This window comes from Homarus americanus, unplaced genomic scaffold (genome assembly GCF_018991925.1).
Source record: "Homarus americanus isolate GMGI-L3 unplaced genomic scaffold, GMGI_Hamer_2.0 scaffold19969, whole genome shotgun sequence".
NCBI lineage: Eukaryota > Metazoa > Arthropoda > Malacostraca > Decapoda > Nephropidae > Homarus > Homarus americanus.
Window position 1 is genome coordinate 316795 of NW_024746036.1, and position 72089 is coordinate 388883.

Below are 72089 nucleotides of genomic sequence, written 5' to 3' on the forward strand. Positions count from 1 at the left end.
ATCCAGCATGAGGCCTAAGAGATCAAGAAAAGCGATTTCAATCCAAACCAAGCAGGAAATTATAAATAAAAACATGAAGAAGGCATTAGAATGGGCTGTTGATGTGTTTTGCCCTTCTGTCAAGAGCTACCTAACCACCAATAAACTCCCTTTAAAGGCTCTTCTCCTCATGGATAATGCTCCTGGTCATGACCCTGACCTTGCCAGAAATTTGGAGTATCAATTTGACTTTGTGAAAGTGTTGTTTTTGCCTCCAAACACTACATCAATCATACAGCCAATGGACCAGAATGTGATCAGCAACTTCAAGAAGTTGTACATGAAGAAAATGTTTAGGAGGTGTCATCAGACAACTTCCAATGATCCTGAAACATTTCTGGAAGACACAATTCAACATCCTGGAGGCTGTAAAATTGATTGTGTCATCATGGCAAGAAGTCTCCACTAGATCCCTCAATTCTTCATGGAAAGCACTGTGGCCATCAGTAGTCCATGATTTTGAGAGATTTGAGGAAGAAACAGAGTTGGACCAGGAGATTGTGTCCATTGGTCAGTCATTGGGTCTTGAAGTGGAGGAGGAGGATGTGGAAGAGCTTGTGATGTCTCATGAGGAGGAACTTACTCCTGATGACTTGAAGCAACTGGATGAGATGTTACAGGTAGAGGCTAACAGTGAAGAGGAGGAAATTGAAAGTGATGACCATATGTCAGCTAAACAGTTGAAAGATGTGATTTACCACTGGGAGAAGTTCAGGGAACTGGCTTCAAAGCACCCAGAAGTGGAAAAAACTGAACTAACTTTGTGTCATGTTGAGGACTCAGTGGTTTCCTTCTTTAAGCATAAGTTAATGGTGAGGAGGACAGATGCCCCAGAGACCACAATTGACACTTTCTTCAGTAAAAGGCAGAGGGAACAAGATGCTATCCCTCAGCCTTCCACTTCAAGAAGGAGAGAGGATGTTCATGGTGGAGAATCTGTCAGTCCAGAGGTTCCTGACATTTTCATGGAAGGTGACTCACCTTCCAAGAAGCAGTAAAATGCTTCTCCTCCACCTCCACTTCCTTCTCTTCTCACTTCTCCTCCTCCACCTCCCACTTCAAATTCACATCATCATCATCATCCAGGAGCCTTCTATATACACACCTCAAAGTAAGTGAACTTTTCTACCTTTTTCGTTGAATTTAGGCAATTTTCGGTGAGCTGGAACCAATTACCCAAAAACCCATTGAAACAATGGTTTCGGTTAACGAGATTTTCGGTTAACGAGCAACCTGCTGGAACGGATTGTGCTCGTTAACCGAGGGATCACTGTACATATTGTCTATTCTTTGGTTTATCAGAGGCATTCAATGTGCGTTGTTATATGATCAGATCAGAATTTCGTTTGATATCTGATGAAAGGAAAATTGCACTTGTTTCCTTCTTACCATCAACAACTATGATGGTATAAGGTGTACAGTCACCATGTAAAACTGATCACTTTTCAGAATCTTTATGCCTGTTTGTGGTAGTTTTCAATGCTGCCAAATATGAATTTATCATCCTTTAACACATTGAAAAATCCTACTTAAAGAAGCATTCACAGGAAGTTAAATCAGTCATTATATTCACAGTACTGTGAAGACTTTTATACAGCATGAATTTTGATCCAATTTAGAACCATCAAAATTTCAACGACATGAACTTTTAGGAGACCTTGCAAACACTGTACCTTTCTCATAGCAACACATAGCAATACTGAATGTGCTCAGTGACAACAAAATACATTTATGCTTTTGTATGGTAATTTATTTTATACAGGTAGCTGTGCCAGCAGCTCTATACACCTGTTTGTCACTGACTCATTCAATCACTCACTAATTCAGTGACAGACCTTATGATTTTATAATTAAGTGAACTAAATAAGAGTAATCTGAATAAATTTAGCTGTGCCAGCAGCTCTAAACATGATGCATTGATTCAGCAGAGTTCAAGTTTACTCCCACTTGTTTTTATTAAAACTGTTCTAAATATTTTTAAGGGAATTCATTTAGTTCCTTAACTAATGGATATGTACAGTACAGTATATGATATCCTCAAATTATGGCCTCTTTTTCTGTAGCTGTAAGTTTTACCTTTCAGGAGATAATTTATTTCAGTAATAAATCATGTCAAAGTTTTCTAAAGCATACTTCTAACACACTTCAGACTTTCTCTTTTACTCAATAAAGAATCTTAATTCCATTCAATCGTACCTTATAAATCTGGAAAACTGTCTCCTAATGAAAGTACTAGAGTGTGTAATGAATTAACGATACTACGATTGTTTAATATTTTCATGGATGAGTAGTTTGAGAGGTGAAATCAAGAGAAGAGGAGGGAGGGACATGTTTTCAAAAAATCATTTTACGGAGGGCTTTGATGTATTTCAAAATGAACAATGTGACTCCTGGTGTCTCAGTAGGGTGTTCAAAATTCTTTGTTCGTTGTGTAATACCATATTGTCTCACACAAAATTGTAAAGATACTTTTTGGAGCAAGTGTACAGAACATGTTTTGTGAATACTGATATGGGTTGTAAGAAATTATACTAGAATTAAGAGCCTGACAAGAGAGACTGCAAGACACTATGCAACATGAAGAGCTGCCATCAGACAATCATGGCTAACCCACACAAGCAAGGAAAATTACCATAAAATGCTGAAGATGACAATGATGATGATATAGATGGGAGGCGAGACAACTGCTTGTTGTAGAAACTGTACTACTGCTCTAGTGGGTGATGAGCCCAAAGAAAAAATAAAAAAAATTAGTGAGTAAAGCTGGAAGAGTGTGGACTGCACCAGGGGCAACTTTACAGTAAATATGAACAACAGCAAAGTGAAGAAAAGAAAAAAAGTAGGGAGACGGGGAGATACACATGATAAGCTTGAATGGGCAAACAGTAAAATGGAAGAAGTGGATTGTTCCAGATATGAGAGTGATCTGAACCAGAGAGGAGTGGATTTAAAGGTCAAGTAAGCTTTAACAAAACTGCAGTTCAAATTGAACATGGTACACATACCATATTGCAATTTCCTGTGTTCCTGGCAGAGTGATCTGTGACTGCTCTCTTTGAAACACAACTGTACTGCTAATCTAAGCATATAATGAGCAATTACCATTAATATCCACTGAATCTATAGTGTATTTTGCATCTTATAATTATAAATGATGATCAAGACTCATATAAATACTGTTTGTTAAATCCTGAGCACTGTTTCTTTGGTTCTGTATCCTACAATTTTATAACAGCAAAGAATAATGTCTTATAAGAGAAGTCAGTTGTATCAAAATTAACAAGCTTCTTTACTTACTAATGCTAGTTATGTATATTCTGGATAGCAGTCAGTTCTGAAATGGGTGGAATAGAGATGTTACTATGTATACTCAGAGCTAAATAAATATATATGCCCAAATATATTTGATTGTGTGGGTGTCCTTCATTTATTGGGGCTGCCAAACTGCATTTGCATACCCTAAATGAGGTTGGACTAGGGCCTTATATAACCATCAGAAAGTTATTACTGTAAATGTGAGTGAGTGAATGATCACAGGATCAGACCCATCATTTGGTTTAACTTCTTGACTTTGTCACTGTGCGATCTTCAAACAACAATAAGTTATTAATCATCACTCCCATATCCTTTTTCTTCTCATTTCTTTTTAGCTATGTAAGCTAATAATAACTTTTCATTTAACATGATGATGGCTTACTTCTACTGGTCTACTAAGAATAATCACCTTACAAATGTTTGGGGGAAGGTGGAGTAGCCTTGAGTCTGACCACATATGGAGGTTGTCAACATCTATTTGAAGTTGACTATGGTCCTCAACAGCCTGAATATGACAGACCGTCTTTATATCATCAACAAAGAGGTATAACTTGGACAACACACAACCAGGCCTTACATATCCCTTTGTGGGACACCACTGAGCACTGCAGCTCAGATAGATCAGGAATCACAGATATTAATTATATGTTTTATCAAGAATGAAAGACAAAACAAGAGAAGTGAGTTAATCTTGTCATAACAAAGTTGTTCAGTATATGGCATACTTAAAATACAAGCACTTTCAAGGTGTCTACTGGCCAGACAAGACAAAATTCCCTGGCTTTTCCAGGTGTAAATTTGAAAAATTCCAAGTACAGTACATTAACTCGGTACTGTATTTATTATGACAGAATAACAACATTAGAGGTTTTCAATAATTTGTAAACAGTATACTACTGTGAAATTTAAAGATGATGTAAATGATATTAATCAAGAAATTGAAGACCCTTTTGCGACCCACCTCAAGGCTAGTGATGAACATCGGCAAAGACCTTGACACTCCCTCTCCATATTTTTCTCCCCGGATTTGTGCGATTCACGTGGGTCGACTTGGATATTCCAAAAAAAGCAGGAAATCTGGCAAAAACCCAAAAATCACACTCCTGATCCACCTACAGTATATGACTCATGATTAATATGTGGAATAATCCACTTAAATAAAGTAACTTAATTATAAGAACAATTCAGCTCTGACAATACTCATTGCAGAATTAGTAGGTATAACCTGTAATATTTGGTTATTTGATCACTAACATGAAATATGAAAGGTACATAACCAATTCAGCATTAGTTTATGGTAAGATTACTGTCAAAATAACAATATTTTGTAGTTGAACTGAATTCACACAAAATTCCAGGTATATTAGTAAAATTCCCTGGCTTTTCCAGGTTTTCCAGCTCAGTAGACACCCTGACTTTAACCTCAGGAATTAACATATCAACTGTAAAATACGCTTGACATAACCAAAACAGTATTAATTACTGCCACTACTATGTTACTGTGGGAAAATATCCACCAATGGCAGGAAAGAAAGAATAATGTACAGAACAGTTATTATGAAGAGGTTGAAAACCACTGTCAGGAGCCTTGGACCAAACAAATGAGTTATGACACTATTATGGCAGCACATTACAGAAAAATAAAGGGAAAGCAGTTATGCACATACTACTGGGCAGATTTGAGAAAAAATTCTTGGAAATCCTATGATATGATTGAATTTGGACTCACTATCACATACATGTTAGCCCACCACATCTATTGGACCTCTAGAACATAGGCAGATGGGATTAAAACCTTCAATGGTTATATCATCCTATTAAAACCAATGTATTGAAAAGGAGTTTAGGCAGAAGTTTGATCTCTTAAGGTTTGATAGCAAAATGCTCTCAAATTAAATTGTACTAAACTCATCTTTTCAGGGCATGGCACTGATCCTCTGAAATCATCATACACTGCAAAGACTCATTACTTTCAACAATACACTTCAACAGAGATGATTCAAGGCTTCAAAGTGGAGTGCTCTTGTTCAGAAAACTGGCATATTCACAAATCAAGCAAGATCTCAATCTGAACAGTTCCAGAATTCCAAGGTTATACACTATGTGGGTCACTTACGACAGACATAAAGTTATTTCACCCATAACTGTTCTTCTCTTAGCAACAAAATGTCAACTCATACTACAGTACTTATATACTTCAAGAGGTTCAACTTGTTAACCAGTGATATTATAATGCCTCCATAATTCTCTTTTCTTTCTTACCCCTGAGAATATATTGGAGTGTTCCGATGTTCGACAATGTTATACCTGTACTGATACCTGTACTCATAATTTCTTGTCAATATGTTCTTGAAGTTCAGGGAACAGTTCTTTGAGGAGAGCTTCCAGGACAGTCTGAAATAAAAATAAAAGATTGTAATTGAGCCTTTTACATGTAACAGTTCCAATACAGATTGACCCTATCTTATCCGGAATTCCATTGACTGGGAACCCCCAGATAATGCCACTGTTATAGAAAAAGCATTTTTCTGTGAATCTCCCGACTGCCACCTTATTGTTTGGTTGGTCGGGCACGCTTGTTATTCCCAGCCTGGAATTTGTTAACACAGCCATTGTTGTTGTGATTGTGGTTTTACTTGCTGGTGTTGTGTGATTGTCTAGTACTGTATTGTGAGGCTTGTTTGAAAAATTTAAGAATTCCCAAGGACAATTGGTGTCATCTTAAACTTTACTTATTTAAAATCATCTAACTTTGTTAACAAAAACAATTTTAAAACTTACATAAAAGAGGTTTTTGTTAAGAGCATGATGCTGCAGCGTAGTGAAGAGTTTTGTTGCTCCTCTGCGAGCATTTTGTTGACCCACTAAAGTACACAGAAGAACAGGTAAGTTATTCACAAACTGCTCACGAGCTTCATACCTGAAAGATAAAGTTTTTGATGCAACAAATCTACATCAGTAGCTACCACAATACACCAAATAATTAATATAGTACAGTACGTACCTTCTATTTCAGTAGTGTCGAGTGGAAAATATTTTAATGTTGAGGAACATTACTGAATAACATGACACAAAAAGATGAGGAACTCCAAAGTGACACAAAAGAGTCAACTATAATGTATGCATAAATTTTAACATGAACTAAGTTAAAAAGAATATATGACATAAGTGAAGAAATATGAAAAAGAAATAACGATGGGATGCCATTGCCCATTTGGTGACATTCTTGACTCTGAAACTAAGATGTGTATTCAATCTCATGACTAGGAAGAGGTGAAGGGCTATTTTTTGTTGTTGTTTGCCCATAGTCAATAACAGTGAAATGCCCAGAAGTGTTGCAAAGCCAGTCAGTCATGTTGACATCCTGGATTAAGTTACCCGGTAACCTTCCTCAACCCTGGGGGTTGACACTGACTCTGTTACACTGTGAAAGTGGGTACCATAGGCCTCATGGCCCATATAGGTCAGCGTGGCTACAGTACACTGAAGACTAAGCTTCTGGTACAGAAGATGAAACCATAGCTGGTAATACATTGCTGCCTTTTACTTCCCCAACTATTCTGCAACAACCAAAGCAACAACCATTGGGTCAGGGGGCAAGTGATACATACTACACCCATTCAGTTGTATGAGGTGGGTGTAAACTACAAAAATGTGGGAGACAAGGTTTTTAGTTATTTTCATACAATACTGAAAGCTTACCTTGTTCTAAGTTTGTCATCTTCTGTCTGAGGCTGATGTGTTGCTTGTATTTCATCATGTGAAGGCCAAAGGTTGTCTTTCACTGTGTGCATATAGTATAGTACCATAGACTCACTCAGCATACTAGATACTGTTTCCCGTACATGTCTGAAATCCAAACAATTACACACATTACACTTTATACCCTATTGTTTCAAGGATATACAACATTCTAGTCTAGTGTCCAACCTGCCTTCCTTCTATCCTATTCTACCATAAAATTAGAAACCTTCCATATCAGGATAGGTTAAAGAAACTTAACTTGCATTCCCTAGAAAGACGAAGAGTGCGGGGAGATATGATAGAAGTATTTAAGTGGGTGAAAGGAATCAATAAAGGGGATATAGATAAAGTTCTTATAATATCCGAGCAGGATAGGACTCGGAGCAACGGATTCAAGTTGGATAAGTTTAGGTTTAGGAGGGAGATAGGAAGAAACTGGTTCACAAATAGGGTGGTGGACGAGTGGAACAAGCTTAGCAACTTTGTAGTTAGTGCGGGAACTCTGGAAAGTTTCAAAAGGAGGCTAGATAGATTCATGGATGATAGAGAGTGGTAGTAACTCTCGACAGGAGCTGCCATGCACAGGCCAACCAGCCTATTGCAGACTCCTTATTTTCTTATGTTCATATATAATCTTCCCTTTATTACACTATACACTCTAAAGTATCAAAATTGACTCTGTTTCATTAGCCACAGCATTGCCTCATACCCAAGTGATGCCATAAACAAAGAATTGATAAATATACAAAAGAATGCCTAATACAAAAAAGTAGATTCACAGGCTTTCATAGCAACAATCTAACCTAACCAAAACACCTAAATACACTAGCCACAAACCTTATGACTTACTTAGTTATAGTCTTTCCATAGGTAACTTGAACAAAGGAAATCAGTGTTTTTCTGAGCCACTTGCCCACACCTCTCAGTTCACAAAGTTCTTCCAGGAATGAGAACAGCGGCTCTGCTACCGAGTCTTTCCCTCCATCACCACTCCCTCCATCAGCAGATGTATCCCCACCATCCATCATCAGCCCTAGGTCTTCTTCATCACTGTCACTCTTACCGTCACTTCTGGATATAAAGTTGAAGGGCAATAATTACGTAGGTACTGTACAGTGATACAATAATACAACAAAGAAAACAATATGCAGTACTGTACAATATGATAAAGATCAAAGAAATACAAAAAAAGATGAAAAACAATAATACTCCAATAGGTATAAATATTTCTTTTGGACTACTGTACTGTATACATAAATGACCGATTGATCCAAAAATCCCAATTTAAGGACCAGAGGCCGTGATGTAAATGACTAAGATATAAAATCTAAGGGGCCATTAAAAAATTACGTAACACAGATGGGGGTGGGGGTATCAAGCCAGGCGTCACAGTGTGTTACAGGGGGTGGGGAGGGGGGGGGGTGTCAGAAGAAGTGTTATGTGACAGTAAAAAATAAAATAAAGCCTAAATAATACAGATGTAATCTTTGAAAGTCTTTAATACTAAAAGTGTACCAAGAATTACAAAGAAAATAATATATGTAGTTCTGAGGTCTTTCTATACCTTGTCAAATGCATGCATATTCTATTTTTTTCAAATGAAGGTGAAAGCAAGTAATACAACTTTAACAATGAAAATAAATATATTTTATGTAATATATTCCTGATATATTGCTTGCATGTTAAAAACAATATACCATACAGTATCTCTGAAAACTCAGTTCTCAGTCTAAATATTTAAGTGTCCAGGGGTGGTTCATGTATGTTGTCCCAGATCTAACAGTCTTCCTGCCACACTGGTTCTCTACTTTGCACAGTCATGATTGATGTTCTTTTGTTAGCCCTGGTCTCAGTATCCAATTCTTCCTCCATGTGCCGCTCATACTCTTCTGTTTCCAGGTACTTGACAACACACATGAATTCCCTTTGTCGCTTGGCAGCTAGTCTTTGAGGTCCCTAGCCTTTCTGTTGGAGCACTCACAACAGAATGGCTACTGCGACTCGAGCAGTGTTTCTTAAAATGTGAAGTCATGGACTTGACTGAGGCAAAGTATTTGTCACATGTTTCACAGATGAGCTTCTGTGGCTCATTCTTCAGATTAGGACATGCCAAATCATATGGTAGATTGACAAAGAGCAGTGGATATTTGGCACTCAAATCATCAAGACAACATAATAAGTCATCTGCTGTCTGTACAAGGGGAAGTGGTGAGGGCAAGAATCTGTTGGTAATAACTGAAAAGTAAGAACTTCTTGGTGCATTACAACAAGCTGTATCTTGGCATTTTATGACCTGAAGAAAATATTGACTCTCTTTCACATGTTTTGCATACCAGGAAGGACTCTTTTCAAGGATTTCCGATTCATTTCCTTCCTGTGGATCAATATATTCAGCAACTGTTGGGTAGCCATCAATAACAGTAGCTGACCAAATGTCTGCGAGAACTTTCCCTGCATGGGCAAAATTTTGCCCCACCATTTCTTCATCCACAGTTTCTCCATTAGAATTTAGATAGCTTCCAAAATGATCCTGAAGTAAGATGACTCCAGCTAGATCATGGCTAAGTGGGGCCATATGTCATTCAACTCTGTAAAATGCACTTCGACCTGGTATATTTGTTGCAATGAAGAGAGCATCTAGATCATATGTGCAAAAGTAATCAACAGCACACTTCATGGTTTTTTCATACCTAGGGTTTTCATCAGGACCACCAACTACTGTCAAAATCATGACTGGCTCTGGCATACCATCAGGAGTAGACATCTGTTCATTAAACTGAGGTAAGGAACACACTTTCTTCATATCTCTCAGATATCCCATTGCAATTGAAGATGTGTGCTTAGCACTTCGTATGGCTATAGTATGTTGGACCAGAATAGGTGACCCCTTGTTCTGCAATACAGTTTTCCTTTATTGAAATACCAGCTATTACTGATGGTATTAGCTTGTGTTTAGGGGCAAAAACAAAATCATGGTCACCGAGTGATTTTAGATTCCAAATGAATTATCAGAGGAGCCTGTTTGTTTGCAGCGGTAATGCCTATTGGAACTCTTGCCTTGTCATCTTGTGAATGGAATGTGACTTCATGTGGTCCAAGTAGAGAAGCAATCTCGTCCAGATAAGAGATAGATGTTCTAGCAAATAGGGTATCTGGATGTCTAGAATGTGCACTATTTTCAGACCTCATTAGTTCAACAAGAACTGTTGTCACATGTCGTTTTCCCTCTCGAGGTGAGGAATTTCTAGGCAGTAGTCGCAAATAAACTGAGCTGTGTGATAATTGTAAACCCTTTGTATGTAAAGCAGCTGTTAAGTCACCCAGAGTCTTGACAGTTCTGATTACTTAAGAGCATCTTTTCTCATCTGCTGCAGAACCTCCAATTGCTATTTCTACAATGGCATTATGTCACAAATTATCATCTGCAATCTTTGGTGGCCTTCCTTTGGTTGAGGATGGATTGCCTTTCAGCTTTTTTCTTGTTGCTTCATCCAATTCTTCAAGTTTTCTTTTGTAATTTTCTCGAAACTTTCTTTGTCTTTTCTGATTCTGTTTAGTCTTCTTTAGCTCTTTCTTCAACTCATCAATTTCTGTTTTTCTTTTTCAAAGATTTGCGTTCTTCATCTGAAAGCATGCCACAACCCTTTTATTGTACAGCTCATTGACATGATCCTGAAGTTCACATAATTTGAGATTCAGCTGGTCTTGTTTTGGAGAGGTAATGGCTTGCTTCACTGGGACATGTGTTTTCACTTCCTTTACACTGACAGTTTCAACATTCCCTGTATTATGATCATCAGCTTTGTCTTCAGGGTCAGCTTGTTCTTTCTGTACTCCATCTTTGGGAAGCTGTTGGAAGAAGAAAAATGATGTCAGATTAAGTATACCCAATGTGTATTTGTTTTATACATGTAGAAGAAACATTCAACTAAAACTACAGCTAAAAATTTGCAGACTGTGTTCACTATGTACCCTGTTAGTGACATTTTTTCAATTTTTCATTGCAATATTAATTTACTAAAAGTCCTACAGGATATAAACTAAAAATGTATAAGATACTGTGTTAAGTTAGGACTACCTTTACAGAAAACCAAGGTAATTTTTGAGTTAATGTACAATTAAACTGATTTTGCTTGAGATACTGTTGGAAAAATACACAAATTTGGAGGGGCCAAGCTTGCTCTGGCCTCTAATTTGTTCATGTAAATTTGACATCAAATAAGAATGGCACTGCCAGAAAACTTGGGTTTTAGCAACTTTTTATGCTGTCAGGCAAATAACACTATATCACCTTATATAGAGCATTCAATGCTGAACACATAAGTATGGTACAAACTACCAAAAGTGGCTTAAAACCTAAAGAAATAACAAGAAAATACAGAACTGTTTACCTCTCAGCGCACCATGTATGAGGAAGAATCAGCTGATGCATCTGAGTGGCCTGAGTGTAGTTGCCCTGGCTCTCACTAGATGGTAGCAAATGATATCTGGCACAGTTTTCAAGGACGAACAACTATTCCCGCATGTTGTGGAAGGGAAATTTGTTTTTACTTGCTGTGGAATCTAGTACCCACTTTATGTTTATGGTCACAGCACAAAACCTCCAAAGTACATTATACATAATATGCACTTACAATATTCTATTTTGATGGATATAATGGCAGTGATGATAACTACTCCCTCACACAGAACAAGACAAGCCTATTATTAACGGTACCCGGCTACCCGAGCCTAGTACATTTTCACACTAATTCGCACCATGGAAATTTGCACAAAATTTATGAAAATTCAGACTTCTGTGCGAATTTTAGGGATCTTGTCTTCCCCTGCCTATTATTTAGCTGTTGGTGTGATCTGGAGCAGTGTTGTGAGTCCAGGAGGAGGGGGGGCGGGGGGGGGGTGTACAGGGTTGTGTTACATAATATTTTAGGGAGGTTTGGCTTGGTATTACAGAGTCTTACAGGGGGTTGGGGGGTGTATAAATTTTGGTAGAAAAAAGCGTTACGTAATTTTGAATGGCCCCTAGTACTTCAAGATAACCTCAACATTCATACTGAGCTTCAAAAAGATTATAGCTGGTAAGAAGGTAACCTATATTGGTGGTTAGGGTAGGTTACTAACAGGTAATCATTTCTCTAAAAAACCCACATTATTCTCCTCACCAAAGATATTAAAAAAACCATCGGTGTTTGTTGCCTCATCAACTCCTGAGAATATCTGTTATAGAATCAGAACTCTCTCTTAAATGAATCCCTTAGAATTAGATATACAGCTGAAGAACAAATTATTGTATAGAACTATCATACTTTTCAGAGAAAATGTTTGTGAGAAAATTCACAAGAGAATACTAAAGAATTACAGAAAACAACAACAAAATACAGTAGCTTCCTCCCCTCTTTGTAGTTTGAATCTGGAAGAAGATTAAAAAGAAAGAAGTTATTGAACCCATGAGAATGCAAAAACAAGAGCATATTACCCTTTAAAAAATGTAGAAAAGGAAAACTTATATTTTTTTTTCTGTATTTCTGCTTGTTTTAGATGCTCCGGTGAAGGTGACAGGTATGCATATATGAGCTCTGAGCCAGAGAGTTTTTCGTCATTCAGAGCGGCATCAAAATAGTTCTGTGCCACAACACGTACTTTCTCCAGATGAGCCTTGTCAGCAACTTTCCCAAATAGCATCTTGCCAGGTACATTAGGTAATTCTACTGCTTTCATCCAAGGGGCAATTTGGCTGCAAAGCAAAAATAAGCCATGAAATCTAACAATCCTTTGGGCATCACAAAACTTTAAAGAACATTTGCTCATGATTTAATGGGCTGCAGTATATTTAGCCAGAAAAATGCAGATACAGAGTGGATAATAATAACAATATTGACATGGCCGAGCCAATTGAGAGCCTGTGCTCTCTTAGCGGCACAATGTGTATCTTTAATCATTCCAAAAGTCATTAATTAACACTAATTACTCAAATTTTCAAATTGTAAACCCAGATCCTTAATCAGCATGTAAATTAGTGCTTCTATATGAAATCTAAACAAAATCCATGGCATGAACTCAAATGGTGAAAAAACAAGGTCAGGCATATTTTTTACATCAAATGACATACCTCTGTGTCACCTACTATACTATAATGCTTCATTCTTTGCCTGCAGTGCTGGTAAGTGTTACTTTCTACATTTAGTAATTACATGTACAGTACACATATATGGGTTGATAATTTTTTATTGTATTTTTGTAGGATGGGGAAAGTGCCTCAATAAGTCGGAATTTGGGATAACTCGGCAGGGCCAGAGCCCCATATGTGCCGAGTTATCAAGGGTTTACTGTCATCTACATTTGTAAGAAAATGTATATAAAGGTGATTTAAAATTTATGGGCACCGTGTAATCAACATTTTAAATACAGCCCTATATTTCCGTCAAACATTACCCCGGTAAGTACACTGTACTAATAATTAGCTAAGTTACTGATTATGAATTACATAATTTACAATCAAACTTGTTTAGAATTGAGCAGAAATAGCAAGTTAATTTTCAGAATATTTCTTAAAAGTTGGAAGAAACAGCTTATTAACTACTGTATTTCAATTCTAAATTTCAGAACATCACAATGTTCCAAATTCAGGAATAAGAATCTGTGAAGAGATTACTATAATAACTCCCAAGGAAGGTTCACCTTTGTTTGGGAAGAATCAAGGAGATATTAAGACAGGCACAGAAGGAAGGAAAAGTTCTTAAAAGTCTGAATCTAAACTAAATGCTGCAACAGATAACACTCAACCTTATCTTCCATACAGAGATAAAAAATAATGAACAAAGGTGTGAATCTATTACAGCCTTCTAATTCGCTACATATTTTCCTTCTACCAAACTACAGTACCTGCTTCTACGGAGGGTGGCTAATCTTAGTGTAAGGAAAAGGATGAACAAAAAATCAGGTGGTTTACTCTTATTAGTATCTTACCATAACTTTCTATGAAGGTCAGTAAGCAGTGGCAATTTCCTCACAATTACCCAACCATGTGCAGGTCCTGAACTCCCAATAGAGACCTCAAAGGTATCCATGGCAGTGGAGGATGAGGTAGATGATGATGATGAGGACGATGAGTTAGATGACGTAAGGACAGATGCTGAGGATAGATCTTGGCATGATGAAGTCTTCACCTCCTCTGAATTTAAGTGAACTAACAATACCAGGTGGGGGATGTCCTTCTCCTCAACAAGCTGGAACATAAATACGTACAAGTAAGTGTTTTGAAGTACAGTATACAATTTTTCTTTCACTTATGCACTGCTCTCACATGGAAGTGAATTTCATATTACCTGTATAATAATCATTCTCAGTACAGTATACAGTACGGTAATGTGATTTTCAACAAAATCTAATTTTGGGCCAAAACTGTCGAAAATGCAAGTCTTACACCTTAGAAATTTTTCGACCAAACTATATCTTCCTCTCAGAATTAAAATTTAAGGGGTTTTACTAATTAAGTACTTACAGAATAACACATTAACACCAAAATCGCACTTACGAAACCCATAATTGGATAAATTAGCAATGAAAAATGTCATTAAATTTCCCAAGCGTATTTACAACCACTAATTACCCCGCAGTTGATTCGTGGACCTCATATTAGAAATCACCATGTTCAGGAGTACCTATAATGTGATTTTCAACAAAATCTAATTTTGGGCCAAAACTGTCGAAAATGCAAGTCTTACACCTTAGTAATTTTTTGACCAAAATATACTTTTCTCAAAGAATTAAAAATTAAGGGGTTTAACTAATTAAGTACTTACAGAATTACACATTAACACAAAAATTGCACATAAGAAAACCATAATTGGAGATAAATTAGCATTGAAAAATGTCATTAAATTTTCCAAGCGTCTACAACCACTAATTACCCCACAGTCGAATCGTGAACCTAATATTCGAAATCACCATGCTTAGGAGTATATATATATATATATATATATATATATATATATATATATATATATATATATATATATATATATCTATATATATATATATATATACAGTATATATATAATTATAGTCTGCTCAGTATGGAAATGTCAAATAGCCCCACCCTCCTTCTCTCATCTTACCTTGTGATTGGCCAGTTAGAAAACAAATGATTAATGAGGTGCTGTAGCTTGATTAAAATTTGTTTCCACAGAGAATACTGCCACATTATTCAATAACAAAACCATACGTCATATTGCTGGGTGGGGCCCAAGAGTGACATTTTCCTAATGAACAAACTAAAAGAGACACTCACCTGTACACTCTGGACATGAACACGCCAACGACCAATATTGTCACTCCAAAGTGCTGTTCTCTCAACGTGGGTCTCCAGCAGTTTGTGATCACTACGCAGCTGACTGATATCCCCCTCCAGGTGTGTGATGACTTTTGCATCAGCTTTCCCACTTTGTCGTAAAGCTTGCAGTGCCTGAAGTGTTAGATCCAGTTATTCATCATATATCAATCAGTGTCTCTATCTAACATGCTAAAGTGTTCTCTTATACTGTTCCTTTTCTATCTGGGTTGTCCCTCTCACTTCAAACAGCCAAGTACAGAAATACTCACTAAGAGTTTATTGGTGAGTCTCTCCTGAAGGTGTGCCAATTTATTCCTGGCATATGTGGAATGATCAGAGAGCTGCATCTGTACCTGCTCTATTGACTCTGTGGTGCTTCCTTCAGTATTTCCTGGGCCTCCATCCTCTGAAAACATCATATGATACATACTTCAAAAATACATTAATATTAAAAAAATTAAAAGGGGGCATAAGATACACATGATGTCCAATGATCCTGATGAAAATGTTAGAAATAAAAATGAGAATAAAATGGATAGTATACATAATCTATAAAGTTTTTTATTTTTTATTTAGGTTTATCAAAGTACCATAATACAAACTCCAAGAGTACCACTGCAGTGGAAGTAGTTTAGCCAAGGTAACTGAAATTCTTAAAACTTCTATACACTCACAGCAAGGCCTACCTTCATCATCTTTATCTTATACAGTACTTGTATGAATGGAATTTATGATGTACAATTATGGATGAAGTGTAAAATAACTACACGCAATACTTAATAACATAGCAGAACAAAGAACTAACCAGCACACTCAGTCATGAAGTCCACACCCTGGAGTGCAGCTTGATGAAGCATTGCATGGTATGTGGATGATACCAAGAAACCAGTGTAGTGACGTTCCTCTAAGGTCCGCTCCACCTCCTCTCCAATTTCGTATAAAACTTCAGGTCCTCTGTTGCCCAAAAGAAAGGCTTCCACACCACGAAGAGTTGGCTGCACAAAATAAAGTACTCCCTGTACTCTTATTAAACACTTAACACAAATTTCTGGTACAGGAGCTAGGGAGAATGAGTGCCACAAAGAGATGGGAGAGTCTACTGTATGTTGCTCATAATTCTGGCCACCCAACACCATAGATGGAAAAGGTTGGAAGGCTGATGCTGAAATTCTTCTTTTTGACCAAACTTAGATCAGATAATTTGGAAGAATCATATAATGCACAGAAAAGCTATAGGGTGAAAACATAGGTTTATCCAGACAATGCTAGCTGGTATTGCTGTAGGAGGCTGTTGAGTTATGAAACCACACTTACAGTGCATATCCTGCCATATAGACCAGGATTTCAGGATCAATTGTATTTCTAATCAACTTCAAGGTGACTCCCCGGGAAAAAGAAGGCTATGAATCATTTGATCCAGACTTCATTATGAAAAGGGACTTCAGGGCCAAACCTCCACTTATGACCAATAAACCCTGGTTCAGATACTTGTGTATCTGAAGTCAGCAAGAAAAAAGGGAAGAAGAAAAGTACTCCAAGTGTTAATATGGGTATGCACCCCACAGTGGGAGGTATCTCTACCTAAAGCAGGAAAAAACATGTACAGTAGTTACCCAGCCTTATAAACTCCTTCAGTACCACATATGATTCATAAGTCTTGGTCTGGTAAACAGGAGTGACCATAGTCAAACCCACCCTGCACTTCTTGAACCATTAAGCTCACGGCAAATCTGTACAGATCAGGTAAAGGCAAAGCACAATGTAAAAGGAGGAAAACAATCACAAGATACACAAGGAGCTCCACACTTGGACTAAAACTTAAAACAAAATCTTCTAAACATAAGAACTCAACAAGTCAATCATCCATGTAGACTTTCTTTTGAAGCATCTTTTAGATAATCCCAGAGATCTTTATTAAAATTCTCATAACAACTTTCAAACTAAAAAGAATCATCTTGAAATGCAAAAATCTTATGCCTGAGACTGAGACTGACAATGAGCACCTTTGACATTATCTAGGTAAGTACTGTTTTCACCCACAGACTTAGCTGATTATTACAAGAGTCATCTGAGTTAGGTCAGAAAAAATATGAACTTCAAATTAGTTTTAAAATATTCAAACATCAAAATACAGTAAAGGGATCTACTTAAAATCTGTAATATAAATCATTGTTGCCATCATTTCAAGAGTACAGTACATGAATATTTGTATTTCTCTATGAAAAATAATTAAAAAATAGATAAATAAACAAAAAATTAATTAATAAATAAATACATAAAACTAAGTAATTTACAGAGATGTAGTTAAGACTTATGTTGTCAGTCCTAAGTTCTTCATCAAAGAAAGTAAAGATAATCTTTGATTCGACTCCATCAATCTTGACTGAAGAAGGTTGGAATTGTTGACTCTACCTTATCAACCTTGACTGGTGGAGGATGGGGGCTGAGGTAAGTATAGTAGATCTCTGTTCCTAACTGGTGGTGCAACTTCTTGTCTGCATGACGAATTTCTTGGACTGCAGACCAGAAACTGATAAGTGCACCTTGTCCAATCTCGTCCAGATAAATTGAGAAGTAGCGACGTGCAAAAGCAGACTCAAGTAGTGCTTGGAACATAAGAATCTAGAACAAACAGTTTTGGATGAGATAAAATTTTTGAAATATATACAGTACAGTACAGTAGTACAGTACATGTTGTGTATTTTAGATGAGTCTGAAGAACGATAAACATTTTGCCAAATACAAATGATTGAGATTATAAATCTTATACGTATCTAAATTGCGTGCCTAGATTTAAGGTAGAGTGAGTTCTGCTATAACGCATGTTTTGACAACACGAATTTGCTCTAACGCGATTTATGAATAGAGGAACGATATTTGTATAACGCGAACGCTTGTTTGCTGTAACGCGATTTTCGCTTACTATTTCTCCAATTTTGTGGTATTAACTGTGAATATGGTAAAGAAAAATATCTCCAAGAAGCGTTCTGGTGACCGAATTCCCGGTGATGATCGTAAAAGAAAGGATATAACACTTGAAGAGAAGCTCGATGTTATCAACCTCAAAATCACCCTTCTCCCCCATCAAGTTACATTCATATTTTTTCAAGGTAAAGTGTTACATTTACTGTATGATTTCATTATTAGATATGAATGTAACATTTATTTAGACTGTGCTATCCTTTGTGTTAGGCTAACTACTAAATTTTTTCGATTTCGTGTAATCTGCACCTAACCCTATTTTCTCCATAAGCCCTGTTATTTCTATTACGCGATTTTCTATAACACGATATTTTACAAGAACACAACTATCGCGTTATAGCAGAACTGACTGTACCACTATTTTTGTTCTGTACAGTACGAAATCAAAGGCAAATACAGCATACTATTCTGATCTTACCAAATTGTAGGAATCACTAAAACAGTACAGTATTGATATTTCCAAATAAAGACATGCATATGAATAAATATGAATATCTCTCCATTCAGAAGTTGTGGGGGGGAAAAAATCTGTCACAATACAGTACTGTATTGGGTAAATTACCTTTGCAATACAGTACAGGTATAGAATAGTTTATACTAACAACCAACCTTCCTTCCAGGGAGATTCTGAAGAGAGTGGGAGAAAGTTTCAGACAAACTGTGTGTAACTTGCGAACTGCTAACACAACCTCCTGACGTGCCTGATTCTACTGCCACTTTCCCAGTGTTCAGAATACTTATTCGCCGTTCACACTGGGCTTTTGCGTAAGTCAGCTGGTTGATGTACCGCTTAAGATTTCTAGCCTATAATGAGAGCAATGGAAGAAAAGGGAGTCAGTAGTATATAGTGTATATCATAATGCTTAATTTTTAAGTGACCGCCATACCTATCACTGCATAATGTGGAGATCAAGTACTGTACAGTGGTCCAAATCAATACAGGTACCAGAAGGAGATGAATTCAAAGGAAATTATGTTTATTTATGAAACACATGTGCCCCCATTAGTACAAAAAACTATTAAATGGCTTGAAAATCTACCCATGCATTTCAAATGTTGGAAGTTATACACCGACACATTGAGCTACATGAGACAGACCCGTGTTAGTGAATGTGAAAAGCTTAAGGCTCTTGGTATGATTCACATAACTTGTCTTATGCCTGCCAGGATGATTTTACAGCTGTTGCATTATAAATTTTCCCACTTGAATTTGAATATTTAAACAGGATTATACAGGTACAATAGCTAGCCAGCCAATCAAATGCATGAATTTCCCTGAGGTATTAAAGTAAATTCAAAAGAAGGTGAAAATGAGTATATGAAGTGATACTTCCTATTTTGATCATATCTGCTGTGATCACCATTGTAATAATTGAACCTTGGCCTGCTCTTATCGTGTACCAATTAACAGTTAAATCTGAAGGACATCACATGATGGCTGGTGCCAACAGGGGGGCTAAATGCCCCATCTTGGCTATCATACCCTCCTTGTTAGTTATGATGAGGTCCAGCAGTTTGAGTGTTGGTTCACCTCTATAGTGAGTTGGATCTTTAACATGTTGGAATAGGAAATTGTCTCTCAGAATTTTTACAAAGAAAACTGCATGATTATGAAGGCCATTAATTGGTGTAATTTAATTCCCCCCTTCCAACTTTTCTGTCCAGTGGATTAAGAAACACCAAAACTTCAAGAGGGAGGGGAAATAGTTAGGGAGAGTTGATATCATGAAGATAGACAAAGAAAGGTAATTGAAAAGTAACATGTATATTAGTATGGTTTGGTGGATAAAAAGATATTAAAAAAAAATTCACACACCTGAAGCAAGTCCCCTTTTCCAGATCCTTGTGGTGTACTTTCACGACTCAGATCGACCCCCTTGGCTTTCTTCAGGTTGTTGATGGCAGTTGCTTGCATTATCTCATTTATTATGTTTCGTCTGCACAAATTCAATCATATAAAAATCTTCACATCTGTATGTTGTTCTGTACCAAAATTTTTTAACATAATACTATCAGGAGTAAGACATATACTATTACAGTGACAGCACTTAAAAAGTCTATGCTCTGATATGCACAGAGGTAAGTTCACAAAGAACTACTTCAAAAATTGCTCTTTGAAAAATTAAGAACTAAAAATTTGACTACTTTTAGAAAAAAAAAACATGAGGAAAACCATGATCTATTATACAAAAAAACAAACACAAACATACAGATAATAGTACAGCATACTGTAATTTCAAGAGATCACATTGTATACCTAAATACAGTAGTACAGTATATGAAAAAGTATCAGTCCATGCACACTATGTACTGAAAACATATCTACTAAACATTCTTATGCAAACATAACACATGCATGCACTGAAGAAGGAGAATGAATAACTTTATACGGTACAGTACAGGTATTGTAATCTACGTACACAAACCGAAATTTAGAGAAATATATAAAAACAAATCTTTACTAGTACTGTATAGGTACTCCTGAACATTGTGATTTTGAATATGAGGTCCACGATTTGACTGCGGGGTAATTAGTAGTTGTACTGTAATTACGCTTGGAAAATTTAATGACATTTTTCAATACTAATTTATCTCCAATTATGGGTTTCTTAAGTGGGATTTTGGTGTTAATGTGTTATTCTGTAAGTACTTAATTAGTTAAACCCCTTAAATTTTAATTCTGAGAGAAAAGTATATTTTGGTCAAAAAATTACTAAGGTGTAAGACTTACATTTTCGACAGTTTTGGCCCAAAATTAGATGTTGTTGAAAATCACATTACAGTACATGCATATGAATTATACAGCCAGTAATGAAACTAAAAAAATTATATGCACAGATAAAAATAGGGTGTAAATCACATCAAATAAAAAAAATTCTGTACTAGTTAAATTTACAGACAATTACAATAGAAATAATTATATGCAAGGTAAAGTGTTATGTACTGTACACTAAGTTATATCTAACACATCACCTGTGAAGGTAATTGATCCTGTTCAGTATTTCTAATTATAATTGTTATCTGATACACCTGTAGTAGCCTTTATTGTAACACTTACTGTGACTTGGTGCAAACAAGGATATGAAATGTATTAAAGCTATGAATATTTTGAAAATTATTAAGAGCATGAACTTACTCAGCCTGGCAGTCAAGGTTCAACTCTGATCTTTCAACTATTACTGTCTTCCAGTTTTCTGATAACCCCTGTTTCCAAGGACACAGTGTCTCCCATTGTCCACCATCCTCCACTATCCCAGGCAGTCTTTATTTTACAGGTACGTCCTCTTCTCATATATAACTTCAACTCATCACATCATCATTACCCAATTAATTACTGTACAATGTTTGTCTCTTGCTGCCCCTTCTCTCTCATCATATACTGTACTGTACACTACAGGTGGCCTATCAAAAATCCGGCAACCGATAAACCGGAACCTTCAGTTTTCAGGCATGGATTTCGGAGCGCATTTTCAAATATTTCTTTGTTTATTTAATGAAGATATATGTTTTAGCTCATAAAATTCATACAAATTACCCGGCCAGAATATAATTTACATTGCTGGAATTCTTACAATTTGATGATCATTTTGAATATAAACATCATAGATTTTGCATTAGACATACAAATTTTAGATAAAATGTTTACTCTGAGTAAATATGTTATCTTTTGTGCAAAATATATGAAATTTATATTCAAAATATTCCTGGTCATACAAGGAATCCAGCAATGTCAATTATATTATCCTAACTTAAGTGTTTAATTTTCTTTGTTTAAAGGACTGTACAGGTAGTCATTTTCTGTTAAACTTGTACAGCAAATATAACCATCAGTTTTCCGGCATTTTCGAAAATCCGGCACTCCCCAGGTCCCGAGGTTGCCGGATTTTTGATCGGCCACCTGTACTGTATATCCCACACAGTGCTTCTTTGTAAAACTTAAGACACAGCCCAGTGATCATCAGCAAAATTTCACAGAACTCATTTACACAATTAATCCCCCCCAGTACTGTACTGTATGGTACTGCAGTGTGTTATACTTAGACAACTGGTTTAGGGGTCATTCATATTCCTGAGGCACTAAGAGAAGCTTATAATCTCAAACTGTTGCCAACTCTAAAAGTGGAATAAGTTCACAGGTTCAGAAGGATTGCAAACGTCAAAGGTACACAAAAACACCATGCATGTACAACATACCCTCGTTAATTCAACAAAAAGAAGGCTACCGTATATGTCACTCGAATTACCAAAAAATTTGAGTTCAGAATAATTTTTACATTATTCCAATTTTTTGTGTTCGATAATTATTTGTTCGTTTTCTGCTCATTTTGTTCAGATTGTTCCTCATTATTCCAACCATCAAACATACTCAGTAGCCATACCTCAGCTGTCACAAAAAATATTATATTTGTAATTACGTGCTGTACTCTGCAAGCAAATATTTTTTTTTTTTTAATATTTTATCAATGTTATTACTCGCCAACTATGGGTTTCCGAGGTGACTTTTAGTATTTGTTGTATTACTCTGGAAGTACGTACTGTACTTAATAGTTAAACCTGTGAAATTGCACTTCCGACAGAACAGTACCTGTACAGTATATATATTGTCAAAATGTTCTTAAAAACCATTAGGCTAACAGTTTTGGCCGTAACAGCCCAAAATTAGGTTTTGTTAAAAATCTCAGTACAGTATATGTACTCCTGACCATGGTGATTTTGAATCTATGATAGACAATTCAATTGTGAGGGAATTAGTGGCTTTAATGACACTTTGGAAAATTTTAATGACATTTTTCACAATGCTTATAACTGTGCTTGCCAACTATGGGTTTCCAAGGTGATGTTTTTTTGTTCTTCTGGATGTACTTAATTATTAATCTCATTAATTCCAAGTCTGAGATAAAAGTCATATTTACCAGCATGACCATTACACTTTTGGAATACAGTATCATCTACACTGTACATATTATCAGCTCACCCCACAATGTACCGTAAGTGATACATTTATTATTACTGCACAGTATTTACTTTATTATTACTGTACAATACAGTATGTACATTTGAAAAATATTTATATTTGCATAGTTAGGTAATTATAAATACAGTACAATATTTTATGTGGCAGCCAAGGTGAATTTTTGAAACCACTCTGTTATTTTGGATTCTTTCTGAATTCAGATTGTTTAATTAATATTTTTTTAATACAGTACATAAATTAAGACAAAATCCAAATTATAATTATCTGAATTAACAAGGGTACAGTATATGTTAATGTTGGATCATCATAACTATGAACAGTACACTACATGTATATGTAATTATAAAATTACAATTAACACATACCAAGTGTCATTAGTTATCACTCATACTCTTATTATTAACTATAACAGATTGCATAAATAATTAATTACAGTACCTGTCACTGGTTTACAGACTGAAGAAATGCATTTTCAAATTTATTTTATTAAAATTAGCAAAATATACAAAAAGTATTCAAACACAGAGAAGGCAAGCTACTGATACTGCCATAGTAATGTATGACACTACTGGAAGCTATTCCAGTTATATTCTACTGTTTTCTTTCATCTAAAAACCCTTTGAACCCAATAATTTCATGCAAACCTTTTCAACTTAACAGCAGTTTAGGAAAAAAGAGTTAGAGGCATAACAAAAAACTCATGCAACTTCTGTTAAAAAAGTCAAAATAGTTTTCTGTTTATTCACAAGGGACAGTACGTAATTTTGATAAAATTCAGTAACCTATCCAGCTGCACAACTTTTGGAAAATGCCTTTAAACTTATTCAATGAACTTGAGTAATAATTTTTTTCCATTCAACTTTCAGGACTTGTTATGGTCCTGTGATATAAAACAATGCAAATAACACCATATTATCATGAAAAGTTAACCATCAATGCTGTATATTTTTCATCTTGTCCAATCTTATTCTGTAAACATTCAAAATTCGTGAAAGTACACTAGCTTTCACCTATGGATAGTCTGACCTCAATTCCAAGAGATATACTAATCAATACCTGTTTCACACAGGTTTCCCACAAAGAGGGAAAACAAAGATATACTCTACTGAATAATACCCATCTGGCACAGGTACAATATTATAAAATGGGAAAACATTCCCCAGGTAAGAAGCAGTTACTAGTTCATGCCCTTGAAAGCATTAATGACTAAAAGGTCATTGAAGTTTCATACTGCCATCTGTACCTATTCTGCCAAGCACCAATGATTGACCTTAGGTGTGAGCGATAAATAAAGTATCTATGTATCACTTCCTCATTTTTCAGTATAATTTTTTATATGCCTTTCAAATTTCAACAAAGAAATAGAAATGTGTTCATGCTACAGTAAACCCTCTCAATAAGGAAATTCTCACTAAGGGATGTTCTCAATAAAGGACATTTCTTTGGCTGACACAGCCATACTGCCCTTAAAATGTCTCAAAACAAACACAAAAGTGATGATACTGACTACAGTAGTGCATAAAGAAAGCATAAAAAGGTTCTATCAAAATAAAAAGAAGGAAATTCTCCCAAAATTTGACACAAGAACTCCGTGACCCAGTGCAGTATATCAGCTTTCTTATACTCAAGTGTACCTTATAAAATGTTCATTTTGATGGTTGAGATTGATGTGTGACAATATTATTGTATTATTATATGTATACCTGGGGAAAATTTTAAACCTTCCCATAAAGTGAATCCTCCCAATAAGTGAGAGGGCTTGCACTTACGTATTAGTCTTGCATTGGGAGGGTTTACTGATATGACAAACCCTCACCAATTAACCCCAGAATAAGGAGTGCATCTTCATACACAGATGATAAAGTCCATCAAATATTTGATGAATCCCCTGAAAACTGAATAACTTGTTGCACACACAAAATTTTGTGAAAGATGTACAGAAGGACAAGGGTAATGCTATATGCCACAACCACATTGATGGCCAGGGCATAACAAAAGATATCTGTTTTAAAAAGCATGTTATGGGGGCAAATTATGAGAAATATACCAGGCAACCAGAACCATTCTGAGAGACCTACAGCCATACCGGCCCTTTGCAAAGGAAGAAGCATTTTGAACAGCAATTAGGCAAAGCTGCACATGGACGCCAAGAAAGTGTGCCCTCACCTTATCCTGAGCATTTCCTCCGTGCTTTCAGAGGCTAAAACCAACTCTAAGAAGTTGTCAAAGCTGACAAATAAAAACAAAATTTTCACTTGGTCACAGACTACCATGAAAAGAAAGTTTGATAGTGTACTATAAAAGGCCAAAGGCAATAGTAGAACATCATATCCATCACACAAACAAAAATAAACAAAGTGTATTGAAATAATGGACATGAATGCCCTCTCCAAATGCATTGAAAACTTTTAATATAATACTGCAATTCATATGGAAAATTTTAAGTTCAAAACAGCACAATCTATTAATGTCCAAATAACTAGAGGTATAAGTTAAATTAAATATCTTGAAAAATAATTGTAAATAAATTAAAATAAATACTAATAAAAAAGTGGTTAAGAATGGATCACATAAGTGAGGACAAAACATATTGCATTAAAAACATATAAAATATAAGCCATAAAAGCATTTATAGTGCATGTTTATAGGAAGCACATTAAATATATACAGTAAACATACCTGTTTACATAGGTGTATATTTATAAAATTGTGCATGTCAGCAAACTGTGCCAGCACTATTTAGCTTAAGTAGGTACAGAAAATATATATTGAATCAGGGAAGATTTGAACTATACTATAACAAAGGTTCTATTCAATCCTGGTTAGATTAACCATATTTAACCAATATCTAATCTAACAATAATAAAGCTTGTTTTACTGAGTAACACCTGATTTAGTTTAAGTAGGTTTTTGTACACACACTCCAAAAAATATCTTTGTGGAGGGGTCCAATGAATTTCATTATGAACACTGTGACTCCTGTTGTCTTGGTAGGGTTGTCAAAATCCTATGGTGTAAATATGCAACCTGTGGTGTAATGGTCAGCATGCTTGCCTCGCAACCGAGTGGACCTGGGTTCTATCCCCGGGCAGGGTGAATCTATGGGCAAGTTTCTTTACGCCATTTGCCTTTGCCTCTGTATACCCAGCAGTAATTGGGAACCTGGATGTTAATCGATTTGTGGATCGTATTCCGGGGTAATGGTTAGCCAGTGCAGTTGGCGAGTTGATCGGTCTTCTCGAACTATTCCTTGACACTGGGTCATGTAACTCGTTAACTCAGGGTGTGGTTGTTGTGTTGGCGACAGCTTCTACACCTTAAACAAATTCACGCCTCGGTGGCTCTTGGGCCGGCCATACTCGTTACACGAGGGGCATCCATTATTTTATTTATATTTTACTACTTAACACAAAGTCACAGATACACTTTGGAGCTTGTGTACATTATTAGTCTCAGAGAAATCTTGTACAGTATATATAAAGCTTTACTATTTAGTCGTTCATATATGAGCTACAGTTTAATTTCTAAGAAACCATTTATTTTTAAATCTACAATAATCAACAATTTAATGGACTTAACACAACAATGTGTAATGAGAAACTAAAACACAGCTTTCATCTAGAACTCACCTAATTAAAAAGGTAAGAGACATGTCTATACTCTTATCTGTCATGTGTAGTTGCTGTAATTGTACTTCTAAATTCCTTTTAACTTCAGTAACATGATACAGTAGTTTTTTCTATCAATCTCTTCACAGTCTTTCACAACTACAATCTTTCTCTCTATCAATAGATCAGCCCATTATGTTTCAAATTAGTGGGATGGAACAAATGCCTCAAACGAATAAGCTTTCAGCACTATTACAACTATTGCACTTTGGCTTCTTATGATAAGCAGAGGCGATGCAGAAGGTTAAACACCCAAAGCCAGTTCTTGTGATTGGATACAATCTATCTTGGTCCATCAATCTTGATCTGTGTGGACCTTGGCCATACCAAAGCCCTCTGGCAAAAGCAGGCTCCTAAGGATGGTTTACTGGCACGGACCTCACTGGCTTTCCCATTTCTAAACACCTTTTTGTCATTACTTCAACCATCAACTTATTAGTCTAATACTATGAACAGAAAACTATACAGTAATCTTAATACAAAACTTCCAAGAATGAACCGGTACTCATTATGTTATCAATATTTTTGTTTTTACTATCCAGCACATCTTAAAAATAAGGATACAAGATTTGCATACTGTACTGTATTATAATGCTTGCACCACTATCCAAATAATAGGCTTTCCTTCCACAACAAAATTGTAAACTCAAGGACAGTACTGTAACTATACAAAGTTGTGCAAATGTTTGACTAAAATTATGATTAATTTCTGCCACTCAATTGCAATTGAGGCAATATGTACTGGATTTGTTTTGCTTGCCTCTGATTCAAGTATAGTCTGGAGAAGCACCACAGAATAGTGATAAGCCATATGCTAAAGCATACATATACATTTAGAGTAATGTACTGTACATTTAAGATAAATGTAGATTTTTTAGCTTTGTAAAATAACTTCAATTAAGGAGTAAATTAATCTTACAGCAAGAGTCTGTAGTGGACTGAAGGGATGTTCCATTCTCAATCAGTTTAACATAATACAAAATAAAGTAAGAAAGAAATTAAACTTATAAAAACAATATTATGCTAAATACTATAGCAAAAAGCAAAACAATGGTGGAAACTCAACATTATGTAGAAGTAAATAAGTACAAGTAGTACTTCTGATATGCAGTTTAAATTATAGCTTATACTGTATCTAACAAGATTCAATGGTAGCATATGTCTCAAAAAGACAATACAGTACATTACCTGAGGTGCTCAAGGTCATGAATATCAGTAGAATCATGGATGAGTGTAATGAAATCTTCGTAACTCGCAGCATACATGTAAGTGCGACGATGAAGCTCTTCTGCTGCATGTTGTTGTCTCAGGTATGAAACTAGCCTCTGATTGATCCAGTCTGGGTCACACACTCGATCAATCAATGGTTCAAAAACTGAAAATATTAATAAATCTTTCCAGCATAAGGACACTTCAATTTTTGCCACATCCTTAATGGATCCATCTTAAGTATAAGTAGCAGTGATCACGTAAGTGGTATAAATTATTCTAAACTCTACCTATTTCTCCTAAACTGAACCTATTGCACCAACATTAATTGTCAATTAAATGTTACACAAATCACTGACAATAACTTCCTACTACAGTATGACTTAGCCATATAGTTGGGGAAGTGCTGGCAAATTATCTTCTCATGTACCAAAGAATGGTTTAGTCTACAAAATGCTGTTTCTGCATTGCCCCTAATGGGCCATCAGGGTTACAGGGCCATCTTTCACTGTATAATCAAGTGGACATACAAGATAAATTTTAGAATTTATCATGTTTAAAATACAGTAGTGAACAATTACTCTTAATCTCTCACTAATAAATTCTATTGTATAAAACACACTGCACTCATCTACTATACTCAACATGAAATTGGAAAACATAGAAGTGTACAATGTACAAACCTTTACAGGCCAGGAGTTCCTTGAGAAGTGTACGCAATGGTGTACACCGCAAGTATTCTGATGGAAGGCATCGAGAAATAAGTAGCTCTGCCACCAGACGAAGAAAATTTCTTTCTCTTTCTGGGGAACTCAATTGAGGAACTAAATGGAACACACCTCTTTCTCCTCGAGCTTCCCTACAAAGTAAAAATTTTTAAGATATTTCTTTATAATTCACATTACTGGTAAGTCCATTTGCCTGATAGCCCTTAATGATAAACAGCATCATGAACATGGAATTAAATCTACATTTGTAAAAGACTTCAATGATTTTTACAATATCAACTTGCTTAATATCAAATCACATAAGCTTAATATTTTTTCATAAACAAATATTATCAGGTTCTTACCCTGCAGTCTGAGCAATCCTAATGTTCTCAAGGTGACGTGTAAGACAGTTAATTGCACCACCTGTGACAAAGCGTACTTGATCCATATGAGCCAGCCTTTCATTGATGTTCACGACACTATACCACAAAACACTCCTGCAATCGTGGACAGAAACTGAAATATGCTTTGATATTCAAGTGTAGGTTCAACAGATTTGGAGAAATGGAAGAGAGATTCTAAAATCCCTTTTTCTGCCAAAACCATTAGTCTATCTGCTTTCCAAACATCAAACAATTTGCTGGGGCCTCATGTCCTTGTGATCAGCCCTCTATAATATCAGCCAGGGTTAATTTGTTAATCCAACTGGGTATACTGTACTATTCACGAATCCCTGCCCCTAAAGGCTTGTGGTATCATTAGAGCTATGACTCCAACATCAGCACTAACACTGCCAAGGTTACTGTCTCCTATATTTTATTCCAGATTGCTAGACTGCTAGAGAGGACAGCCACAGCTGATTAACTCTCCCCTGTTTTCCTTACTGTATTCTAAAAAAGCTATGCATCAGGCCCTTTAGTTGCTTCAAAGGATCTGTCAGTCGGTTATACTGTAGTACAGCAGTTAAGGTGTTATCTTAATGACTAAGATGAGTATTCATAAATTCAGTGTATACAATAATTTCATATGGATTGTTTATGTATGTTCCTGCCTTTACCAAGTCTATACAAAATGAAAATAATTAAAATACAGTATATTCTATCTGGCCAGATCTTCTGAATTAGTAAGTCTATTATGTTCTACGGTTATTCAAAAAGTAAGAGACCACAGTTTAGCTTACCTCAGAGCTTCAATGCTTGGGGTGCTATCATTAACCAGGCTAGCATACCATGGAGTCACATCATTTTCAATGAATCCATCAATTAACTCATTAATGGCCCCGTCAATTTTACGACTAATGACAGCTCCATGTCTTGTGGGCAAGGAGCTTTCTGCATCACAGCGGACACTCTGTATGACAGAATAAAATATTTTTAAACATCTAAAAGACATATAGTACTGTACTATAGAAGTGCATTTTTTCACTCTTTTCAAGCTCCACTTCTGCATGCACACACACACACACACACACATGCACATGCACACACACACACACACACACACACACACACACAAATTCCCTTAATTTGCTGTCATATTTTCATTCTTATAACTACCTGTATAATATATGTGCTCCTATGATACATCCTTCTACAAGACCTTAAATATCTACATCATACATCTAAATGCCACCAGTACAGTACCGGTATAGGAAATATTTAGCATTTTCCAAACAAGGTTAAAATACTGTAGTGTCATAGTATACAGTACAGTACTGTATACTGGATACAGTATTTTCTAAACAAGCATAGAATACTAGTCACAGAGAAATCAATTTCATATTCTAGTACAGCATATAAATAAAATACAGTGGTCCCTCGGTTAACGAACGGTTCGATTAACGAAATTTCGGTTAACGAATTACCTCCCATAAGGATCTTCAATTCGGTTAACGAACAAAACTTTGATTAATGAAATCCTTACGACAAACACGTTTTGTTGTGAGCATTAGCTGATTAGCTGATGGGCTAGTCTGCCAATTCAGTAATCTGTTCTGTGTTTACATTCATTTCCAGTGGAGTAAATACAGTATATTGCAATTTTAACCTAGTCACCTGTACTCTTGGATATCTGTACTGCTTCTTGCTACACCTGCAATTTTCCTGAGTATGCATTATTTCTATTCTTCAAAGGATATACCTTTCCTCAGACCTGCATACAGCATTGGCAAGTCCCTGCTTCCTGATAATCAATACAGGTATTAGACAGTCAACTTATAATTACTGTAACCTGACTGTCCTTGTTAATCAAACTGTTTTAATGAATTGTACAATAATGTGACTACCAAAAAAGAATTTTGGCATTTCACTTTTCAATTTGGAATCTTGCTGCACAGTTAAGAGCACACAGAGTGAGAAAGGAAAAGTACGTTAAACTTGGGGTACAAATGAACAATGGGAGAGAATAACTAGAATCATACTATGACTGTCTTTATTCAATTATATTAGAGGAAGCTAACCATGATACAGTAGCACCATAATAATATAATAATAGTTAGCACTTCCAAAACACCTGTAATTCATCCATTATAAATCTGTACTGTATGCTGGATGTTTGACTCACTCTGTTACAAAAACATAATTCTTGTACTTTACCAGGCAAAATTTTAAGTAATAATGAGTAAATTACAGCACAGCACTGCATACAGAATACACTGTACTGTATTACTTTAAAACCAATTTTTGTCTGCATAAATGATATCAAATATTCCTCAGTATCTCTCTTGTGTGAACTATGTTAAGCGATACAGGTACGGTATTACTTAATATTAATTGTGTTATGCAATAATATATACAATCTTAAAAAGAGAATAAAAAGTAACATACCGGTAATATATTTCAAAACCAACATCATACATACGGCAATAAGTGTATGAAGAGCCGATATTTCTGGAGGGACTCTGACTGTCACTTGGTGTTTGGCCGACAGCATCACGTACGCTGCAATAGTGAGGGTAGCCCCCAGAACCATGGCTGAGATGCCCCCCACAACTAGTGAGAGGGGAAGCACCACCCCAAGGCTTCCTCCATCGCTGCCCCATCCCCACACTGCACTCACACACCATACAGCCAGCAACCCCCCAATAGCTGCAGCCCACATCCAAACCTGGAAAGATTACACTAGTTAATACTGTACTGTACTCTTATCTTAATCTTGTCAATCTTCACTGTACATATTTCAAGTAAATGATTCAAATATTTAGTAGGTTAAAGAGAGGGTTACCACTTTATTTTATCTCCAAGGGATCTTTACTAATATATGTACTGGTATGATAACTTTAATGTAATGCACAGAATACAATGTCTATTGGTAAAGCAGCCTAATGTGCATGCGTGGTGGGCAGACTATACAATGATAGTTAGTAAAATGGCCTTCTTTCTAACTTATCTAACCTAACTTAACAAACTAACCTAACCTAACCTAACCATTAACAACACAGTCCATCTCTCATCAATGTGTATTCTATGCATTAAAATACGAAGTTCTTGTGAAATTCCAATTGAAAAATATCCATAAAGAGCAGATTCTTTACCTTTTTTAATTCAAACAAAAACAATCAAACCCTGATAAGATAATGAGGTTTAATAAGACAGGTAAGTTGTATATTTCCATCATTACCTCAGATGGCCAACTAGTTTATTAAAGCATTATTACCGTAGAGAGATTCTATAATTTTGAACAGTCTAACATTAATTTACAGTCTTCATGAGATTTTTTTATCGGTCGGTAATGTCTTGGTTTGTAGTACTGTCATAAATACCAACTACCTCACCTGTCCTTTATATGCCTCGTGTGCAATCTTGACAGCTGGTTGACACTCGAGAACAACAGCTGGTTACCTAAGAGCAGCTGATCGATCCCCAACGTTTTCTTTGACAAATTAATTCACCATTTTCTATGATTTCCCTTAGCTTGGTCGTATCCCTCAGAGTTTTTAATTATTATTGGATTGATGAAATTACCAATCTTATTACCCGTTTAAATACCATAGAGTTTGAAGCACAATAATAACATTAACGTATGCCTTGAGTTACTGATGCTTGTAAGATGGACCTCTGCTGTTTCAAGGCTACAGCTCTTCTCCAGTTACTATGCAAAGTAGACGAGCTGTAATTTTCTTATCCAGGTATAGGAGGTCAGTCAGGTACGCTGGTCAACTTAATATCTAAGCGTTTCTTTAAGACGTCTGACTCTGTTTTAACACATTTCAGGTCCCTAAGCTTCAGTGATGTGCAATTGAAGAGATGTAAAACTAAGCTACTTGCCGTCCTGTTTAGCCTGTTGGAAAGTACTGGGCATGTACTGGTTCCAGAATGATTTGATTTTTTTTTTTTTTACGGGGATTAGCCCACCCGGGTACAGGTCACTGGTTCACATCGGGGCCTGGGGGGCGTAATAATAATAATAATAATAATAATAATAATAATAATAATAATAATAATAATAATAATAATAATAATAATAATAATAATAATAATAATAATAATAATAATGATAATAATAATAATAATAATAATAATAATAATAATAATAATAATAATAATAATAATAATAATAATAATAATAAAGAGTGAGAAACGCTATATGTATGTTGTGTTGTCAATGGTAAGAGAAACAATTGAGACCCTGCAATTGCGTGTAAATGAGGAAGAAAGTCAGATCAGCAACCTGGGACTTGGTCACATATGGCAGCAGGGTCTACCATTAGACAACACATTATGCTTCCAATATCTTCCCAGGCGATAGTACCTCCCTGTTTGATAGCTGCCTACTAACTACTAACTACAATGTATATGAACCTCCGCCAGTGATGGTCAAGTCTGGTCTTGAATGTGCTCCTACACTCGGTGCTGTCACAACACTCTCTAGCAGATTGTTCCAAGATCTTACATTCTCACTCTGAAAAAGTTTGCCCTGACAACTTTCTGAAATTATGGCGTCTTCAACTTTAGCTGTGACCCTTAGTGGGGTGGGCATCCGCCAGCTCCACGTATGAACACTCGACTGAGTAATGACCCCTGAGGTGTTTATTGATTGAAATTAAATCACTCCCTACCCTTCTATAGTATAAGCTAGACAACTTCAGTCGCTTTAATATCTCTGTCCCCCTGAGTACCTGAAGTGTCGGAGTACAGGCACCAGTCTGGGGGGCTTCTTTTAGATAATCTCAATCAACTGACAGTCTCTGAGTCTAGGATATCTCGGGAACCAGACGGGATGGCAGACACTCCCAGTGTTCAGGTTTTGTGCTTCAAGTATCCTACTGACAAGGATCCTCCCCTTCTTTCCCTCATCATCCTTCTCCCATCCCTCCCTCCCTCCATCCCTCTTCTTCCTCCTCTTATCTTTTCGACCTATCCCCCCTATCCATCCTTCCTCTACTCTTCCCCCTCCCCTTCATTTCTCTCCCTCATCCTCCCTCACGTCACATATCCTCGGTCCACTCTCAATCTTAATTTCATCCACCAGGAAGTCTTAAGATTCTCAAAGGTTCGTAAGCTTAAAATATTTCCCTCGTAACTGGAGATGTGAGAACGAACACCAGACTGACTGACTCACTTAACCAGCGTAAAGACAGAGAGATAACAAAATGGAGTCTGGGTTGTATCGGTCATAGACAATTATTATCTTTCTCCAGTTTAAAGGAATAATTAAGTTAGGTAAAGAAAAAAAAATATTATATTGTGTTGTGAGACTATACCGTACCTAGATAGGGGGTTCTTATGTCCCGAAATACCAAGAAATTTACCGCAAGAATTATTAAGAACTGGACCTATAATCTTGAGTAAACAAAATGAATAAATGATGAAATAAATGGCTCTTAACTTGTGCTAAGACTCTACCCTAACTAGACAGCTGTTCACTTAAGTCACAGATAAGACAACAATAATATTCACTGAAGAATCTTACGTATTGAGACTACCAGAACTCTCCTCCCTAACACACACTAAGATAAACAATGGAATATGGCTCTTAAACTGTGCTGTGACTCTACCATAACAAGTTGATAGTTCTCTTATTCCCAAGACACAAAGAAATACAACTTACGAATCTTTGGGAATCTTTAGGAGCGATGAAGGGGAAAGTGGGGGTTAGGGAGAAGGGGTAATGTGGGAGTGTGGGTGAGGGGGAGGAGAAGCAGGGCTGGGAGGGAGGAAGTGGGTAGACGATCCTCCCTCCCCAGGGTAGGAGAGGGCGGCCATAACGATGTTCCTCCGCCTCTTTGTCTAACTTTTAATCTCCAGTAAGAAAATTAAGACAAGACTTCATGTTAAAGCTGGTCTCGGGGCCATACTGCAGGAGGGGGGGGTAATACACGCTAAATTGGTTATACTGGCGTCTTATAGGTGTGGTTGGGGGCGGGGTGTGGAGGAAGGTAGGAGTGGGGGGATGTGAGGGACGGAGATACGGAGGGGGGAGAGCGTGGGGGTGACTGCAGAGGTACGGAGGAAGGGGAAGTGAGTAGTAAGGGATAGGGGAGAGAAAGAAGGAGAGAATATAGGGAAGGGGTAAGGATGGGGAGGGAAAGAAGAGGAGAGAGAAAATGGGGAAGTGAGAGGTTCGATAATGTGAGGGAGAGGGAGAGAAAATGGATAAGAGGGGGAAGGAAAAAGGGAGTGGAAGGGGTAAGTAAGGGTAGGTAAGGTGTAGGGAAGAGGGAAAGGAAGTGCGTAGGGAGAGGGGAATGAAAGAGAAGAGAGAGGAGAAGGGAGGAAAGGAAAGTGGGGAAAGAAGAATGAAAGAGTACAAATTGAAGAAGAGAAAACAGGAACGGAAGAAGGGGAGATGAAGGGAATAGAAAGCAGGGAAGAAAGGAAGGGAAAGGAAGAAGACAAGAAGAGAAAAGAAAGAGTGAAGGAAGGACAATAGAGAAAGGAAGAGGATGTGTGAAAATGAAAGGAACGGGAATAAGTAGAGGAAGAGGAGAAGGAGGAGGAGGAGGAGGAGGAGGAGGAGGAAGAGAAGTGAAGAAGAGGATGGAAGAGGATTAAGAGGAGGAGGGGAAAGAAGAGAAAGCATAGAAGGGAAACAGGAGAGGAGGATGAATGAAATGGAAGGGAAAAGAGGAAGAAGAGGAGGAGGAGGAGGAAGAGGAATATTTACGAACAAGGGAAAAGAACAGAAGAACACCACAGTTAAGGAAGAAGAATACGGCAGCTGGCAGCTTCCTGGTGAACAACACTAGTCAGGGGAGAACAAATAGAAAACGATGAACAATAACAGAACGGGTAGAATAGAGAAGAGAGGAGACAGAAAACAAGATAAATATACATACCGCTAACAGTCTTGATAACTGTGGAAGAAGAAGGAAGGAAGGAAGGAAGGAAGGAAGGAAGGAAGGAAGGAAGGAAAAACTCTGCATATGATGAAGACGTATATGGAAAGTTATAATGCAATCAACCGTACTACTAACAGACCAATCACAAGGCTCGTACTGATTTACGTCATTTTCACCAAGTCACCTCATTGGTCACTGCAAAAAAACAAAATATATATAGATTTACAATAATAAAAAAATGCATAAAAACACAAACGAATTTTATATAAGGACTCTCGTGTATGTGTGTGTGTGTGTGTGTGTGTTTCTGTATGTACACGAATTAATCTATGTACGTATGGTATGACTAAATAAGCAAATATATACATGAATCAACGTATTGCACATAGATATTGCATACAGGTTCGAGTATACACCACTGCAGCCATTCAATGCGTATATGACCAATTGTATAAGTTTGTATCCCATGCATATATGAGCCATCAAATGTATGCTACTTGTATACTAATAAATTTAACCTCATAAAAACATAATGTACAATATGAGTGTACGATAATTAATGATCAATTGTGGTAGTTTGGTTCAGGGTGGTAGTAGTGGTGGTGGTGGTGGTACTGATAGTGGTAGAAATTGTGGTGGTGGTAAGAGTAATGGTAGTAGTGGTGGTGGTAGTGGTGAGGGTAGTGGTTGGTAGTGGTAGTGGTAGTGAATCCGGTGTTTGGGAAGGGTGTGTAGGGAGGGAGGTGGCCGGTGGAGTGGTTGGAGGAGAAGGGAGGGGGGGGGGGGCACCTCATTAATTACTATGCCTTAGGTTAATGATGATGATCCTTGTTGGTGGTCACAACTACCAATTATGTCAACCCTTCAGCGTGACCTCACATCACCTGCCTGTGGTGACTTTGTGACCTTTGTCTTTGTGCAGGTCAGTCGTTAAGTAAACCTACATTTAATGACATAATTACACACAAAAAATAAGTTAACTCTTTTTGTTCTATTCGCCAGCTGGTCATTGACTTACACACACACACACACACACACACACACACACACACACACACACACACCACCGATATCACAACGAAGACTAACGACAGTGTGGGTTTAATAGCCTCGTTTACAATTCATACTGGCTAATTCACAAAGGCTTCTAGGTAGAAAGCGAATGTCAACTCCCTGAATAATACACTAACAGCAGTAGTTGACCTTATCACAGAGTTGCTAACACACACGGTTGGAAAATTGTTAAGGATTTGTTTTTTCAAGTAAATTACAACCCTATGTATACCACGTCAACACAAACCACAATTTCGAGCAATTTAATGTGAGTGATTTTTGTTTTTGTGAATCCCTGAAGAAACTCACCGCTGTTGCTCTTTATCAATCGTCTTGAATGCGTCACCTAATGCTACGGTAATTTATGGTAGGAATAGATGTTTATTATTATTATTATTATTATTATTATTATGTTGTTGTTGTTGTTGTTGTGACGTCACCAAGGTGGTTTAGATATAAGAGCAATCATTAAAATCAGGGTCAAGACAGGTCAGTACCACACACCAATAAACTCATGAATATTGACCTGACGCCGAGGGTAATTTGGGAAGAAAATATAAATGTCATTAATCTGTAAATATAATTGAATATGTTAAAGTCTTTCTGGAACCTCTAATTGACTTAATGAGCTCGACGTATGGTGGATGGGATCGAGTCGTTTTTAAACACCTCTTAATGGGATTCGATTAATAAATAATTAGTCTTTTGCTGTTTTGTTTATATTTTGGTGTTAAGGTGACTGTCTTTTGTTTTGTAATGGAGTACTGGAGTCTATAATTTGTCTAAACGTCTAACTAAACCTAACTTTGACCATTATTCCACGCAGTCTATAAACTAAACACTATAATCTATCTCTATACACCTATAATTTTCGCTCACCACTGATCTAAACTTCCTCAGAGAGATTAACAAATAACATGAGCATCAACTCTGGGGATAAGACCTACATTTATATAATTTTTGTTTTGTATTCTGTGTGTGTGTAGACGTGTGTGTGTATCAGTGTCATGTCAACTTATACGAAAAAATATACATGTTTACATTCAATTGTTCAAAGTTGGAATAGTGAACATTTTTACATCTACAAACTCACAACAATATGTTTCTTTTCATACACAGACACACAAACAAGTTCCAAAAGCTTAATTTGATCTCCTGATAATGACTCCTTAATGTGAGTTTGATTCTTGATTTATTCGGAAGAGCCAGTTGTTATTATGACTATTTTTGGCGCGAGAGGGACAGCTGCTCGAGATAAGAACACCACGATTTGGGCCCCGTTTGTGATGTATCAGGTGTTTATGGGAGAGATGATTGGGGTCACATGTACAGGGATAACAGATGTAATAGGGAAGGGAGAGAGAGAGAAAGAGAGAGAGAGAGAGAGAGAGAGAGAGAGAGAGAGAGAGAGAGAGAGAGAGAGAGAGAGAGAGAGAGAGAGAGAGAGAGAGATTATTGTACGGCAGGTGGCAGGAGGTGGAGGTACACTCTCAAGGAACGTTAATCAGCATAGAGGAACAATTATCCGCCGTGATGCTCGTCTCGCTGGTATCAAGGGAGACATCAGCATAAATTATCAATTAAGGTATATTATCAGGTCGGATCGGTGTGCGACTCTGGTGACGGGGCGTTGAGGACTGTCTCTTTGGGTCAGGTCGAGGCGCTCCTGTTGCTAATGTCCGTGTGTGTCTGTGTGTGTGACGCGTCGGTAGTGGCTACTGTCAGTGTGGCTAAGTAGGTAGGATATTTGGCCTCGTCAGGTTCCTATCCAGCTGTGATGATCCTGCGGCTAGCGTCTCTTTGTAGGATACGTCGTCAGAAGTTCCTGGAGATAGAGATGTAGGTTTATTGTCATCCTTGGGTCCTCGTCGCACTCCTGCAAATGGCTCGGAAGTGTTCGTAGGATGTATGGTTCCTGTGAACTGAGAATTGTTCACTGACAAGGCAGGAACTTGGCTTTAACAAGATAAATGAGGAGATGTGTAGGCGGTGAAGTAGGTAAGCTTTGGTCTTTCAGGGTGTCTACTGGTCAGGCAAAACAAAAACACCTGGCTTTTCCAGGTTTTCCAGGTTTTCCAGGTGTAAATTTGAAAAATTCAGGTACATTAATCTGTATTTATACGATAGAGAAATGGTTTTAATAATATATATATATATATATATATATATATATATATATATATATATATATATACTATTGAGAAGTTTAAAGATCCACCAATATGACTCATGATTAATATGTGGAATAATCCACTTAAATAAAGTAACTTAATTATAAGAACAATTCAGCTCTGACAATACTCATTGCAGAATTAGTAGGTATAACCTGTAATATTTGGTTATTTGATCACTAACATGAAATATGAAAGGTACATAACCAATTCAGCTTGGGCGATTGTTATTATATAGTGATTAGTTTATGGTAAGATTACTGTCAAAACAACAATATTTTGTAGTTGAACTGAATTCAACAAAATCTAGAAGGTTTATTTGTAAAATTCCCTGGTTTTAGGTCACATCATAGACAATTTGCTTTAACAAACACCACAAGAAAATTATAGTAATTTCCACTTAGGTGACAGAGAAACAGACAGACACGTAGACCAAGACAGAGAAAGAACCGGTACTGGAACTTGTGTAAGAGAGAGAGAGAGAGAGAGAGAGAGAGAGAGAGAGAGAGAGGTGGCTCGTCTGGCCATGGTAAGCACACGCAGTAATTTAATGGCACTGAAAACGCCATAAAAATGATTAATGTTACTGAGGTCACTCGTGCCTGTCTTGACTAGCCTGTTGGACCACTCCACCTGGTCCACCCAGTCTGTCCCACTCCACCTGGTCCATTTCACCTGGTCCACTCAGTCTGGTCCACGCAGGCTGGTCCAGAACACTTACGACCACTGGGTAGCTGCACCGGATCTGTTGACAAGTGACATTTGCAGCTAAGTTTAAGTATATTGGTGTGAATAGTGTATTTATATGTCGTATGTTCTACTACTATTACTACTACTATTTACTACTTTTTTTTGGCCTCCATCCTCCCCTTATAGCCATTCCTTCGCCACCATTTTATTACCTTAATATTAAATATCCTAATACATAAGTAGCTATCCTAGCTGTGTTGAGTTAGTTGAGCCGCAGATCTATGCGGCATTCAGTGACTGTTGCCTCTTAGTCAATATCTGCAACTGTTGTCGGCTTTGGGGCTGATGCTCTCGTTCCCCTGAGGCAGGGCAAAGCCGACCGAAGGAGAGAGAAGGACAGTCGACAACTCATCGAGGCTGTAACATAACTTCTGGGCTGCTGCTTCTGTTCGGAGATCACCTCCGCGAGTCTGGCGTAGAAGCATCTTGCACTTGGGCCCATCCCACCAGAGGTTGTGAACACTAGAGGAGTGAAGCTGCCTTGATCAACGTTCTGAATTCTCTCCCCATATGCCCTTATGTTGTCGTTCTCGTTCCTCCTATGTGCAGCATCGAGAGCTAAGTTACGGTGACATGCCGCCATGGGATAAAAAATCCTGATGTCGAAGAAGGCTCGCTGTCCCAGCCTCCAGAATCCTCGAGCACTGACATCAACACGGGATTCGTTGGATGTGTTTGAAGTCCTATGTTGGAAAATCTCACCGTCCAATGAATGGAGGGTCGGTTCTACTATGACATCACGGCAGATTTCCTTCAACATATTTGCTGTGAGGTCCCTTACTTCGTCATGCCTCATGCATATGAAGCCACCTTTCTTGCACACCATGGCGTGATCGACGTCATAGGAAAAGCAACACACGCATTGGGAGGACAAAACTTCTACCGGCCTTCCATACCTTAGAGCAATGGCATCTGTAAATTCTTGTTTATTGAGACTGAAACCATTTGCCCTTACCGGTAACTATTACTTCTACTATTTGCTACTATTACTATCACTACGACTACTAATACTACTATTTACTGCTATTACTACTACTACTATTACAAATAATAATAATAATAATAATAATAATAATAATAATAATAATAATAATAATAATAATAGTTTAAGCACATAGACCACTGAATCACATCACATGTATATAACAATATCAGATCAGTAGTAATTACAGTAATAATGGTGTATTAACACAGAGCACATTACATATTCCTTTACAGTACAAACAGTCCGTGTGTGTGTGTGTGTGTGTGTCTCTGTGTGTGTGTGTGTGTCTGTGTATGTGTGTGTGTGTGTGTGAGCCAAAATGTGGAACTAAAGAACCCGTTTCTGTACCTTTTTTTAAACATAAGTTTGACTTCATCTTAGTTATCATAATCGTGTCGTAGATTAAGGGAACTATTTAAATCCATTCTCATATCTCCAGTTAAGAGAGAATAAATTGTCGTAAGAGCTTAAAAGTCCTCCCTCTCACCCCAAACGATTTATGTAGCTATAGGCAGTCTTCATCTAATCGTAAAATACCTACCTATTTGGTGACCTTGTAATCAAAACACATACAACTGCAGGTAACCTCAATTTGCTATTTATCTCAAACTGTATTTATATAATATCTCTGTCTTCAGTGAGTCATGAACTGGTTTACTGAGTTTGAGGCATAGAAGCAGTTGGCCAAATATGCTGTCGAAAATATCCTTCTCTTCTTCGTTATTAAAGAAGAGATAATTAAAGTAAGAAGCTTCGAGATAGTGGTGGAGTCTTATGCTTGATACTGTGGGGGGAGGATGTTAGCAGAAGATTGTTTAAAGGATGTTAGTGGGAGAATATTTAAATGCTAGCGACGGACGACTGGTACTAATGACCTTTGATCACAGTTAAAGGTCATTCATAGGTCAAATGGAGCTTAATTATGTGTTACGGGCATGTGAGTGACACATTGTCGGCCATCAGTCCACCGCTTCTTGCTATTCCCCACGAACTGAAAATACATAAAACGCTTTGTCCTTTTACCATTGACAAAATAAAGTATTAGTTGTCCACGGCGAGAAACATCACTTTCTTACATTTATTTTCAAACAGAATCCAACCCCCCAAAAAAGAACATCGTAAAACAAAAAATGAATCGGACACAGGTTAGTTTAAATCTATATTTCAATGTTAATGAACCTCGAGCTTCGGAGTCGTACAATTCTTCTTGTTACGACAAATTTGTTTCCCATTACGAGTTACGAGACAAAGATAAAGATAGATATAATATTCATCTTCAAGGATAATTTGTACTTATTATATGAGTTTTCACGACCTCATTCACAGAAAAACAGATCAAATTACGAATTTTTGAGCTTCTGAATGTCGAAACTACTTACATACAGAGATAAAGAACCGTAAATGAGTGAGATCTTTCTGTAGTTTTTTCTGTCAATAGTTTTTCAGTTTTGGGTTGACCTAGTCTACAAGTTTCCAGGTTGTGACTTTCAGTCACTTGCTTTTCCAGTCAGTGGTTTTCATCGTTGTCCTAACGATGTCCTAACTCTTGATTAATTTGTTTGTCTAATGCGCTATTAAATTGTATATATGTGTATCACTGTAAAATTTAACAGTGTTATATTAATTACTAAATGAATGTAGTGGGTGAAATAAAGCTGTAACAATTAATTATTCATTATTGTATTAATTTAAAAATGTAGAATCAAACTGTACCCTCAGTCATGATGAGACACTGCTTCCACCGATATACAGGGAAAACATGTCGTACGGCAGGGTTCGTGATGGCCGGGAGGGGTGTGAGAAGCGTTCTGCGGCAGCTAAAACATTAACGACCTTCTAACTTTTGTCATAACTGTGTTCCAGCAGCCACTTAAAACTTTCTTAAGTGCCCCTAAAAATATAATTGTTCAAAGCTGTTGACTACCATGCGGACAGTTATTTAGTCGTATATGGCGCCTTGAGCATCACAAAACGTGTCCTTGTGGAGCTCGCTGCCGGGGCCCCTTGCCGAAAGTGTCGTACAGCAGCAGCTTTGAAAGGTGTTATTTTACTGAAAAATTAACTTTTGTGATATAGTGACACTTTATTCCTCAACTGTACATAAGCAAAGACACTTTATAACAGTATGGTATAACATTCAATAAGCACGATGTAGTAGGTAGTGTTGTAGAAGAAAAAAGAGAGAAATCAAATGGACACTGGCAAAAATCGTTAAAATCAACCATTTACCTTCCCCAATTAAGAAACTACATGGGAAGCTGCATGACGAAGACAAATGATGCCAAGCTGGGTAAACATATTGATATAAACTGGTACTTTTGGGGTTAACAGGTTAAAGCAAGTGATTGCTTAGCTACTCACTACATGCACTGCTCATTTGGATGACGACACATGATTATCCTAATACCAGTAACAATACAACAGGCAAGAAATAAAGATTTAATTTACATTTGCATAATATCGTCGTGAATTGGGTGCTTATTTTTAAAACCAAATTTGTCGCTTGTTTAAATTGGAACGTCTCTTCTCAGTCTATTCCCCTAAGACTTTAATTCTCTGAACCTGGAAACTTGTACAGTGGTGCGGACCTGCTTCACCTGCTGTAAGATTCTGGGATCTTTGCACAGCCCAGCAGTTCCTGTCTGGCATGTTCTCTGATGACGCTGTGCACGAGTACGGAACAAGAATAGTAAAGGAGGTTCTGAATGCAAGGCTGCCTCAATCAATCCAAAAATTGCGTGAAAATAATGGGATCACCTATCACACCAAGTGGCTGTTGGGATTGCTAGAAACAAGTCAGTCTCCCGTCACTCCTGTTTGCAATCAACAGAAACAACCATCTCAATTATACACCGTTAGTTTTGTTAGTGGCGACGAGAATCCCAGCAGAGATTTAAGTATCTGTTGATGGAAGCGTGTGTGCTGCAGAATTCTCAAGTGGAACATCAAGAACGATGTGGCATGATTACAAGTTCGAAGCAACAGAACACAAGGTCCTGAGAGAGATAGTAACCTGCTGGGAATTTTGAAAAGGTGATTAAGTGTTGGCATTCATGTTTGTACCAGATCGACCAGTGTCCGCTTAAAGCCATGTCAACCCGAGAAGAGGTTTTATGGGCCACTGTTCAGCTCTTATGTAAAGACAATATCATAAACGAACTGAATGATGACGATCAGCACTTGAGGTTATTGGTGGTGAATGTGTTGAAGAATGTACCAGTGAGAAGAATCCTGTCCTTTGAGAATGTTCCTGTGTCATTATGCCTCCTCTCAGATGATGGCGCCTGTGTTGACTCTTACTTCATCCACAAGTTGGAGGAACTGACCCGGGGAGAGCAGGTTACACCTCCCGGACCCCCAGATGCTGTTATCTTTAATGGGTCGCAGTTATTCACATGTTACCCGTCTCAGCTGGAGAGGAGAAGATCAAAGACAAGACCAATTATTTTTTGAGGCACACACCACAGGCGTCAAGGTCATGTCTTAAACACCATCCAACCAATAAATGTCGTTTTGGAGAGAGATGATCTTGACAGCTCCAGGAACCTAACCAGAAAGAGTCACAGTTAACTCGTTCAATTGGACATGCAAGTCCATGGATTTATTGAGTCTCATCTTCAACCGTGGTGAGAACAAGCCAACTTGCTAAGTGGTACTCCAAAGGTACCAGAAGTGTTTTGAGACTCACCTACGGAAACATCAAATCCTTTATGTCTAAACATCAGCATCACATCATTTGTTCAAGTGATGTGTATAAAGGCAGAGTGTAAATCCCTCGACTTCCTCAAATAGGAAAAGACACAACAGTATATTGGATCAATAAGCTTCCACCAAACGAGGTCAAGCTTCACATCCCAGCTTTACCCGGTGCTGGGAGGAGAGACTTACTGGATTTGGTATAAGAGAGGTGATGCCAACAGCTGACGCCCGAAGATGATGACAGTTCTTGCCACGCCATCTCTACCTCCCTGGTCAATAACTATAGCGAGGTGCCGTGAGTCTCAGCTGTCAGGGGTGTCGTGTTTTACTCAAGGTCTTTAGAATTATTATTACTTGAAGGTGAATGGAAGACTGACCAACACACTACTGATGATCAACAACAGTAAGTGGTGCAGGAAATAATAAATGTCCTGTGTCATTATTTCTCTAAAGGTGAATATTTCTCATGTAAAGATGGTGTGTTTGGCTGCCCGATACGTGTGTGTGTGTGCGTGTGTGTGTGTGTGTGTGTGTGTGTGCGTGTGTGTGTGTGTGTGTACTAAATATCATTAGATACATAGTTAAAAAAACCTTCGTACATAACAAAACTATTCAATAAAACTAAAGCTAAAGCTAAAAAAAGAGTAATTGATATAAAGTTAGAGATAACAAAGAGAGAGAGAGAGAGAGAGAGAGAGAGAGAGAGAGAGAGAGAGAGAGAGAGAGAGAGAGAGAGATAAAAACTCTACCAAGAAAAAGAAAGAACGAAGCTAAAGAATGTTGGTCCCCTATCTCTCTCTCCCCTTTCCTCTCTTTTCTCTCCTCCCCATTTCTTTCCCTTCCCTGCCCCTCTTTTTCCTTCTTTTTCCGCCCTCCCTCCCTCTTCCTCTTGCCCTCCCTCCCTTCCCCGCGCCTTCCTCCCTCTCTCCCTCCCCTCACTGGTCCGAGGCTGGCGTGTAAGTAACTCCGTGTATAAGATAAAACTAAGGTAAGAAGCACCTTAGCACCACCCTCCGGCAAGGCACCTCGCACAGAAACACTTCAAATCGCGCGCGCGTAATGTAGCCCAGGGTTCCTCAACTGCTTCCCGCTTATTTCCCTGGGGAGGAGGAAACAAGGGTAAAGGTGGGAAAATTTGTCATAAAATGCAAATTATTCCACGTCCACCGCGCCCTTTGTCCAAATAAAATGTTATGGCTCAAAGTTGTAAGGAGCGTCTAGTGGCCTATCTTGAGCCATCGGTGGAATTTCGTTTTCAATGTTGTGGCCCTGGAGCGCAAGGCTGAGTTTCCCTGGCTTTGGTCCCGGGCGCGGAAGGATCTTTGGCCGGTTTTCCTTAACAAGGCCTCTCTCGTTGGTGTCTGGATTAAATGCAGCGCCTTGATGGCCCTAATACTTTAACCTGACACAAATTTTCAAAACAGTAATGTGGCGTCGTCAGTCACGGAGCGCATTATCAAATCTACCAAATGGGCTGCTTGGCGTGCTCTTCAGGTCTTCCCGCCGCCGCTGCCGTCGCTGGCCTCCGTGCGTGCCAGCCTGAGTCAAAGTTTATTTTTTTCTTACCGTCTTTTGCAGGCTTTTACGAAATTGAATTAGCGCCGAGATACACACACACATTCACGTAGCTACGAGACGTTCTTCTTTACGTTTCGTCGACACCAACCAAGATCTCGGTGTGTGGGATTATTTTTTTTCTTCTTTTAAGGCGATGTAGTGAATGGCCTTAAAGGAGACGCCAGACCCCAGAATGAACTATGTAAAGGAGTGGAATATGTATGAAACATTCTGCAACGCCTCAAGGAAACGAATTTCGGAAAGAGGTGAGCTACATCCCACTATTTTGGAAATTGGATCCCAGGTTACAGTACTGCTGGCCGCGGCGGGGAGGGGGGGGGGGAAGGGCGGTAGGGGGAGGTAAAGGAGAGGAGAGGTGTGTTGAAGAGAGAGGGAGGGGAAAGAGGTTATTGCAGTGGTCACAAGTGCTACTGTTCGTTAGTTACCTTAAGGGGTAGACAGGAAGGGATTTCGTAACCCATGGAATTATCTTTCATACAGACATATTATTACAGCAGAATTACCTTTATATAAGAACACGGGGGAGAGCAAGAGGTGTCATATAAATGCTGGAGTTATTTAATTATATACCTTAGGGGTAAAATGGAAAGGGAATTCCCCAGTTACCTTTATTTACACGGGAACAGGGCGGAGGTGTTGACTGAGGGAGAGGGAGGGGAAGTGGGTCGGTGTAGGGAAATAGAGAGGGGAGGGGGAGTGGGTTGGGTAGGGGAAGTAGGATGGGTAGGGGAAGTAGCTTATTATACATTAGTTCTCTATCTTAAGATTAAATTCCCTATCTGTTTATGTTGATTATGATTTATTAATTTATTTATTTATTTATGACAGAGACGTGAAGTAGCTTATACTCTATCTCGTAAATTACTACTACTACTACTACAAATACTACAACTACTACTACTACAAATACTACAACTACTACTACTACTACTACTACTACTACTGATAATAATAATAATAATAATAATAATAATGATAATAATAATAATAATAATAATAATAATAATAATGGATCGTAATTTTAATATTTTCTCTATTTTAATCTCTATGTCTTTCTCTATTTCTCTTTTATTTAATATTTCTCATAGTGTCTCTCCCACACACACACACGAAACAATCATAACAACTAGAAATAAAAGTAAATAAAAGAATAACAACCACAAATTACAACAAACAACAACCACAACAAAAGAAATAAAAACACATTAACAGCCCTCACACTCCTTCCCCATCAACAACAGAGGACAACAGTAGCCCCCATGTTAGACTACTAATTAGCCGTGGCTACCTGGCGTCCCTTCCCACAACAGGGCGTCCACTGTAGTCACCGCTGGACACCTCCATTACCCTCTAATCAGCTAATTCGACCTCAAGTGCCAGCCATCACAGGAGACAGACCAAAAACCTCACCTCAATGACTCGTCTGTTGAATATTATTATTTTTTTAACTAATAATATTAGTATTTTGTTGGTTGACTTGTTAAAACACAAAATTGGAGTCTAAAAATGTTTCTAATTTGCTCTAAGACTCTACCTTAGTTTGTAGTAGTTAGGAGAATAAATTTTACGTATTATTATTAAAATTTTCGTAGTTAATTTTATCTGGTGCTAAGTGACCGTATTTAAGGTAGACTGTGTTATTTTTATTCTAGTTTTGAATATTTATTTTGTGTTATAGTTAAAATAAATGTGTTAAGGATATTTTGACGTCTTCAATTACGACTCAGATTCAACGTTAGCGCCCTTGGGAATCTATACACCAAGGGCGGTCAATGTTTGGGAGGTAGAAGGTTCAGACTGCCGCCCTCTTGACGCTCCGACCCGGCCATATAGGCGCCAACACAGCCACTACATTACCTACCTTAAAAACCTATTTCATCAACACGTTACTTAGGCCAGACGAGGTGACAGGGGGCACTAACAGAACCGTATAATATAACCCAGTCTTAAGGTAATATTGATAAGAAAATAATATATCACGTTATTCTGCTATAGCGAGGTACAATATCGAGCTATGCATAAGATAACATACATGATTGACGCAGTGTTGTTTATATTATCTGTACCTATGTTAAGATTATATTAGAATAATTTTACTTATTATTATTATTATTATTATTATTATTTACTTTCACTACTACTACTACTACTACTACTTAACTGGCTGTGTAGTAAAGTCAACCAACAATGGACCGCCAACGCTGAAAACTAAAAATACTTTATCTCATTCATATATTAATATTTCATAATGGGAGGGTTTCAGGGGAGGGGGTGTCCAGAGGAGGGGATGTCCAGGGGGAGGGGGTGTCCAAGGGGTGGGGAGAAGGGTAGGTGGGGAGTTGGTAGGTGGGAAGGGTTGTAGAGAGAGGGATGGAAGAGGAGGAGGAGGGGAGGTTGGGAGGGGTGATGGGGGAAAGAGAGATGGAGAGGGAGGAGGAAAGAGGGGGAGATGAGGAGAGGGAGGAGGGGTGAGGGGAGATGAGGAGAGGGAGGAGGGGAGAGAGGAGAGAGGAGGGGTTATAATGAAGAAAATTGAGTTTAATATCGTTTCCTGTCAGACTCTCATTCTGAATTTTAGCCTAATGGAGTTTTACCACGACTCTTACGGGTTTGTAGTAGTAGTAGTAGTAGTAGTGGTAGTAGTAGTAGTAGTAGACATAACACAAAAACATAAACAACTACAAACAAACGCCATCCACACAAGTAAATAGTCATTGTATGCTTGGAAACAATTCATCATTTTTTTCCACGAAACGAATTAAGAAACATTACCAACAGAAAGAGCCATAAATGTCTTCCAATCCCACCTAGCACATATATATTAATTTATATATTTATACACTATTACAACCTATAAATCTCTCAAAAGAAAGAAGAAATCGATACAAAGTTTGATATAATAAAGGGATTACTTGCCCATTATTATTGTTGTCGTTGTGCTTGGAGTAAACATTAGCGGAGTTTTATTTTCCCGGAAGCTGACGACATAAATTTTAATCTCGTATTAGTGGACGACAAAGGGTTCTAAATAACAGTAAAATATTGATTAAAAACGATGTTACTTTTATGTGTTATTTCTATATGGTCAAGTGGCTTGTAAACATTAGGCAGGTTCTAGCATTTCGGCTGTCAGCGTAAATTAAATCTCGTGAACTGAGGACTAGACGACAATGGATTAACTGACCAAATGGCGTTTATGTCTGATGTGTTAAGATGGTCCATTATTCAGTATATTTGTAACCATACTATTTTAATAACCCAATTTTACTTTATTTTATGCTGGGGTGTTTAAGCTAGTTGGGATAAGCTGTTAGGGGTGTTTGTGTGAGATAAGCTGTTGAAGGGGTGACTAATCTTCAGGTGAGGTCCATCATCATCTACTAATTAGTCCCCAGGTAGCATAGGGGTGATTAAACTTCAGGTGGGATAAGGTGAGAAAGAAATAAGGAAAACTAATGAAGGAAATAATACAGGTAAGCAGCGCATCATTGAAAAAGAAGAAGGAAATGATAGATTAGGTAAAACTTCTTTCAAAAAGCCACGACCAAATGGTTTAGTGTCGCCAGTCTTTAAGTGTTTAATGACTTTATTGGCGATAATTATTCCGTGTCCCGCTTAGTTAGGGGGGGTGGAGGGGGGAGGTGAAGGGAGAGGTGAAGGGGAGAGGTGAAGGGGAGAGGTGAAGGGAGAGGTGGGAAGGGAGAGGTGGAGGGGAGGGGGAGGGGAGAGGTGAAGGGGAGAGGTGAAGGGGAGAGGAAGGGAGAGGTGAAGGGGAGAGGTGGGGAGAGGTGAAGGGGAGGAGGTGAGGAAGGGAGACAAAGGTACAAAAAATCATAAAAAAATAAAAAAAAAAAGTTAAAATACAAAATATTACAAAAAAAAAGCCAAAAGAGGAAAATAAATTATTAAAAAAACTACAAAATATAAATAAAAGAAGAAGAAAAATGAAGACAAAGAAAGACAAAATTAAAACCAGAAGGAAACAGGATAGGGTAGGAGTAGGGGGTCGTCAGACATTTTTTGAGGTATCGATTTCGGTCCAAATGATGGAAGACTGACTCACTATTACCTTGGGGGGGAGGGGAGGGAGGGGAGGGAGGGGGAAGAGGGAGGAGGGGGAGGGAGGTAAAATAAGTGATTGAAATGGTTGTAATGGTAGTAATGGTGGTGATGGTAGTGGAGGAGGATGAGTGATTGAAGTGGTAGTAGTGGTGGTTAGGATGATATTGTGGTTGAGTATCAAGTGGTTAATTCTAGAGGTGGTTGTTGTGGGTTGGTGGTGTTGAGGGGGAATGGTGGTAATGTTGGTTGAATAGGTTGGGTTTGGTGGTGGTTGGGAATGGGTTGGTGGTATTGGGGGGAATAGTGGTAATGGGTTGGTGGTGGTTGTGGGGAATAGTGTGGTGGGGGTATGGGGAATGGTGGTATGGTGGTGGTGGGGAATGGTGGTAATGGGTTGGTGGGTGGTTATGGGGAATGGTGGTAATGGGTTGGTGGTGGTTATGGGGAATGGTGGTAATGGGTTGGTGGTGGTTATGGGGGAATGGTGGTAATGGGTTGGTGGTGGTTGGGGAATGGTGGTAATGGGTTGGTGGTGGTTATGGGGAATGGTGGTAATGGGTTGGTGGTGGTTATGGGGGAATGGTGGTAATGGGGGTGGTTATGGGGAATGGTGGTAATGGGTTGGTGGTGGTTGGGAAATGGTGGTAATGGGTTGGTGGTGGTTGGGGGAATGGTGGTAATGGGTTGGTGGTGGTTATGGGGGAATGTGGTAATGGGTGGTGGTGGTGTTATGGGGGAAATGGTGGTAATGGGTTGGTGGTGGTTATGGAGGAAATGGTAATGGGTTGCGGTGGTGTTATGGGGAATGGTAATGGGTTGTGGTGGTTATGGGGAATGGTAATGGGTTGTGGTGGTTATGGAGGAATGGTGGTGGTTATGGGAATGGTGGTAATGGGTTGGTGGTGGTTGGGGAATGGTAATGGGTTGGTGGTGGTTATGGGAATAGTGGTAATGGGTTGGTGGTGGTTATGGGGGAATGGTGGTAATGGGTTGGTGGTGGTTATGGAGGAATGGTGGTAATGGGTTGGTGGTGGTTATGGGGGAATAGTGGTAATGGGTTGGTGGTGGTGTTGGGGGAATAGTGGTAATGGGTTGGTGGTGGACGAATGAAAAAATACATTGATAAACACAATAAAAAAAATAGATAAATAAATTAGAAAAAACAAACAAATATAAATAAACTAAGATAACAAGATAAATAAAATAATAAATAATCAAATATGTGAATAAAACTGATATTTGTAATTAGTGAAAAATGAAGAAAATAGACACCCATTGGTACAGGTATTCGAGGTTGTATGTAAGAATCATCAATGTGCGTGTTTCTTCGTATGTCCCGCCATCTTACGAGCCAGATGATAAGATAGCGGCCACACGCACTTATGTATATGCGTACACAGACATACGTACATGTGAACGTGAGGATTAAGATACATTGCATATAATCATACAGGATACATATATATACACACATATATACATAGATACACATAATTACGCACACAAGCACACATGTTATTATTATTATTATTATTATTATTATTATTATTATTATTATTATTATTATTTATTATTATTATCGTCATCATCATCATCATCAAAACAAGAGGAGGTCCGGGGAGGCTGCCATTGGAGGAAATACCTACCAGGGAAACACCACTACACCTCTCACCTGTTAATGGCGTCTCACATTACCTGGCGGAACACCTGAGCTTTTTTCCTCCTTGTCTAATATCAATCCAGGATTTCCTTCATCGTGTGTCTAAGGGCAAGTGAGAGCCTCAAGAATAAAGACTCTCTTATATATCATCTATAATATATCCCAATGACCTTAATTATATAGGAATTTATAGCATATAATTGGGTCTATAATTTTCAAGGTAAAAGTGTTTGATGGTTGATGAAATATTAATCAAAGGAAATTGGGTAATATTTTTTCTTCATTAAATTGTATATGAATTATTTTTTATTGTATTTGTATTTATTTTATTGTATTTAAATAAAACAAAATATTGAGTTAAAATGTTATGTGCGGAAGGAATGGACGATGGGCCATGTGACAGTAGATGAGTGGGCCAAGTGAGAGTGGGTGAGTGGGCCAAGTGAGAGTGGGTGAGTGGGCCAGGTAGTGAAGTTCAGGTGACAGTAGATGAGTGGGCAAGTGAGAGTGGTGAGTGGGCCAAGTGAGAGTGGGTGAGTGGGCAATGTGAGCAGTGGGCGAGTCAGGTGACAGTAGATGTGGAGTGGAGCCAAGTGACAGTGGGTGAGTGGGCCAAGTGAGAGTGGGTGAGTGGGCAATGTGACAGTGGGTGAGTGATCAGGTGACAGTAGATGAGTGGGCCAGGTGACAGTGGTGGAGTGGGCCAAGTGAGAGTGGGTGAGGTGGGCAATGTGACAGTGGGTGGAGTGATCCAGGTGACAGTAGATGAGTGGGCCAGGTGACAGTGGATGAGTGGGCCTGTGAGTGGGTGAGTGGGCAATGTGACAGTGGGCAAGTGATCCAGGTGACAGTAGATGAGTGGGCAGGTGACAGGGGTGAGGTGGGCCAAGTGAGGTGGGTGAGTGGAGCGTGGTGGTGAGGCGGTGATCCAGGCGATGGTGGGCCAGAGTGACAGGGGTGGAGTGGGCCAGGAGTGAGTGGGTGAGTGGGCAGGGACAGTGGGCGAGTGATCCAGGTGACAGTAGATGGTGGGCCCAAGTGACAGTGGGGTGAGTGGGCCAGAGTGAGGTGGTGGGTGACGTGGGTGAGTGATCCAGGTCAGTGGGGCCAAGTGACAGTAGGTGGGCCGTGTGGGGAGTGGGGTGAGTGGGCCAGTGTGACAGTGGGGATGGGGTGGGGCCAAGTGACAGTGGGTGAGTGGGCAGGGAGAGTGGTGAGTGAGCACTGTGACAGTGGGTGAGTGATCCAGGTGACAGGACATGAGTGGGCCAGGTGAGAGGGAGGACGACCCACCCTCCTCACCTGTTAACAATACAAGGGATACCTGTCCCCTCCCACCTTATGAGCTGCCTGACTACCCACCCTCCCTCCCCTATGGTACCCCTACTTTTTACCCTATCCTTCCCTTACTCTATCCTTCCCTACCTATCCTTCCCTTACCCATGACACCCTTATATCCTTCCCTTACCTCATCCTTTCCTTACCCTACACCTCTACCCTTACTTTTACCACTTACTCTCCCTTCTTCTAAACACATTACGAGTTGAAAGAGAAAATACATATAATTGTCATATTTATCTAAGCTTCTAAGACAAAATATAAGAGACTAAATTGCCTTGAAACGATATTCTTGATGGTTCGTATATTTTTTGTTTCCTTGAACTGGGGCAAAGGGACAAACTAACGGTATAGTCTGGTCAATTTCCACGGCGTTTATGTGTCTTGGCTTGAGTGAGTTACGTGGATCTTGACAACTTTGTTTAGGAAGACACCAGACAGCTTTAATATATGAATCTTCGAGAACCTGGATATTGGGTTCTGTTTTTGTTGAGTAGTAGTAAGTATTTTGCGTCTGTGTCCCCTTGACCGACGCTGAAGACATGATACGAAGATGTTTGCTAAAAGGACTTTGGTGTTACAGTGAAACTCAACCTTAACTACATGCGTTTTCTGGTCTCCAGGTTACGAAGATGAATATTAAACTTACGAACCTTTGAGAGTCCTGGGAGGTGTTAGAGTTGGTGGTGGGGGGAGGCTCAGTATGTCCAGGAGCGACACTGGTGGAGCAGGTGACCCTCCCGGCAGTCTCTCAACCCGTATTTACGTCAGACGGTGGTGTTAAGTGGCAACAAGCTGGGCTATAATAACACCCGGGACTTATGTTATGCATAACTGCACCCCAGGATAATATAGGTAATTCTTGGGAAACGGAGTGGGTCTCTAGGCGGGGCGGGGAGGAGGAGGTCGTGCACCGCGCATGCGTCACCTTCACCATAAACCCGGGTTTGGATTACAGCTTTGTCATCCCGGCCCGGGCTCTTGAGGTAACTACCGGCTCCGACTCCCTTTATGACGGCGCACCACTCTAATGTTAGCGGCTATTTGATGGACTCTAGCATAATTCGCTAATGACCGGCTGCTAAGGTAAGTGGCGGCCTTAAGGCCATGGGTGGGGGGAGGGGGGGGAGGTTTTTAACGCTGTTTCGTTCTTCCAGACGCGCAGGAACAAGACCCAGATTCGGAAAGATTCGTACAATGGTTTTTCTCTTACTGGAATATAACAGAACGTTATCTAATTGTACTAATGCTACGGTGCAAGGATAGAGACCAAAGCATCATGATAATTACACTAAGAAACCTTCTGTCAAGCTTATTTTCAGAAGTAAAATGACAATCCGCAGGAATCCGATCAACTGGACGGCGCGCGAACGCTAGCTAGCTGATGGACGCCTGAAAATACCCAGCATGACTTTAAGTGATTATGGAATATTTAAGTAACGAGCACTTGCCGGTCTGACACTCACTCGGAGATGATGATTGGATAACGACTGGGAGATGAGCTACAGGTAACAGGGAGGAGGCTGGTGGTGGTGATGACTGAGCAGCACTGAGTCTGGAAGCCGGAGTGATGGATTCTTTCTGTTGTTTGGAGAGAATAATAATAATAATAATAATAATAATAATAATAATAATAATAATAATAATGATAATAATAATAATAATAATAATAATAATAATAATAATTAATATTTATATAATATAATAATAATAATAATAATAATAATAATAATAATAATAATAATATACTATCAGGATAACGAAGAAGGAACTTAACCCACGGAACTTAACCCACGGAACTTAACCCACGGAACAACCTATGGAACTAAACCCACGGAACTTAACCCATGGAACTAAACCCACGGAACTTAATCTATGGCACTTAACCCACGGAACTTAGCCCACGGAACTAAACCCACGAAATAAGCCTGGAACTTAACCCACGAACTTAACCCACGGAACTGAAACCCACGGAACATCTCATGGAACTAAGCCCAAATAAACCCACGGAACTTAAGGTACTAAACCCACGGAAATAAACCCACGGAACAACCCAGGAACATCACAGTAAACCCACGGAACTTAACCCACGGAACGAAACCCGAGAACTATCCACGGAACTAAACCAAGGAACTTAATCCACAGAACTTAAGGTACAGAACTAAATCCACGGAACTAAAGCCACGAACTTACTTGAAATTAACCCACAGAACTAAACTATGGAACTAAACCCACGGAACTTAACCTGCGGACAATCACGGAGCTTAACCCTACGGAACTAAACCCACGGAACTTAAGGTACAGAACTAATCCCACGGAACTAAGCCATGGACCTTAACACGAAACTTATCCACGGAACTTAACCCACTGAACTTAACCCACGGAACGAAACCCGCAGAACTGATCCCACGGAACTAAACCCAAGGAACTTAATCCACGGAACTTAAGGTACAGAACTAAATCCACGGAAATTAACCCACAAAACTAAACTATGGAACTAAACCCATGGAACTTAACCCACGGAACTAAACGCACGGAACTTATCCAACGGAACTAAACCCATTGAACTAAATCCACGGAACTTAACCCACGGAACTAAACGCACGGAACTTATCCAACGGAACTAAACCCATTGAACTAAACCCACGGAACTTAACCCACAAAACTAAACTCATAGAACTAAACCCACGGAACTTAACCCACGGAACTAAACCCATTGAACTAAACCCACGGAACTTAACCCACGGAACTTAACCCACGGAACTAAACCCACGGAACTTAATTAAACTCACTACAGCAACTTACCTTACGCCTTTACACACTAACGCTACCTGGAGGAGTTAAGTTAGGTTAGGTTAGGTTAAGTTAGGTTAGATTAGCGTTAGGTTAGGTTAATCTAATAATCTCGGGCTAATCTTCAGCATTATCCAAATATACACAATACTTCACACAAATTTATTTTTTTAAGTTTGGATTAAAACTACTGACGCTAAAATATAATTGAAATGCTTAATACAACGCTAAACTCATCCTAAAAGCTAAAAAAAAAAAGCACGTTTTATTAATGACAGTAGAATAAAAAGCAAATTCTATGGTGAAATCCCGTGGAGTTGATGAAAGAAATGAACTTGTTAGATCATATACAGATAACGAGTGTGAGTGAGTAATAGTAACGCCATCTATTGAGTGTGTTTGATAATTGTACGTCATGTATATTAAAAATTTACTATGAGAGTGTACGGTTTTAGTATGAATTTGCTTTATTTATTTTTAGTGGGAAACTGAGAGAGAGAGAGAGAGAGAGAGAGAGAGAGAGATCTATTACCTTCAATAACTAAAAAAAATATTATTACTTCCTTCATACACATATATTATAAATTACAACCACAACTTCTTTTAAAATCACAATAATCCACATAATAACCTTAACAACTGTGACGTCATAATGTCTATCAAGTAATGTTTGTTTATATCATCATCTGTGACGTCATATTCCCTTGTAACGTCATATTCACTTGCGACGTCATATTCACTTGTGACGTCATTAAGTACATTGCTCCTGAGTACTCTTTTGTGTACATTTGTTATCTTGAAATTTTTTAACCTGTAAATTCGTATCTGTACCTGTCCTTGTAACTTCACCTGTACCTGTCCTTGTAACTTCACCTGTACCTGTCCTTGTAACTTCACCTGTACCTGTCCTTGTAACTTCACCTGTACCTGTATTTGTATCTTATTCCTGTATCTCTATTTGTATAGGATAAAGGTCTTCCCATCAGCGGCCAACCACGTGTTAACAGATGGAGAGAGAGAGAGATGGACCTATATTCCTCTTCCCTGGGCCGTAATGACCCTCGCATCGGTAATGGTCATGATAACAGGTTATTAATGGGTGGGGAGCGGTGTATTAGCGGTTCCTGGCCACTCCATCTGCCTCCCCGCCCCATTAACTGTACAAATACCGACCGTACACACACACACACACACACACACACACACACTGGCCAGGTCAAGTCCCGGTGAAAATAATAATCATTGGTAAATTGTCCATCGTGTCACTGTCTCGTCCCGTGGGTGTCTGACTGACTTGCCTTTTATTCTGCCTGTCTGCCTGTCTGCCTGTCTGCCTGTCTGTCTGCCTGTCTGTCTACCTGTTTTCCGCCCTGTTGTCAAGAATGGGTTTCCACGGACGGTCTTCCACGAACCGTCTGTATTTACGGTCCACGGATTGGCTTTTTATGCATGGACTCTCAAACACGAACGAAAATGAACGAGTAGGTATTCGTGAACGAGCTTTTGGGTGGGTGAAGGGGGAGGGATATAACTCTTAACGAACGGGTCTACAAGAATGACCATCCACGAACGTCTGGTTATAAATTAATGACCATCCGAGAACGAAGGGTAACACGAACGGGGTCATTACGACTTAAACCAGTGTAACATCTTCCATGAACGGGCGTCTATACGAACGACCTTCCATAAGATACCATCTACGAACAACCATCCATGAATGAGTGTAAACAAAATCCCACGCCAACGAAAGCTCCACCTACAAAACACCATCCATGCAACAGCAAAGAGGAAAAGAGGAGAGGAGAGGAAAGGGAAGAGAAAAAGGAGAAGAGAGAGAGGGACATATGGGTCAATAGGAACGTAAAATGACCAGACAAAAGGGGATAATTGACGAAAAAAAAAAAGAATGTTATTTACTACCCGGAAATTATGATAAATCCGGATAATAGCCACAATCAGGTGTATCATAGTCGGATGTGGAGACGTTTATAAGATGGTAAGGGAGTGAGAACCATAAACAAAGTGGTTGATCTTTTAGTAGTAATTTATGATTTTATACTGAAGGTTTTAAGGGAGAGGCTGAGTGACTACCTGAAGAAGATAACCTTATTGGCTGGGTGACTTACTTCTCATGGTCATCGTCTTGGAAGGAGGTAAAAGTCTTGAGGGAAGCTTATGAGAAAAGATATTGTTAAATTATTTTTATATATCGGTTGTATACGTGATGTTATATAACCTTATAGGAACAGTGTGTGTGTGTGTGTGTGTGTGTGTGTGTGTGTGTGTAGAATACTTACGCAAATATGTGTACATGTAGGTATATATTTTAGAATCACAACAATAAAGACATTACCGATGATATAAGAGACAAAGCAAAACAAACACACAAATTTATATACACTTACTAATCAATTCACCAACAGTTCACACAAACAGCGTGGGAGCCAACAGACAGCCCTGGGGTACCTCACTTAATCAAACCCGCAACACAAATCCTTACAAATACTTAACCTTATAATAATAATACCAGATTGTTCTTTATCTATCTATCTATCTATCTATCTATCTATCTGTCTGTCTATCTATCTATCTATCTATCTGTCTATCTATCTATCTATCTATCTATCTATCTATCCTTGATTGACGACGACGACGAAATAAAAAAAAACGATACCTGAGGCGGCTAATGGTTAGTTTCCTATGGCAGGTAAACTACTAATTGGTGTGTACTGTTTGGAGTCAATAGCTCAATTAGTCCCCCCCTTCACGAGTTTCTTTAATTGTCACTCAATATTTACTGTGTCTGTCTGTCTGTCTGTCCTCTCTAATGACCGTTCTGGCCAGGTTATAATAGTTAATTGATGTTATTGAAGTAAATCTATGATCATTGATGGGAATATCTGTACGTATAGAGGAAGTTATGATTTCTTTTATATTCCAAATCATATTAATGGATCATCTGAGGATTAGGCACCCTAGCTTATTTTACCTGGTGATTAAACGCCCTAACCTAACCTAACCTAATCTAGCCTAGTATATTCCTCCCTTAAGCGTGTTCCCAGACCAGTACCAAACACTAACACTCAAACTGACACCTCCGTTATATTTTCACTTCAAATAAAGTCTTTTTCCACAATAAAATTTCTCCTATGACCATATTTGTCTTCTAAATCTCACTATATTTTTTCCAACTAACTAAACTACTGTAGCTATGATAGTGTCTTAGTGAAATGAAATTCAATATATTAAGGTTAAATTTATAGTAAGAGTCTCAGTGTTATTTTACTACCAAACTACAGCTAAATGATTGTATGTTACTTATGTAGAATCTTATTGTATTTTTTCATCTGCAATTTTTGTCTTCTGTTGATGTACTTTTACTTAAATTTTTGTTCGTGTTTTCTTCTTTTTCTGGAGGAGAGACAGGCAGACAAAAGACAAACAAATATAAACAAATATACCCACAACTATTAGGCTTATTTTCACTATCAAACGCTCTATAATTCTACATAATAGAGTCAGCCCATCAACGCTGGTAAATATGTCACTGCAAATATAATGTATACGATCAACCAAGCGATATCTTTTTTTTAACCCGAAACGACATTCCAGTAATCCATCCTAAAACGCTCTCCACTGAACATCCAATTCCGTATTAACTAGCCGCCCGATAAGTAACGAGAGCCAATTATTATCGAACTTTAATACGGTGGTCATTTTAACAGCCAGCCAATGACAGTTTTGAAGTTGGAATTACGAGGTTCAAAATTTAGAACGGACAAGAGAAAATGTCCCAATACGTCAGCGCTCATAATCATGCTTGAAAGGGCAAAGGGTTTTAAACAGACGCTCATTGACGGGTGTTTGAATATGAATGCGTTACTCTAATGGGGGAAGTGAGGGTGTGTGGCTGATGGGCGGGGAAGGGTGATGGGAGGGTGTGTGGCTGATGGGAGGGGAAGGGAGGGAAGGGGATGGGAGGGTGTGTGGCTGATGGGAGGGGAAGGGAGGATGTGTGGCTGATGGGGAGGTGTTCGGTGTGTGGCTGATGGGTGGGGAGGGATGGGGTGTGTGGCTGATGGGCGGGGAAGGGTGATGGGAGGGTGTGTGGCTGATGGGCGGGGAAGGGAGGGAAGGGGATGTGAGGGTGTGTGTGTGATGACGTGGTAGTGGTTACTTTTACATAAGATGATCATCATTTGTTTCATTCTTAATTAACCACGAACGTACACATTAGGGGGATAATTTTAACCATGATATGTAACCTTGACCTTTTGATTTACTTCTTCTTAAATTATAACAATCGAATTTCATCAAAATCACTCGAATCGTTTATTTTATTTACAAACACATACAAATACTCGAAAGAAATGAAAATAATAACCCCTTCGTCATGTAGATGGGGTTAATAACTTACTACACACCCTGCAGAGACCTCCTAAATACACGAAAATAGTTACAAAAAGTGAAATGTTGATATAAATGACATTCTAGGAGGGAGATATATCAGTGACGAAGGCGGGCAGGTAACATTGGTCCCTCCTCGTACACAGTGAAGCTAAAGGGAAATTTAATTCAGTGGGCGACGATTGACAGGAGGTTATTCATTGGCTGGATGATGAGGCGGTGGCGAGGAGCCCTGTGGAACGTAACAATACTCTATACCCAACTGAATATTCTCGCTTTTATCACCTAGAGGAGATATTTTTTTTATTTATTTTTAACCATTTACTGTACATTTGTGTTGTGTTTTAAATGGTGTTTGGATGTTTATATTCGTATGATGTGTTTTTGTTTTGACTTTTACGCATTTTACTTAAAAGAACAATGTGTTTTATTTACTGTCCACCAATTTTTATTATCATTATTATTATTATTATTATAACTTTATTTACTACTACTACTACTACTACTACTACTACTACTACTACTTCTACTACTACTAATAATAATAATCTATTTTACCATCATTGCTATTGTTGTTCAACCATTATTATATTATTTTCAGAAGCTCATATGACACCTCAGCTGCACCGGGAGACGAGACCCACAAGCCGTAACACGACAACACAGGAATAAACCAGCACCCATACAGCGATGTCGTAACTCCTCCTCCAGAACCGCGGACGTTATACTGAAATACAGATACTGTATAGTGTATATGTATATGTGTATAACGTATAAATAGAAAAAATCCCATAGAATATATTATAGGCGTGTCTATAATAAAAGTAATATATATATATATATATATATATATATATATATATATATATATATATATATATATATATATATATATATATATATATATATAACAAAGAAGTCTGTCTGTCTGTCTGTCTGTCTGTCTGTTTGTGTGTCCGCATGAGAATCTCGGAAACTACTTTCCCGATCTGGACCAAACTTGGAGTTATTCAAGTTCAAAATATTGTTTACAAAAGAACAATTTGACACAGAAACATTGAAGAGTTGCCATAATTTCTGTACCAAGGCGCTGGCGAGAATCAACAAGCACCTGGGCATCTACCCCACTATGGGTAACGCTCCCCATTAGGTCGCCGCCGAGCTCCCGAGGTCGCCGTCACGAGACGCTCTGAGAGGTCGCCGCCGAGCTCCAGAGGTCGCCGCGAGACGCCTCCCAGGGTCACTTGCGCCGAGGACCTCCCAGGAGGTCGCCGCCGAGGCTCCCCAGGAGGTCGCCATAAGGAATCCCCCAGGAGGTCTGCGCCGAGGACGCTCCCAGGAGGTCGCCGCCGAGAAACTCCCAGAGTCGCCGCCGAGACACTCCCCAGGAGGTTGCCGCCGAGGACGCTCCCCAGGAGGTCGCCACCGAGGAAGCTCCCCAGGAGGTCGCCGCCGAGGACGCTCCCCAGGAGGTCGCCACCGAGGAAGCTCCCCAGGAGGTCGCCGCCGAGGACGCTCCCCAGGAGGTCGCCGCCGAGGAAGCTCCCAAGGTGGTGCCCCGTAAAGCTGCTGCCCAACAGGCCCGGGCCATGGCCAAGGCTTACCGCCTGAAAACTGTTGTCAAATCAAAGTGATTACTAATCACCGTTGTTTTTGTTTTTGTGTAAACTAAAAATAAATTATAATATAATGTTATTTGTATGATTACTCCACAAAAATACTTATAGAGCAAATCCTGCCTACAACTCTTACTGCACTTATGTCACATGTATACAGGATTGGTAATACCGGGGTATAACACTCTAATATAGCCAAACTCTCCCACAAAAAAGAAAACACTGGCCGGGGTTTTTTGTCTTGCTTTCCAGGCATTTTCCTAGTGAGGTATAATTATGAAACTGCAACCTTATTGGCTGACTGTATCTCGATCAAAACAAACACAGGCAACACTCGTCACTCCTCGCCAGTCAGCGTACATAAAGGGCCAGTAGAGAGAAGACTGTCTCCCTGTGGACCATCACGCACGTGATAGAAAAATAGATGTGAACCCATACATGACACTGAGGGGGAAATGGGGATGGGGGAAATTAGCGTTTATGAAGAGTGACCTTGATGAAGTAGGAAAGCTGTTTTAGTGGATATTATGGTACTGGGCTCTCCTCTCTCTCTCTCTCTCTCTCTGCCTCTCTGACAGAAAGTTTCTGTTTTTAAGGTAAATGTAGGCTGTGTGTGTGTTTTACACAGTTGGCTGTAGGCCACCCTCATGCATGTGATCTCTCTCTCGCTCTCTCTCTCTCTCTCTCTCTCTCTCTTTTATTCCTGACTTCCCTTGGTTGTCCATACGTTTCCTGCTTCTCTCCCTCTCTTTCTGAGCCTCTCCCTTACTCTCCCTACCCCTCTCATGCCTTCCTCACCTCTGCTCACTCTCCCTGCCTCTGTCAGACTCTCCCTCACTACCCCTGTATCTCCCTCACTCCCCCTTATCCCTCCCTCACTCTCCCTGTCTCTCCTTCACTCTCCTTTATCTCTCCCTCACTCACCATGTACCTCTCTCGCACTCTGTCCTATGGGTCACTAGTTCACACCCCAGGTTAACGTCTCAACTTTCCATCCGTGAGTGAGTACTTTACTTTGCAGATTAGGAAGCGGAGGCGGTCAGGTGCAGTGCCGGACTTACTGCAACCTTGTACAGTGTGTTATGTCCATACTGCCCACATTCCCTTGTTCATTCCCCAGCTCAAACTCTTCCTCTTCTCTCCCACTTCTCTCATTCCTTCCTCTTCTTCCACTTCCCTCATCCCTTCGCTTCTTCCACTTCTTCTCATCTCCCACACTAATCTTCCTCTTTGACAGCTCTTCCTTCCCTTCCCTCTCTACTCTTCCCTCCTCTTCTCCTCTTCTCTCTCTGCCTCGTCGTTCCTCTCTAAGGCTTCACCATGATCTCACGAGTCCATTTACATCCCATAAGGACGAATTTCCCTATTCAGCTTAACTCTCTCTCTCTCTCTCTCTCTCTCTCTCTCTCTCTCTCTCTCTCTCTCGTACCATCCCTTGTGTGTAGCACGGCATGAAATTAACTCTCCCTCAGACACCTCTCACTGGCCAAAAATGCGAGGGTTGGGAGATGCTGGTCTGGGGGGTCATTCATCATGTGTAATGACTAGTAACGACAACAGTAAGGAATCGGACACGTGATCTTCAAATTGTTATTCGATTTCAGCATAACCCGGATAGTACGACATTAGGTGGGAAGCAAGTACGTTAACTCTTGATACTTTTGTACGATGATTTCCTGCGACAATTTCTATCTGTCAACACCAGCGAAGTGTCATGGCGTACGATATTCTCACCGAGTTAATGAAGGGAAGAAAGACGTGTGTTAAGAAGGTGTATGGGATAGGGATGGGGTGGTGTAGGGTGGTACTGGTCCTCGTAATGGGTGTCACTGCACATGGGGGCGGAGGAATGAGGGGAATTATGGGGCAATGCATTGGGTTTCGTTTCGGATAATTTGTCATTGGTCTGACCTTTAGCGGACTGGGTGTAGTGCAAGGATTAATAATGGAAGGCTCCTTCATATTTGGGTGGTCGACGGGTGGTCGACGGGTGTGAGGGTGAGGAGGAGAGGGGTCGTGGGGAGGGGTCGACAGGTGTAGGGGGGGGGGGTCGACAGGTGTAGGGGGGGGAGGTCGAGAGGGTAGGGAGAGGGGTCGACGGGCGTAGGGGAGGGGTCGACGGGTGTAGGGTGGAGGGGTTTGGTGTGAGGGGGATTTAAGGTGAGGGTAGGGAGGAAAGGGCAAAGGTGTGTTAGATAAGATTGTATGCTTCCACTCATACATACATACATACATACATACATACATACATACATACATACATAGATACATACATACATACATACATACATACAGGTGAGTGGCGCAAAGAAGAATAGTTGAAGTGGAGTAGAGAAAGAATAGAGGAGGGAAGGTAAATAGATGATGGAAGAGAAGAGAGAAGAGAGAAAAGATAGGTAAAAAAATGAGAGAGAGAAGAGAGGGGGGGGGGGGTGTCAACAGGTGAGGGAGGAGAGACAAGGAAGGACTAGGAATGATCAACTGAGAAACAACACTCTCTCTCTCTCTACAACACACCTTCAATAACACAATAGCTCCCTCCATATTCTTCTTACTCACTCACCCCTGTCTGGCTGTCTGTCTGTCTGTCTGTCTGTCTGTCAGCACCTAAAGCACTTAATATCAAAAACAAAATATTACACATCTTTTTCACTCCCTAGAGAGAGAGAGAGAGAGAGATGTGTGTGTGTGTGTGTGTGTGTGTGTGTGTGTGTGTGTGTAATGGTGACACTATAACAACGTTGGAGAGGTTGGAAGATCACTGGATGCATTGTTGGTGGAATATAATGAAGTGTTGGAGGGAGATGAGAAACTGTTGGGAGGGTTGTGAGGGAGATAGTAAGTCTTTGGAGGGGTAGTGTTGGAGACTATGATGAAGAGAATGAGAAATACGATAAGAAACTCTCCACCACCACCATCACCATCACCCTTCACCATAACCACCACCACCACCACCCACCACCACCACCCACCACCCACCACCACACCACCACACCACACCACCACCACCACCACCACCACCACCACCACCACCACCACCACCCACCACCACCACCACCACCACTAGCACCATTACGAGCGTCAGTAATGGTGGTTATGATGGGTCAACACTGGGCACTCTTCACCCTTAATGACAATATAATGACAAACTCACCATCACAGTCCCAGAAAAGGTTATCATTAGCTATCATTAGTTACGTAGGTCGCATAGGTAACTCCATAGGGCCAGCTGAGTCACTTTGTCCTTGTATATGAGAGAGCTTATGGGTTTATGAGTCATTTATGAGTCATTTATGAGTCATTTATGAGTCATTTATGAGTCATTTCAGTTCCTCTATATGAGAACTTGTGGATTTTTAAGTCTGTTAGTTCTTCTTGGGGGGAGGGAGAGGTGGGAGGAGGATGGAGGAAGATGGAAGGGAAGGGAATGAGGAGGGAAGGAGAGGAGGGATTAGGGAGGTGGGAGAAGGGAGAGATGGGATGGGGGGGGGAAGGAATGAGGGAGGAGAAGAAGAGGGAAAGTTAAGAGTGAGGGGGGAGGAGAAGAGATAAGGGAGGGCGAGAAATCATGAGGGAGGAGGGAGAAGAAGGGAAGGAGAGAGCCAAGGAGAGGATGAGTGAAAAGGGAGGGAGGAAGAAAGGAAGACGGAAGAGGAAGAGGGGTGGAGAACTTAACATAGCCCTCATCTCAACAAGGCGTTCGCTGCCCTAAAATTGGATATCCATGTTAACAACGGCCACACAGCTCCGCCATACCTGCCATAATTAGCTGCGACACACACTTAGTCGCCACCAATAGCCTGAGGCGATCGGTCGATATCTCTTTTTTTTTATGTGTGTGTGTCCGTAGCTGGTGAATGAGAGAACGTGTGTAGTTGTTTCACGTATGTATGTATGTATGTATGTATGTATGTATGTATGTATGTATAAAAGTCCATAAAAACAAAAGAATAGAGAGAGACAAGAAGGAAGGTCTATGGTAACATGGAGTAAACACCGACCTTGGGCGGCAAAATAATCTCTAAATGACCGTCTCCAATACAATTTCTCGGCCTTGTAGCTGACAATCGGAATCCCAACCATTACCTCCCTAAATAACCACAATTAACAAGAACAATAAGGGATTCAAACGTTAATACTTCGTGTCACTTATATAGGTTTCGAATCCTCGGGGAATAAAAGGAGGATGTGGAAGAACGAGAGATCTTATTAAGGCAATGGAGCTAAAAGTTTCCAATCCTGTATAAATTGATCTCTTTTTGTTTACATTGGACAGCTGTTTCTTATATCTCTATAATTTGGCATTTATACACAAGACAAGAAAGTAATTGTGTATTTATTAATAGACTTTGGAAGGAAGGAGGATTTTTCCTGTCGAAGTGTTTGATGATAATGATTATATTACTGAGGAGGTGTGATGTGTTGTGTGTGCCGGGGGAGAGCGCGGGAAAATGGAAGCGGTGGTAAATGATTCGACCGAGACGCGGGGAGGTACAAGGGGTGGTGGACGTTGGTCAGAGCTTCAACGGCATCAACAGGGGGCGTCCAATCAGCGAGACGAAGAAAGGAATAAAAACAGATAAGGTAGTCTGGCAGGGGATGAATGGCAGTTTAATTGGAGGTTCAGAGACGGACAAACTGTGGGTGATTCCCCTGCGAACCATCCAGTCCAGGTGTAATGACCATGTTACATGCAGATGACCTCGCTAACACACGCCTGTATCACTGCCCCTCCCTCCCTCCCTGCCCCTCGCCCCCTCCGGCACCTCCCCATCCAAGCATCTACCCTCCAACGCCTCCCACCCTGTCACCTTCCCCCAACATCTCCCCCTGCAACTACCCAACCCCCAACACTCTAGTTTAATCCCCCTTCCTTTCCTTCCCTTTCACCCCCCTTCCCCATTCACTCCTCTTCCTCTCTCACCCCTCTCCAACCTTTCCACCTTCCTCCTCCTCTAGCCCCTTCATTCCTCCACCTCCCCCACCCCCACCCCCACCCACAAGAGATAGGGGAGAGATAAGTTGCCTCCTAATTCGTCCTGTGTTCAAACGCTTAGTGAGACTGACCATTGTGACCATTTCCAGATCTGGCTGTATATAATCACAATAATCTGACGAACAATAAAAGAAACTAACCCATGATTCTCGTGTCTTGGTGAGCCACACTGACCCAGACGCCTCCTGAGCCTCTTGGGGCCATAAGACGAATGGTTTCCTTAAGGATTTCGAGCTTTAAGGAGGACCAGTGGGATGGCATTGTATAGCCGTCGGGAGAGAGTATGTCACTGGGCATCGATACCCGAGGGAGGGAAGGGAGGGAGGGAGGGAGGGAAGGGAGGGAGGTGAGGGAAGGGAGAGAGGGAGAGATGGTTGGTCGAGGTAGAGAGCGAGAGAGAGAAAAAAAGAAGAAGAATGACACCAGAAAGAGGCATTGCGAGTGGCTGTGGTCTTCGGGTCGTGATTGAACGCTGGAATTCAAGGAAAGTGGAGGTGTCCTCAGAGGTGTCCAGAGCATGTCCGACTGCTCGAGTTGGGTCTGAGAGTTACCCAGAATAAGTCTGACTGGTCGAAATGAATTCTTGAATGTCTAAACCTGGTCTTCGAAGGCTCAAAATGGGTCTCGCAATATTCAAAAGGACTCTAAGTATCCTCAAAATGGGTCGTTAATACTAAAAAAATGGGTTATAGGACTCTTAAAATCAGTCTTGTACTACTAAGATATTCAAGGTGAGTTTTATATTACTCAAATTAGGTCTTATAATATCCAAAAATGGCCAAGAAATAACAAAATAAATCTCAAAATGCTCAAAATGAATTCCACAGTGAGTAAAAGGGCCGAAAAACTCTCAAAATAAAGTCACAAAAAACCATAAGATTGTGTCTGGACTCACAAAATAATGCTCCCTCTCAAAATGGACTTATAAATGCTCTCAAAAGTTGATCAGAACTCACGTAATAGTGCTCACAGAGGCTCAAAACAAACCCGGGTATAATGCATTGAGGTCTGACGATTTGAAACTTGGAATGGCATACGCGAAATGGGGTTGGCAGTGTATGCTCAAAATATGCCCAACGGTGATCAGAATTAGCCCAGTTATACCTAAAATTGGCCCAGAAATGTTTAAAATTGCCTCAATGTTGTTCAGAATTGGTCCAAGATACTTAAAATAGGTCAAAACAAATCAAAATTGCCATAACGTGATCAAAATAATTCAACACAACAAAAGAATTCACGACAAGTTCAACGTATCCCTGATGACATACTCAAAATGACTTTTAACATGTTCAAAATTGCTCATTAAATGCTCAAAATAGCTTAGAACATGCTCAAAACGCTCATAACACGCTCAAAATGGCTCATGCTACGCTCAAAGTGCCTCCTGACAGACTCAAAATGGCCCATCACAATTATAGTGAACTCAAAAAATATGATCAATAGGGATGACATACTCAAAACATGGGGAATTATGAGTAAGGAGAGCAAGGTAATGAGGGGGGCCTTGCAGTGGTCATATGGGGTAGGGGGGAGGGGGGGGAAGAGGATGAGGGAGGAAGAGGTGAGGGGGAAGAGGAGGAGGAGGAGGAGGTAAGACACAAGGGACGACAGTCATTACCGTAATTGTCATAACTCCCTTAATTTACTGACACCTCCACCCTCCTCTTCCTCCCCCTTCTACTCCTCTTCTTCCTCCTCAACGTTCTCCATCTCCTCCTCTTCCTCTTCCAGTTTATCCTCCACTTATCCCCTTCTGTTGTCAGTTCCATCCATCTTCCACTTCCTCCATCCGCCCTCCATCTGCTGTTGTATTCTCCTCCTCTCTCCCATTCCTCCTCCACCCTCATTCGTCCCTCCTCTTCCACCTCCAATCCCTCCACTAACCCTCCACCTCCAGTCTCTCCACTACCCCTCCACTAGCCCTCCACCCCTAAGGCGCCCCTTCTACCCCAACCAGAGAGAGAGAGAGAGAAAGAGAGAAAGAGAGACATCTTGAAACACCTCACCTCACTCGTCTCTCCCTCTCCTCTCTTCCCTAAGTCCCCCCCCACTCCCCCCACTCCCTCCACCCCTCACCACCACCCTCACCTTCCCTCCCCTATCCTCCGACGTTCCTAGGTAATGACACCCCACGAGTCAGCTTCGCCAATGACACAAAATATAGGCGTAGTTTCTTTTATTGTTCTGCCTAAACGTGGCATTATCCCGTCCCTCGGCCGAGACGCTCCCGCTAAAATCATATCATTAGGGTACCTTCATAAAGTGATTAGAGGTTGTCGCCAGGTTTGGGACGTCGTGTCAGATTGTTTCGTCCGGTGGTTGATGGTGGAGGAGTTTTAGTGGAAGGGGGAGATGGTGGTGGAGGTGGACGGGTCATCTGAACGTAAGGTTGTGGGATGATGGATCTCCCTGGCCGCGCCGCCGCCTGCTGCAAGGGAGAGAGAGAGAGAGAGAGAGAGAGAGAGGTGCAACGAATACAGAAAAAGAAAGAAAGGAAGTGCGAGAGAGAGAACAAACATAGATAAGGAGAGAGAAAGAGAGAGAGATAAAACCAGCACATAGAAAAAGAGAGATATATCATTTGCTCTCTTTCTCTTTATTTTCCCCCAGGTGTGTCCTCGTTCCAGTGTCTCGTGTTATGCTTGTAATGTTTCTAGCCGCTTGACCTAGGGGGAGGGGGAGAGTGCGTCATGGGGAGTGTTAAAAGGGGGAGAGGGATAATGGAGTGCGTCATATGTATACTGAGTCATACTGAGTCACGCGTAGTGTTTGGGAGAGTCAAGCATATTGTTTGAGGGTGCGTTATGAGCGGCGGGGGGAGGCGGTGTAGAGTGCGTTCTTATTATTATTATTATTTTTTTTTATTATTATTATTATTATTAGATCCATTCCAAGTAATATATTTTTCTTATAATCATTACCCAAGAGAACCACCACTTTCAGAACACCTCTCACGTTTACAACAACATTGGCTCACTGAATCGTCTTATTTTTCCATAACAAAAATTACACCAGTAACCAGATTTATTTTGTTCAGATTTTTTTTAAAAACTCGTAAAATATACCTATTTTTTTATTTATTTTTTCATTATTGTAATTTTTTCTTAAAGGTTATACAGTGAAATTAACGTGGTGATTGGTTAAGAAACATAAGACTAAAGATTAATTGGTGTATGTGGTTTGGTTAGGTTAGGTTAGGTTTATGTTAGTTTAGGTTAGGTTAGGTTAGATGAATTTTGGATTTTTTAAAGCTTCATATTTTTTCTGTCTTAAATATTTTTTTGTGTTTTGATATTTTATAACAATACATGTTCTTATTTTATTCCATTTCAAGGTTTTATAATTTCCTTTGTTTTTATTTCTATTTTAATATATTCAATGGATTTATATGTTATTTATTATTACTTTAAACTCCAATATGATTTTAAAATGTGAAAGTTTTCGAATTTATGGAAAAAAATGCTAATAACACAGACACTCAGTAACCATGTATAGTGAGAGACTTTAACCTAATGAAGATAAGTAGAAATTGGTCACTGGTCATATTAATTACCATTGAAAAAAAAAAAATCCTCCTTTGTCAAAATCATCACCAGGTAAGTCAGTAAAGACAGGTACTGTAATTAGACGGGTGTTATGAGGTCTCGTGAGGTGTTATGAGGTCTCGTGAGGTCTCCTAAGGTCTCCTGAGGTCTTGTGAGGTAAAACAATGACTTCACTCCTAAACAACTTCTAAAACACAACATAACAAGAACTCAATGGCCAATAACGAACATGTAAACACGAGAACTTATCTTGAATTGACAAAACATTAAACCATTTTTTTTTAGTGAGTTTTACATCAGGTTTACATAGTGTTAAAAAGGTGATAGAGCAAGTATATGGGGACTCTGGGGCACTCTGACAACCTACCTTCCTCACTTGTAAACAAAAACATTGATAAGACCGATAGATGGTGCCTGGGGTTAAAAGCGGTCACGATAAAACCCTATTTTTGACCTTTGACCTTAAAATATGACCCTGACCTTCATGATGGTAGGCCTGGGAGTTGTTTGTAATATATATCGTCTCGTTGTTATTAAACCTCTCGTGTTTTATCATCAAGATCCCTGCACTGGTTTATATGCTATAGAAGACACGCGATATAAGGGGCATACTGAGAGAGATGAAAGCGGTGACTAAAGAAAAATTAATTAACCGCCCAAATAATCGTAAGTTAAAAAGTAAAATAGTTTTCACCGTAAGACAAAAAAAATATGAAAAAAATAGTTCTTAAAAGTCTAAAAGTATGTTTATATTTCTTCTATAATGAAAAGATTACCTCAAAAAATACAATTATTCTAGAACTCTATTTATATACACGAGTTATGCTCTGACTGTGGCTTTGACCTCTGACCTTAACCAGTGACCTTAATCTGTGAAATGTAGTGAAGTTACCATGACAGCTAATAACACTGTCATTCAACAATAACACCAAGAGGAATAACACGTTAACATATCTACCAATAACACACTTTCATAACACCAACATCGTGACAACCACAATTACCAGCACCTCAAGATAACCACTATTCTTCCCCCTATTACACTAAGCTTCCCCCTCCTCCCCCTCCTTCCCCCTCCTCCCCCCTCCTTCTGCCGTCCTACATACTACGGTCACCCCTCCTCTCTTACTCTAAACAACCTACACATTCTTACTCTACAACACATACTCCTACCAACAACATC

At 39.3% G+C, this 72089-nt stretch overlaps 1 protein-coding gene across 7 annotated transcripts; it reads right to left on the bottom strand.

Moving 5' to 3' along the window:
- Window positions 1-1193: 1193 nt before the first annotated feature.
- On the bottom strand, window positions 1194-32833 carry LOC121878875 (sorting nexin-25-like). 7 transcript variants are annotated; one of them, XR_006091245.1, is made up of 21 exons: window positions 32747-32833; window positions 31834-32079; window positions 30155-30324; window positions 29337-29471; window positions 28948-29123; window positions 28244-28430; window positions 25554-25616; window positions 20229-20349; window positions 19022-19216; window positions 17843-18052; window positions 16236-16425; window positions 15700-15836; window positions 15389-15562; window positions 14065-14324; window positions 12575-12832; window positions 7948-8169; window positions 7057-7203; window positions 6136-6274; window positions 5617-5748; window positions 4316-4431; window positions 1194-3373 (listed from the first exon to the last, which is right to left on the bottom strand). XR_006091245.1 is itself a non-coding variant. In XM_042385298.1 (19 exons), the coding sequence occupies exons 2-19, from the start codon at window positions 32071-32073 to the stop codon at window positions 5680-5682; spliced, it is 3093 nt and encodes a 1030-aa protein (XP_042241232.1). In that variant the 5' UTR covers window positions 32074-32079; window positions 32747-32833; the 3' UTR covers window positions 1194-5679. The 7 variants fall into 7 exon arrangements, 3 of the variants coding, with proteins under 3 accessions (XP_042241232.1, XP_042241233.1, XP_042241234.1); XR_006091246.1 differs by lacking the exon at window positions 4316-4431; XR_006091244.1 differs by having other exon boundaries at window positions 1194-4431.
- Between the last annotated feature and the right edge of the window lie 39256 nt (window positions 32834-72089).

Bases quoted from the DNA above. Each gene is read 5' to 3' on its own strand.
- LOC121878875 (XM_042385298.1), bottom strand. From the start codon at position 32,073: ATGTGGGCTGCAGCTATTGGGGGGTTGCTGGCTGTATGGTGTGTGAGT. The intron at 29,472-30,154 runs GTAAGCTAAACT...CCACGATTGCAG, and splicing joins CCAAGCATTGAAGCTCTGAG to GAGTGTTTTGTGGTATAGTG. The intron at 12,833-14,064 runs GTAAGATACTAA...TTTGCTTTGCAG, and splicing joins GACCTTCATAGAAAGTTATG to CCAAATTGCCCCTTGGATGA.